At 46.1% G+C, this 71,852-nt stretch overlaps 1 protein-coding gene and 1 long non-coding RNA gene across 2 annotated transcripts in view; both read left to right on the forward strand.

Moving 5' to 3' along the window:
- The first annotated feature begins 30,260 nt into the window (after positions 1–30,260).
- LOC144454996 (uncharacterized) lies at positions 30,261–48,067 on the forward strand. The gene is made up of 3 exons (XR_013483619.1): positions 30,261–30,767; positions 42,592–42,742; positions 45,528–48,067. It is a non-coding gene; the product is annotated as an uncharacterized LOC144454996 (long non-coding RNA).
- Positions 48,068–57,916: 9,849 nt separating this feature from the next.
- The window catches only part of LOC110196525 (uncharacterized), an 18,108-nt gene continuing 4,172 nt past the window's right edge, over positions 57,917–71,852 (forward strand). The window contains exon 1 of the mRNA XM_078148002.1: positions 57,917–71,852. This exon is cut by the window's right edge and continues 2,802 nt beyond it. The gene's annotated coding sequence lies outside the window, so the exon portion shown is untranslated.

Below are 71,852 nucleotides of genomic sequence, written 5' to 3' on the forward strand. Positions count from 1 at the left end.
TCCCTTCCCTCTGGCTGTATATGGTGTGTCCCCCCTCTATTCTTCAGTCTCCAGGCCAACCTGAAGAGCCAAAGGGAGCTCATCTCCTTCCTTCACTCTCATTATGGCCCACATCCTCTTTCCTGTGTCACTGTGGCTTGAAAGGCCCTGGACCAGCTCAAGACCTCCCAACCCGCTTTTCTCCCTTTGTAATATATATTTTATGTTCAAAACCATGTTAAAATTTTCAGCATATTATGAATCAAATAAATAATATAGAAAAATAAAATTTAAAAAATTTGCCAACATCAAATGAGGGTCAAATGTAAAATGCTTAGCTGGCTCCGAGTAGGTACTATATAAATGTTGGTCAAAGTCCATGGAGTTTTCTTGGCAAAGATACTGGAATGATTTGCCATTGCCTTCTCCAGTGTGTCCCCATTTCACAGATGAGGAACTGAGGCCAATAGGAGTTAAGTGACTTGCCCTGGGTCACAGACCTGGTAAATGTCTGAGGCTAGATTTGAACTCAGATTTTCCTGATTCCAGGCCCAGCGCTATATCCACTTTGCCACCTAGCTGCCCCATATAAATGCTAGCTATTATTGTTACCATTTTTACTATATAAATAAAGCTCTAAGTTTAGAATTCGAAGACAAACTGCTAATCTGTACTGACAGAAAATCTCAGCTGAACTTTGCCTAGAGACGTTCCTTTGCATCCCCAGCACTTAGCACAGTGCCTATCTGGCAAATAGAAAATCCTTAATAAATGCGTCTTCAAAAGACAATGTACAAAATGATTGCAGCCATGCAAGCAAAAAGAATGATCACAAAACATCAGAAGTGAATGTTGAAAATTACGAAGGAAAGCATGGCTGGAAAGAAGAGATATGAGAAGACACTGGGACTCCCCCCTTTTTCAGAGGGAGAAGCTCCACAAGTGTTGTCATTTTGATTTCTTTTCAGAGTATTTTGATATATTCATTCATCAGTTATGGTGATTTGTTTTTACTTTTTCATCCTTTTTTTTCCTTGAAAAAGACAATATTTATTATTTGGGATGGCTCCCTATGAGGGGGAATGGGAAGAAATACTGGGGGAAATTATGGTGATGTAAAAGTACAAAAAAATCTTAAAAAAATACTTGTTGATTGACAAATTCTAAGCATGGATCTGATTACCCTGGTTCTCTCATGTTTTAGATACAAGGCTCTGAGGCATGCTTCCTAGTAGGTCTAGATCCCTTTCTCTTCAGGCAGGGGAAAGGGAGGAATTAAAACAAGCTGGTCTGCTTGGATGAGGGGTGTCCCTGCTAGGGGAAGGGTCCTGTTGGGTACCACAGGAAGGTGGAGTGGGTATGCAGAAGACACAGAATTCTAATTCAAGGGATGGGGGAAAACAGGAGAGAGCCATGGCCCCCTCCAAGTAACACTAAGTGGTTTGCAAATCTCCAGCCAATCCCCATTCAGTGTTCTCAGATGCAACCTGAAGAGACAAAAGGTGCCCATCTCCCTTCCATTTCCATCATTATGGCCCACATCCTGTTTTCTGAGTCCTTGTGCCTTCTGAGGCCCTGGATCATTTCTTCCACCCCCACATCCCCCACTTCTCTTTTCATTAATTCTGGCTTGAAGTATATCTATTACATATATGTGTGTATGTATAAAATTTCCCCCCACTTACATGTTAAAACAATTTTTAGTATATTTTTTAAAGTTTTGAGTTTCAAATTCTATCCCTCCCCTCTCCCTTCCCTCAGACAGTAAGCAGATAGAGGTTATACATGTGTAATCATGTAAATATTAGTCATTTTATCAATGACCTTCTAATAACAATGCTACTGATATTTACATACATAAAACTATTTATGTCACAGCAAGGTTTGCATAGCACTTTACATATATTATTTCATTTTCTCCTCAGAAAGGCCTCTGGAGGTATCTACCCTTACGATTTATATTTTACAGATATGGAAACTGAGGCAGAAGGATGTTCAAAGGACTTGCCCCGGATTAGTCAGGAATTATCTGTTCTCTCTCTCACCAGAATGTCAATTCCCTGAGGTCAGGGCCTGTTTTTTACTTAAAAAAAAAAAATCCCCAGCACCTAGGTCAGTGCCTGACACATAGTAAGCACTTAATCACTGCTTTTTTTGACTGACTGTGTGTGTGTGTGTGTGTGTGTGTGTGTGTGATCCAGTGCAAGTCACAAGGTCTTTGGGTTCCAGGTAAATCTGAAGATGTTGACCTGCTTTTGGGAGTATGTCCTCACCTGAATCTCCCCGAGATAAGACAGATGTTTCTTTGTGTCCCCAGCACTTAGCTTGGTACCTGGCATATAGCAAGCCCTTGATAAATACTTGTTCAGAAAACAATATACACAATGATTACAACCAAGTAACAGAAAGTACAATCACACACAAAAAAATCAAATGTGGATGTGGCAAATTATAAAGAATAAGCATAGCTGGAAAAGAGAGCTGTTGGAGGACCCCAGCATCCCAGCTTTTTCCTTTACAGAGGCAGCAGGTCCACAAGTGTTGCACTTTCTTCCTATTTTCAGAGTTTTTCAATTACTAATCATTTTTACTGAAGTTTTCCTCTTTTTTTTTAATTTTTAGTCTTGAAAAAGTTTAAATTTGTTATGTGGAATGGCTCTCTGGGAGGGAATGAAGGTGAGATAGAGGTGATGTGAAAGATAAAAAAAAAACAACAAAGAGACTTATTTTTTAAAAACTACTTGTTAAGTGATGAGTGACAAATCCTAGAAATGGATCTGGTGACTGAGATGCTTCATGAGAGGGCTCTCTGGAAAACAGGAGGTATCGTGGTCTGCTTGTTGAATTCATAGGGGCCCCTCTGTTTGGGTGAGGGGTGTCCTTGCCAGGGGAAAGGTCCTGTTGGGTGCCACAGGAAGGTGGAGTGGGCATGCAGAAGCCACAGAATTCTAATTCAAGGGATGGGGGAAAACAGGAGAGGGCCATGGCCCCCTCCCAGTAACACTAAGTGGTTTGCAAATCTCCAGCCAATCCCCATTCAGTGTTCTCAGATGCAACCTGAAGAGACAAAAGGAGCCCATCTCCCTTCCATTTCCATCATTATGGCCCACATCCTGCTTTCTGAGTCCTTGTGCCCTCTGAGGCCCTGCATCATTTCTTCCACCCACCCCCCATCCCCCACTTCCCTTTTCATTAATTCTGTCTTGGAGTATATCAATTGTTGTTATTGTTTGGACTTTTCAGTCATGTCTGAACTCCATTTGGGGTTTTCTTGGCAAAGATTCTGGACTGGTTTTGCCATTCCTTCTCTAGCTCATTTTACAAATGAAGAAACTGAGGCAAGAGAGTTAAGGGACTTACCCAGGGTCACACAGCTAGTAAGTGTCTGAACCTGGATTTGGACTCAGGAAGGTGAGTCTTCCTGATTCCAGGGCAGCTGCCTTATCCACTGCAGCACCAACTAGCTGCCCAGGAGTATATCAATAGCCTTCTGATAATACTCCAGAGGCCTTTCTGAGAATAACATGAAATACTATAGGCAAAGTACTACACACACCTTCAAGTGACATAAATATGTGAATGTTGCTTATTAGTGGTTTATATACATAAAACCATTTATGTCACTTGAAGGTGTGTGTAGTACTTTACCTATAGCATTTCATATTATCCTCAGAAAGGCCTCTGGAGATTCCTACTGCTACAATCTATATTTTTTAGATATGTAAACTGAGGTAGAAAGATGTTCAAAGGATTTGCCCAGGATCAGTCAGGAAATGATTATCTGGTCTCTCTCTCATTAGAATGTCAGTTCCTTGAGGTCAGGGCCTGTTTTTTACTTTAAAAAAAAATGCCCAGCACCTAAGTCAGTGCCTGACACATAGTAAGCACTTAATTACTGCTTCTTGACTGACTGTGTGTGACCCAGGGCAAGTCACAACCCCTCTGGGTCCCAGGCAACTCTTTAAACCTAGAACACGCAAACAAGGTACTGACCTGCTTTGGGTGAAGGTCATCAACTGAACTTCCCCTACAGAGATATTTCTTTGCATCTCCAGCACTTAGCAAAATGTTTTGCACATAGTAAGCCCTTTAGCACATAGTAAGCCCTTTGGCAAATAACAAGTAAGCCCTTAATAAAGGATGGCCAAATCCCTGGGGTGGATCTGGTGACTTGAGTCCCTTTGGAGAGACCCAAAGGTGGGGAAGGCACTGGGGTGTACTCACAGGACCATGCTTTCTTGCTAACTTCAATTCCCTCCTCTCCTGGGGGTGGGGAAAGAATTTGGAGGGGGCCCTGAGAGTATCATAGCCAGTATCTTGTGGGCTCCCCCTCCCAGCAACTTGGAAAGGATGTGAAAGGGCCCCTTTCTTGCCATCTTGCCATCTGGTAGGCCAGGGTCCTGCTGGAGTCTGCCTGGCTCCCAATCTGTCACTTTGGGAATCAACATGGATCCGGTTTGGGAATGTGGTTTGGAGGTGGGTTGTATATGTCATGGGCACTATAATTGAAGTCAATATGTGAAGTCAACAGATATTTACTGAATGTCTACTATGTGTTCATAAGCACTGGAAGTGATGCACAGAGGCTCTTTTGTCCCTTTCCTGGAAACCACAGAAATGGTGGCTGAAGCCCTTTGCCCTCTGAGGTGTACCCCCTCCTATACTTTCTTTACCAGCATTCACCCATTTGTGCCTTTGTGGTTGAAAGGCCAGATGCTTCATAGCCAGCTTTGCTTGGGTGAGAGGGACCCTGGTGGAGGAAGGGCCCTGCTTGGGGGAAAGATAGAGGGGTCAAGAGGAAGACATTAATTCCATATCCAAGGGATGAGGGTAAAGGGTGAGATGGCCCTCTTCCTCTGGCAAAATGTGGTCTGTTCCCCTCTGTCATCTTTGCCATTCCCCAGCTTCCAGGTAAACCTGAAGAAGGGATCCTTTTCCCTTGCTTTACTGTCCTTGAGGCCCACATGGTCTTTGCTACGTCAGTGTGCCCTGTTCTATTTCCTCTTTTCATTCAGCTTTCATTCCCTCTAGCTTGACCTATTACAGCAGATCCCTAATAATAATCATAACTGGCATTTATATATCTATTTAATTTGTATATTTTATGGCAATAAGGGCTTTTTTCAATGTCTTTTTTCATTCCCAAGCCCTTTAACTTAATACCACCCAGGGAGGCAGGTGCTTTTATTATCCCCATTTTATGGATGAGGAAACTGAGGCAGGCAGAAATTAAGTTACTTTCCTAGGCAAACACAGCCAGTAAATGTCTGAGTCCAGACTGGAGCTCAGTTCCAGTTCTAACATTCTACCCCTTGTGCCACCTGACTGACTCAAAATAACTGGTTTGCCTGCCTCAAATCTTTCCCATTTCAGCCTGTCCTTCACCAGAAGATCCCTATTGCTCCAGGAACAGATATAAAGGCCTGTTTGCCATTGAAAGCTCTTATACCTTCCTGTCTACACTCACTCTTCCCATTGACCTGTACTGGCTGCCCTCTTTGCCTGGCATGTTCTGCCCCCTCACCTCCATCTCTGTTTCCCTGGCTTCCTTGAAGATTCAGCTCCAACCCATCTTCTACAAGAGGTCTTTCACATTCTCTCCCACTCCCTCCTCATCCCCCAGTGCCTTTCCCTCCCAGATTACTTTAATTTACTCTGAATATATCTCATATATACCAAGTTATTTACAGGATATCTGATTATGGGGAAGTACTGGGTTTCTGGCCTTTCTTTGTATACTCCACACTTAGTATGGTACCCAGCCCAGAATGAGTCCTTAATAAATAAGAATAAGTCCTTCTTGACTAAAGCTTTCTTACCTCCTCTGATGGTTCTGGTGATCCCATCCCTCATGAGAAGACCATGTGAGGATGAAGTACTACAGGGTGTTTGCCTGAGAAGGGTTCTTTTTGGAGGGTAGGGCAGGTCGGGGAGAAGAGGCTAGATGACTCTTGGCCTAGCTGAGTGACCACGCCTTTCTCCTTGGGCTCCTCCTGGAAGATAGTGTACAGATGAGGAGTTCTGAGTGTTTTCTCTCTATGGACAGCTTCCCCCTTCCACAGCTTTTCTGGAAAGTGTTCCCTGGCAGGCCTCGCCTGAAAGAAGCCTGCAGATGTTTTTCCAGGGGGTGGGGAACCTGCAGGCTCAAGGCCACACGTGGCCCTCTAGGTCCTTAAGTGAGGCCCTTTGACTGAATCCAAACTTCACAGAACAAATCCCCTTAATAAAAGGATTTGTTCTGTAAAACTTCTGGGCTTAGTCAAAAGGCCGTACTCAAGGACCTAGAAGGCCACATGTGGCCTTAAGGCTGCAGGTTCCTGTATCTTGGCTCACTGGCTATTGACTTCCAGACTTCCTCTCCCTTGGGGGGTTCCCCTTCATGGTGAGGTAGAAGAGTTTCTCCCTAATGTACAGGTGTTATGGGAGTCCCTATCAGGTCATTCCCCTACTTTATGAGTTTCTCCCTGCACCCCCCCCCACCCCGTTTCTGACTTCCCTATTCAAGTAGTGGGAATTTGTGGGTTCTGTGGAGTCTGAGTGCTCTGTGTGGTTATGGAGGATGCCTTCCCCATCCTACTCCCTGCCGCCCCCCCCACTTGAGAATGGGTGTTAGTGGTCTGTCTCTTTCCTTATTCCTCTAATGTTGTTGTTATTCCTTGGCACTCCACATTTCTCTAGCACACTTGGATGTCCTCCTCCCCTCTGAGAGGCCAGGGATAAATTCGGTCAGTGTTCTCTGAGTACCATGGCCTCATCTCCCAGCACTCTCCCCTGGAACAGATGTGAAGGGGCTCTGCTCTCTGTGGCAGAATAGTGGTGGTTTTGGGTGCGTTGGAGTGTGTGTGAGTGTGTGTGTGTGTGTGTAAGTGTGTGTGTGTTGGGCTCAAGTCAACAAGCATTTATTGATTACCTACTATGTGCCAGGCACTGTTCTAAGTGTTGGACTTGATGGGTGGAGGCCATTTTGTTCCTGTCTGAGGAACTAGGGAAATGGAAGCTGTGGCCCTTTGTTCTCCTCTGCATCCTTCACCATCCATCCTGAGGAGAAAAGGAATCATTTTTTTTTACTCAAATTTGCCATTTTGTGCTTTTGTGCCTGAGAGGTGCCCCATTGCCAGCTCTGGTTAGGTTAGGGATGTCCTAGTGGGGAAAGGGCCCTGCTAGGTGGGTAGAAGGAGGTGGTAAGAGGAAGTCATTGATTCTCCGTAGAGGGGGGTGGGGGTGGGGTAGAGAAATTGGCAAAATGGCCCCCTCCCTGTCATACTTGGCAATTCACTCACTGCCCTGCCCCCTCCCTGCAGTCTCCAGGTCAACCTGAGGAGACCAGAGGAGCCTCTCTCCTTCTATTACCCTCGCTGGAGCCTACATCCCCTTTGCTGAGTCCTTGTGCTCTGAGGGTCCCACTGCTCTCTCCCCTGCTTCTCTGGCCTCTCACCTCTGTCCTCTGTCCTCTCATAGAGCCAGCACCCCCGTTGAGGTTCTCCTCACCTCTGGCCTGCACACCTATACAGACATTTTAAGTTGTCTCCTTGCCTGTTCTACCACTACAACTCCTCCTCCACTAATGGTTCCCTAAGACTTCCAGGATCAAATATATAAAGTCCTATATTTGCCATTTAAACTTCTGACCCCCTTCTACCTTTCTTAAAAAAATAGGATAGGCTTTATTTAACCTGCCAATAAAATAGATTCATAGCCCAGCCCATAAACACTTCAGATGTCTCCTGGAGGATCACCTCAGGTTTAGGCCTCCCTGCCTCCCCTTAGGGCAAAAGTACTGTAGACAGGAGAGTCTCTCCTCTTTGTGTAGGGACCTGCACAGTCAGTAGAAGTCACAGGACCAATGAAGGCCAAGGTCCAGGTCTGACCCTCCACACTGTTGAGTCATAGAATTATAGACTGAGAGCTGGGAGGCAAGCAGTTCCAGGAGAGCGAACTCTGGCTTTGGAGTTGAGGATCTGAGCTCAAATCTCATCTCCCTTCCCAACGCTGCTCCCACCAACCCCCCCCCCCCAACACACACACATCCACACAGTCATGACCCATGTGGGGTTCCTTGGGTCTCAGTTTCCTTTCTAGCCTTTTTATACCTTCCCCACCCCCGTACACTCTATAACTGAGCTGCACTGGCTGTCCTTTATGCTTGACACATCCTGCCTTCCTCATCTCTGTCCCTTAGCTCTTCTGATTTCCTTGAAGAATCAACTCAAATCTATCCACCCCCACCCCCACCCCCACCCTTCTGCAGGAGGCCTTTCTGCTCTCTAGACCCTAGTGCCTTCTCTTTCCAGATTACATCTACCTATTCTAAATATATCCCCTGTGTGCCAGGTTTGGGGCAGCTAGGTGATGCAATGGATAGAGTGCCTGGAGTCTGGAAGACTCATCTTCCTCAGTTCAAATCTGGCCTCAGACAATTACTGGCTGTGTGACCCTGGGCAAATCACTCTACCCTGTTTGCCTCAGTTTCCTCATCTGTCAAATGAGCTGAGGAAGGAAACGGCAAATCACTTTAGTATCTCTGCCAAGAAAACCCCAAATGGGGTCACAAGGAGTTAGACAGGACTGAATTACAACAATAAAAATGTGCCTAGTTATTTCCCTGTTGCTTCCTCCATTAGAATGTCAGTTTCTTGAGGCTGGTTTTGGCCTTTCTCTTTTAACCACAGGGATTAGCAGAGTGCCTGCCACATTGTATGCACTTATGCACTAAAGAAAAGCTGTTTGACTGACTGTGTGAGATCCAGGGCAAGTCTCTAAATGCAAGCAGCCTGCCACACTCCAACCAGATTGAAATGTAAGTGTCAAATATTTAACAAACAAACAAAAATACAATAAAACCTAGACAATAATACATTTTAAAACTAAGTTAATAGGCAGCCAGCGGGAGTTCTTCTGCATGGATTAGTGGTCCCTTTTTTTATTTGAGTTTGACACCAAAGGTCTCTAAACTAACAACTTTCAGGAAGGTGTGATCTGTTTTGAAAGAAAACCCTCAGGAGTACCTCGTGATCCCAACCTTTGCTTGGCAGGGAGTAAGCCCTTAGGAAGTGGCCAGGTCCCCAGGATGGATCTAAGGGCCCCAGTGCCTCCTGAGAGTGTTATCTGGTCTGTGGCATTGAGTGCTCTGTGCTGGCTGACCAATTTCCCCAACAGACATCAACTCCCCTCCTTCTTTTTGAGGGAGGACCCCTGTGGGTACGGCAGCCCCTCCCCCCACATACCCTTTAAGGATATGAAGAGGCTCTTTTTTTTGGTGGGGGGGGAGACGGGGGGGGGGGCGGGGAGGGGGGAGGCGGCTGTAGACTTTTGCCTCCAGCATGATGCAGGTCTGACCTCCTTCCACTCATGCCCGGGGGAAAAAGGCGCCCCTTTCCTTGGCTACATTCATTCTGCTCTACTGGGGTGAAGGCAGAGCTGGGCCTGACACTGCCTTGCTTGATCTGCTGGGGGGAGGGTTGCTCCTAGCAACAGTGGTGGCCAGAAAGAAAGTCATTGATGCTCCATTGGAGAGTTGCAGAGATGGCCCCGCCCTCTGCAGTCTCTGTGGCTCAGCTCTCTTCATCCAACCCCCACACTCTGCCATCTCCATGGCAACCACATGCGACAAAGGCTGCAGCCCCTTGCCTTTCTTTTCACTCTTTAAGGCTCTTTTCCCTTTTGCTGAGTCATTGTGCCATGAGGGGCCCCTGGCAGTTCCTTCCCCCCACCTTCCTTCGACTCTTCACAGTTATTTTATGTTCATGCATTTATATGGCACTTTACGAAAATGATTCATTTTATCCTCACAGTAACATTGGGAGGTACCTGCTTTTATTAATCCTATTTTATAGATGTGGAAACTGAGGCATACAGAGGTTAAATGACTTACACAGAGTCACTCAGTGTCTCAGCTTAGACTGGAGCTCAGCGTTTCCTGATCTCAGGCCCAGTACTCTATCCCTTGTGCCACTTAGCTGCCTCAGATTTGCCTGCTACAGATCTCTCCCTGCTCCAACCCATTCTCTACCAGAGGCTTCTTATCTCCTCTGAGATCAAATATAAAGTCCTCTGCCTTTGAAAGTTTTTCATAACCTGGCCCTCCTAATTTTTGAGTCTCTATAGACCTTCCTGGCTCCTTGTACTCTTAAGATTGAGCTGCTCCCCCCTTACATCCATCTCAGTTTCCTTGGCTTTCTTCAAGACTCAGCCCCAACCCCCATTCTTCAGGCCTTCCCCATTCCCAGCAAACCCCCAAAGCCTGGGCCTCCCAGATTACTGCTTGTCTTTCCCATTAAAATGTCAGTTCTTAGAGGCCAGGGACTGTTTTTTGCCTTTCTTTTTATCACTATAGTGTAGGCCAGTCCCTGGCACATAGAAAACTCTTAACAAATGCTTTTTGACTGACTGACCAAGGCAAGTAACAACCTGCCTATGTCCCAGGCAACTCTCTAAGCCTTGAAGGGATGTAAATTTCTCTTTTTCTTAGTGCTACATGTCAGTAGGGCCAGGGTTTTCTCTGGAACCTCCCTGACTCCAGACTGGTTGTCTGGACTGTCAGTAGGGTTCCAGGCGAGTTGTAGGTGTGCTTCGGAGTGATGGTGGAAGTCAAGGAGCATTGAGTGAATGCCTACTCTGTGCCAGTTACTGTGCTGAGTAGTGGAGGTAATAGGCAGAGTCCATTTTGTTCCTATCTGAGGAAATGTCTGCCCCCCCTATCCTACCCCCTTGACTTCCACCATCCATCTTGAGGAGAAATGTATTAATTTAACACCCTTTCTCTCACCCACATTCACTCCAGTGGAGAGTTGCGCCTGAAAGACCTGAAGCCCCCTTTCTACCTCTGCTTGGTTGAGGTTTGGCAGATTCTTATTTGGCAGGAAGATGGAGGTGGCATGGGGAAATCATTGATTCCTCATAGGAGAGATGCAGAGAAAGCATCTGAAGATACAGCCTCCTCCCTCTGGTAACTGATGGTCTTTGTACCTTCCCTCTCCACCCCTCCAACCTCCCTCTGTACTCTCCAGGCCAACTTAAGGAGATCAAAAGAGCCTCTTTCCTTCCATTACCCTCATTGGAGCCCACATCTCCTTTGCTGAGTTATTGTACTCTGAGGGTCCCACTGCTGTTTCCCTTGCTTCTCAGACTTCTCACTTCAGTGCCTTTCACTCTTCCCACTGAGCTACTACCCTAGTTCTGGATGCTCAGTACCTCTGGCCTGCACAACTACAAAAGCCTTCTAACTGGCCTCAAGTGTTTCCCCACTTCTACCATCTTCCACCAAAGGCTCTCTATTACTTCCTGCATCAAATGTAAAGTCCTCTGTTTGCCATTAAAATCTTTTTAACACCTGGCCTGAAAGACCTTAAGGTTTACTCCCCACCCCGCCCCCCATCCTCTTGAAAGCAGAAGTACAAGGGATGAGAGTTCCCCCTCTTTATTCAGGGACCTACACCATCTATAGGAGTCACAGGACCAGTGAAGGCCAAGATCTAGGTTTGACCTTCCCCACTGTTGCAGCCATGAAGTTATTATAGATTGAGAGCTGGAGAGGAAGAAGTGTGTTCCAGGAGAATGGACACTGGCTTTGGAGTCAGAAAACTTGGGTTCAAATTCACTCCACTCTGTGATACTGACTCTCTGTGTGACCTTGGAAGCCTTCGGTTTTATTTTCTTCCTAACCTTTTTGTACCTTCCTTGCTTTCTTTCAGGAAGACTCATCTTCGTGAGTTCAAATCTGGCTGTTTGCCTCAGTTTCATTTTCTGCAAAGTTCCTTCATATCATCTGGCTAAGTCCCATATAGATCCAGTCTCTATCAGCATATCTGTTCCTTGAGGACAGGAACTGTTTTTTGCCTTAGCTTAGAACAGTGTCTGGCACATAGCAAGCACTTAATAAATTTTTTTTGACTCTGTGTATGTGTGTGTGTATGCCAATGATCCTGATCCACAACCTCTTTGGATCTGAGGCAGCTTTCTAGGCCTTTAACTTGCAGAAAAGGTACTGATCTGCATTGGGAGAAGGCCTTCATGTGGACTTTCCTACACTGATGCTTTTTTATGTCCCCAGCACCTAGAGAAGTGCCTGGCACAAAGTAAGTCCTTAATAAATGCTTGTTGACTAAGGGTGCCTAAATCCCCAGGATGGATCTGATGACCCCAGTCCACTCTGGAGGGCCATCAATTGTCAAAGTACTGAAGCATGTTTGCCTGACCAAGCAAGCTTCTTTGCAAATCTCTGTACCCCTCCTCTCTTCTGAGGGTGGATGGGAGAAATTCAGAGGGGCCCTCTTGGGTACCATAGCCTCCATCTCCTGGCACCTCCTTTCCTGCAGACTCAAGAGGATGTGAAGAAGGTCTCTTCTAGCTGGAGCCCATTGGTAGTGCTGGGGGACTCCTGGAGACTGCCTGACTCCAGACCTGACTGTTTGGGCATCAGTATGGTGGTGATTTTTTGAGGGGGTAGAGGTGGGTTGTGTATTGGATGAGATGGTGGAAGTCAATAAGGATTTATTGAACACCTACTATGTGTCAGACATTTCCCTAAGTTCTGTAGGTGAAGAATAGAGGCCATTTTGTTCCCATCAGAGGAAAGAATATGAAGGTTGCAATTTTCTTCCTCTGGCACTTAGCTGTCTGCCCATTTTTCAGCCTCCCTAACCTCTACTCCTTGATCTCTGGGTCAATCTGAGGAGACAACGTGAGTCTCTCTTCTTTTTTTACCTTCATTGTGGCCTACATCCCCCTTGCTGAGTTGTGCCCTGAGGGTACCATGGTGACTCCCCTGGCCTCTCCTTTCCCCTGTCCCCTTTTCTCCTCTCACACAGCCACCAGCTTCATTCACACTCTCACCACTTCTGGTGGCACTCCTGTAATAGCCTTCTAACTAGCCTCCCTGCCTCAAGTCTCTCCCCACTTCAATCCATCCTCTCCTCAGCTGCCATTGATTTTCCTAAACCACAGGACTGACCCTGTCACTCCTCTGTTCTCTAAACTCCAGTGTCTCCCTATTTATTCCATAATCAAGGTTACACTCATCCATTTGGTTTTAAAGTTCTTCACAACATATAGTGCCACTTAAATTTCCAGATTCTAAGGTCCTGCTAAGCATACCTGGAAAGCACTGCCTCCTCACCTTTGCTTCTTAGAATTCCTGGTTTCCTCTAGAGCTACCACTTGGCTACCATTCAACCAATAATGCCTGCCCTAGAATTACAATGTTATTTATTTATTTATTTTGGCAGGATCTGTGGTTTCTTTGGTGTGGGCAGTTCTAGGTGAAGAACTTACTTAAATGCAGATCAAGGAAAATGGTCACCTCCTTATTTGAGACTGAAGAGAAGAAGGAAGATAGTAGATGTCTAAATGATGTGAGATGACATTCTCTCCATGAATGGTCTTTTTTTTTTCCAGTGAATTCTAAGGCTAGGTACCCTGTTAATAAAGTAGGTGAGGGTGTTGTGGAACTTTTGAGGAGAGATGGAAAGGTTTGGTACAGCCTTTGGATAGCAAAGTGAGTATGGAGGAATAGAATATCTGCCTTGCTCCATGAAGGGCCCAGTTGAGACTGAACAACATAAATTTGTGGTGGGTCCAGTCAGCATGATTTCATAATTTTCTCCAGGTCTGTTTAACAGCATATGATTTAGTGTAGAGAAAGTAGTAAATCAGAGTTGGGATTTGACCAGGTGTGGTGGTAAGACAAGGGGACAAGGGATTTGAGAGTAGAGGTTCATACCAAGTTGAATTGATTCTCAAGGAGTTGAGCTAGAGAAGGAAGGAGGGTATAGCCAGTGCAGGGGTGATGGCCTGGGAAAGAAGGGATTAAGGGACTGAATTGAAGTCACATAGAATGCTAGGGGTTATTAGGAAGTGGGGAAGATAAGAATGATAAAGGATCAAGATTATGTGAAAGAATTACAATTTATGAGCATGGGAATGGAACCCTCATGGGTGATGGCAAGATCAATGGTGTGACCATCTCTGTGTGTAGCTAAGGTAGAATAGAGCAGTAGATCATAGGAATAGTCTGGAGTAGGTTGAAGAACTTAGATACTGGGCTGCTTGAGTAAGTATCTCTATCTCTATCTATCTATCTATCAGTTCCCTAGTGAGAAGACAGGAGATGGGTAGGAGAGAAAGATCATGATCCAGGCACTGAACTTACTAAGGAAAGAAGGAGACTTTCCTAGTGGTCAGTAAATAATAGCCACCAAGATCTGGATTGGGCAATACATGAACCTTAAAGGAAGAAAGGCTACCTAGTGAAGGTGGTCAAGGAAGAGTCTGGAAGTAGCGATGAAGAGAGAATAGCATTCCAGCTCCACCACTAGGACCAATAAATCAGGGGGTATGAGAGAAAGTTTAAGCAGTGCTTGAAAAGGAAGGGAAGTGGTGTCATTAGGAGGGAACCATGTCTCAGTGAGGCCCAGAATATGGGACGAATGAGAAAGGAAGTTTGTTAATTATGGAGCAGGCATTCCAGAAGGTACAGGGGAAGGGATGGACAGACCTGGAGGGGGCATTGTGCGGATTGGGTTGAAGTGGATGAGCAAAAGGGAGTGGTGAGTTGAGGTTGGGGAAAAGAGGTTTGTATATTGGCACCCAGGGGCTTACAATTACTGGGACGGAGTGTATATAAGGGGATGAAAGTATGAGGAGGGAGTCCAGGAAGAGTATCAGTGATTGGAGAGATGACTAAGGTAAGATGCACAAGATTAGTCTCAAGTCCTTCCTTGACACTCAGCCTCTCAGCAGGAGGTAACATTATATCTTGTACATCACTGCAAGCAAAAGCAGGGGGTGCCGTGCTTATCCTGGAGAAGATCCTGGATGGGGGTGGAGAGCAGAAGATGCACTATAAAACAGAGGATTTGGTAACTGATTTGAGAGGTGATAAGGCGACACTGGAATTTAGTGCATAGGGGAATGACATGGTCAGAACTGGGTTAAGGAAAATCACTTTGGCATCTGTGTGGGGGATGGACTGGAGTTGGGAGAGACTTTAGGAAAGGAGGCTAATTAGGGGCAGTTACAAATTACAATTAAGAGCCCAGACAAGAAGTGAGAAGGCCTAAACTAAGATGGTGCTCATGTGAGGGAAAAGAAGTAGAAAGATTTGCAAGACATTGTCCAGAGAGAGATAACAATACTTGGCAATTGATTGCATAGAGGTATTGACTGAGACTCAGTAGGTATTTGGCTGTTATAAGGTACTTTGAGGAGATATCAATAAAGAGAGTTTTTTGTTTTTTTGTTTTTTTAAAGGATGGGTAGTACTCAGTGGTGTTTTTATGCAGCAGGGATAGAGACAGAAAACTAAAGATAGGGCATAATTGTGGAGGTTAGCTGCTGGAGGAGAAAGGAAAGGATGAGGTCCAGGGCTCTAGCAGAGGACTTGTCCTCAGGGAAGTGAATGACAGCCCCCATGTCTGAGATTAAAGGCAGGACAGAGAGGAACAGGGACCCTGTCAGTGGTTTTAAGGTATTGATGGATGTCCTCTATTTTTTCATTAAAGTAGGAAGCTAGGTCTTCTGCTGAGAGGGATGGGGGAGGTGTTCCATGAGTGCTGTGTGTCCATTACCTCCTTTTATTGATTCTTTCAGCTTCAAACCATTGTGACAGTTCCTTGGCAAATGGAGTGGAGCTGGTTCTAGAGGATAAAGAAGGCAGGAAACACTTCAATTACCTTGGCCTTTAGTGCTTACAAGGGAGGACAGGGCTTCGCCCACTCCCCTGATGGTGTTTAACCTTTAATTGGCAAGTTCTAATGCAAAAGGACTTCCACCCTGCCTTCCACAGGACAGAGTTTGCCCCCTTGGTTGTCTTTAAGAAGTAGTTTTTGCTGGACAGAGGATCTCAAATAAGGGTAAGTTTTGCCCACACCTGTGTGATGTAATTTCCCTGAATTGTAAAGAAAAGAAATAAATTTGCTATCAAAGACTTGCTTTTCACTTACTGGAGAAAATATTTCCTTAAAAATTAGAATGGAGAAATTGGAAGCTACTGACAATTTGAGAAATAAAGGCACTGTAACACTAATCCAAAAGAATGAAAAAATAGAAGAGAATATCTCATTGAAAAAACAACTGACCTGCAAAATAGATCCAGGACAGAGAACTTAAAAAATTATTGGATTATCTGAAAGCCATGATCAAAAACAGAGCCTAGACATCATCTTTCAATAAATTACCAAGGAAAACTGCCCTGATATTTTAGAACCAGAGGGCAAAATAGAAATGGAAAGAATCCACCGATCACCTCCTGAAAGAGATCCACAAAGGAAAACTCCTAGGAATATTGTAGCCAAATTCCAGAGTTCCCAGGTCAAGGAGAAAATATTACAAGCAGCCAGAAAGAAACAATTCAAGTATTGTGGAAACACAATCAGGATGACACAAGATTTAGCAGCTTCTACATAAAAGGACTGCAGGGCATGAAATACAATATTCTGGAGGGCAAAGGAGATATACCCAAGAATCACCTACCCAGCAAAACTGAGTTTATAATCCTTCAGGGTAAAAAATGGTCATTCAATGAAAGAGGGGACTTTTAAGCATTCCTGAGGAAAAGACCAGAGCTGAATAGAAAATTTGACTTTCAAATACAAGACTCTAGTGAAACATGGAAGAGGTAAACAGGAAAGAGAAGTCATAAAAGACTTATTAAGGCTGAACTGTTTACATTCCTGCACGGAAAGATGATATTTGTAACTCATGAGTCCTTTGTCAGTATTAAGGTAGTGGGAGGGGAAAAAAAATTATAAGTATGTATACATAGATAGAGGGCACAGGGTGAGCTGAAGATGAAGGGGTGATATCTGGAAAATAAAATTAAGGGGTGAGAGAGGACTATACTGGGAGAAGGAGAAAGGGAGAAGTAGAATGGAGTATGTTATCTCACATGAAACAGACAAGAAAAGGCTTTTACAGTGGTGGGGAAATGGGGGATGGTGAGAGGGAATGAGTGAATCTTATTCTCATAGGATTTGCCTTAAGGAGGGAATAACATACACAATGGGGTATGGAAATCTATCTTACCCTACAGGAAAATAAGGTGGGAAGGGGACAAGAGAGCAGGGGGTTGATAGAGGGGAGGGCAGACTGGGAGAGGGGATAATCAAAAGCAAATACTTCTGAGGAGGACAGGGTCAAAAGAGAGAATAGAATAAATGGGGAGTAGGATAGGATGAAGGGAAATATACTTAAGTTTTTCACAACATAACTACTATGGAGGTGTTTTGCATGGCTGCACATCTATGACCTGTATCAGGATGCTTGCCTTTTCAGTGAGGGTGGGTAGGGAGGGAGGAAGGGAGAACATCTGTAACCCAAGATTTTAAAAACATGTTAAAATTTTTTTTAAAAAGACTTGCTTTTCAGAACCACGAGAATGTTGTACACAGTAACATCAACATTGTGCGATGATCAGCTATGATAGACTTAGCTCTTCTCAAAAATACAATGATCTAACACAAGTCCAAAAGACTCATTATGGAAAATGCTACCCACTTCCAGAGAAAAAACTATGGAGTCTCAATGCAGATTGAATTGTACTATTTTCACTTCCCCCCCTCCCCAAGGTTTTCCCCTTGTTCTGTTTCTTCTTTTACAACATGACTAATGTGAAAATATGTTTACATGATTGCATATGTATAACCTGTATCAGATTGCTTGCCATCTTGGGGAGGAGGAGGAAGGGAGATAGGGAGAAAAATCAGGAAATCAAAATCTTATAAAAAAAAAAGAATGATGAAAACTATCTTTACATATAATTGGAAAAAGTAAAAAAAAGACTTGCTTTTGCATAATTTCTCTTCTATTTAGCACACATTTGACTAAGTCCTCCTTACTATGTAGAAAGCATGGAGTTTTCTGTGACATTATCTCCAATTATCTCTCACTCTCTTCTAGTCTCTGATGAAAAAGGCCTTGTTGAGGCTGACTTATCTAATTTTTTTTTATTATGTTGTATTATTATTTCTTCTTTTTGGTGAGGCAATTGGCATTAAGTGACTTGCCCAGGGTCACACAGCTTGTGTCAAGTGTCTGAGGCTGGATTTGAACTCAAGTCCTCCTGACTCCAAGGCTGGAGATCTATCCACTGCACCACCTAGCTGGCCCTGCCTTATCTCCTTGAATGCCCAAGCTCTTGGTCCTACAATCAACCCCACTCTTCCATTTTCAGCATCTACTTACCAGTTTCTCAATTAAGTACAAATTTGCCCGTGTCCTTATATAGATGCCAGTTTCAGAAGTCTAGTTAACCCATGAATAGACAAAATGGCCCCTCTTGCCACCTCCTTCAGCTTCTGGTCACCTTTGTGGAACAAGGCAAAGGGATGGTTTGAATCTAAGTTCTCCGACTGTCTACAAGCACCACTGAACTGTTGCTTCTCAATGAAGGATTTCTGTCCAAGCCCCCAGTGTGGTGATGGGATGGGGAGGAACAACATATGACAGAAACATGAAATCCTAGGGCTACAAGGAACATTAGATACCATTGGGTTGGTGTGTGCCCAACCCATATCTGAACCTGAATCCCCTCTACATCCCAGATAAATGGGCATCCGACTGCTGCTTGAAAACTTTCAGGGAGGGGGAGTTCACTCCCTCCCAAGGCAGCCTATTCCATGCTGATACAGCTCTACTAGTGAGGAAGCTTTTCCTGACAAGCCAAAACCCATCTCTCTGAAACTTTGCTTCTAATTCTGTCCTCTAGGAACAAGCAGAACAGGTTGGACCCCTCTTCACCATGATGGCCCTTCTAGTACGTATAGACAAATAACATGTTCTCCTCCTCTGTTCTCTCCCTACCTCCCTCCAACAAGGCTTCTATTCTCCAAGATTCTTCAACTATTTCTCATACAGCTTGACCTCGTGCCCATTCACCAAAGCAGTCCAAGTGGCCTGGACGCTCTCCAGCTTATGGACATCTTTCCTAAAACTGAGCAGCCTACTGTAAGAAGAACTAGAAAGCCTCTGCTGTTCTGAGTGGACCCTCTGTGGCGGACTTATTCGAGTCACAGACTAATGTCAAACATGCAGACTCAATTGAAAGGCCTTCTAATGTGCTCCTGTGGAAGGAGTGCCCATCCCCATGAGATCCCAGCTCCATCTAAAGAAGGATAAAATGGGTGGATCAGTAGAATAAGTTAAGTATGTAAGACACAGTAGTCAATGACTATAGTGATCTATTGTTTGATAAACCCAAAGACCCCAGCTTCTGTGATAAGAACCCACTCTTTGACAAAAACTGCTGGGAAAACTGGAAAAGAGCACGGCAGAAACTAGGCATTGATCAAAATTGCACACCATATACCAAAATAAAGTCAAAATGGATTCATAATTTAGATATGAAGGCTGATACTGTAAGCAAACTGGGAGAGCAAGGAATAGTTTACCTATCAGAACTATGGAGAACAGAAGAATTCATGACCAAACAGGTGATAGAGAACATTACAAAAAGCAAAACAGATAAATTTGATTACATTAAATTGAAAAGTTTTTACACAAACAGAGCCAATGCAACTAAGATTAGAAGGAAGGTAGAAAATTGGGAAAGAATTTTTACAACCAGTCTCTCTGATAAGGGCCTCATTTCTAAAATATAGAGAGAATTAAGTCAAATTTATAAGAATACAAGTCATTCCCCAATTGATAAATGGTCAAAGGATATGAACAGGCAGTTCTCAGATGAAGAAATTAAAGCCATCTATAGTCATATGAAAAAATGCTCTAAATCACTATTGATTAGAGAAATGCAAATCAAAACAACTCTGAGGTACCACATCACACCTATCAGATTGGCCAACATGACAAAACAGGAAAATGATAAATGTTGGAGAAGATGTGGGAAAATTGGAACACTAATGCATTGTTGGTGGAGTTGTGAAATGATCCAACCATTTTGGAGAGCAATTTGGAACTGTACCCAAAGGGCTATAAAAATGTGCATATGCTTTGACCCAGCAATAGCACTTCTAGGGCTATATCCCAAAGAGATCACACAAATGGGAAAAGGACCCACATGTACAAAAATATTCATAGCAGTTCTTTTTGTGGTGGCAAAGAATTGGAAATTGAGAGGATGCCCATCCACTGGGGAATGGCTGAGCAAGTTGTGGTATATGTAATGAAATACTATTGTGCTATAAGAAATGATGAACAGACTGACTTCAGAAAAACCTGGAAAGACTTGTATGGTCTGATGCTGAGTAAACTGAGCAGGACCAAGAGAACGTTGTACACAATAACAGCCACGTTGTGCGATGACTAATATCGATAAACTTAACCCTTCCCAGCAATACAAGGACCTAAGACATCTCCAAAGGCCTCGTGATGGAAAATGCTGTCCACATCCAAAGAAAGAACTATGGAATTTGAATGTAGATTGAAGCACACTATTCGCTATTTTTTCTCTCTACTATTGAGTTTTGTTTCCTCTTTCTGGTGGTTCCTCCTATTGGTTCTAATTCTTACTTACAATATCACTAATGTGAAAATATGTTTAATAGGAATGTATATGTAAAGCCTATATCAGATCGTGTGCCATCTTAGGGAGGGTGATATGGAGGAAGTGGGAGAAAAATTTTAAACTCAAAAGCATATGGAAGTGATTGTTGATAAATCAAAAGAAATTAATAAAAAAAAAAAGAAGGATAAAATGACAACTGTTAAAAAAAAACATCTGATACTGGGTTCAAGATTTAAAAAAATATACAGCAGTGTAAAAGTCTCTCAACCCTAGAAATAAGTCCAATTACATATAAACAATATGCTATGAAATTAAATAATGGGCAAACGGAATCATCATGTGGCACATGCTATTTGGAAAACTGGGGAAAATGCATTTTGATCTACACTTTACATCACACAACACAATCAATTCTATTTTTGTTGGTGTTGTTCAGTCGGTTTGATCTGACTCTCTGTGACCTCATTTGGGGTTTTCTTGGCAAAAATACTGGAGTGGTTTGCCATTTCCTTCTCTAGCTCATTTTTTTTTTGGCTAGGCAATTGGGGTTAAGTGACCTGCCCAGGGTCATACAATTAGTAAGTGTTGTGTGTTATGTGTCTCAGACCGTATTTGAACTCAGGTCCTCCTGCCTCCAAGGCCAGAGCTCTATCCACTGTGCCACCTAGCTGCCCCTTCCAGCTCATTTTACAGATGAGGAAACTGAGGCAAATGGGGTTAAGTGACTTGCCCAGGGTCACATAGCTAGTAAGTATCAATTCTATGTGGAATCTTAAATATAAAAGCCATGAACAAACAAAAACCAGAAGTACATGGAATAGTATTCTCATTCTCAAATGTGGAGAGGAGATAAATTCTTGACTAGCAAAACAAGAAAATAAATTAATCAATGATGAAATAGCTGGATTCCACAATAAAAATTATAAAATAGCAGCAGCAGCAACTTTTGCCAGTCAGAACAATGAGACTGAAATAAAAGAATAGCAGCATTAAGGGAAGAAAACTCTCAGTGCCCCCAAAGGTCATGATTTCATCTGTGTTCATACTCCCTTCACCCTCACAGATTACAATTAAATTCAGTTTAGCAAACATTTATTAAGACTCTACTGTGTGCTCCAAAAGACTCATGATGGAAAATACTATCCACATGCAGAGAAAGAACTTAGGAGCCTGAATTCAGATGGAAGCATACTATTTGTTCTCCTTTTCCTTTGTTGCTTTGTTTTGTGGTTCTTCCCATTAGTTCTAATTCTTCTCTACATCATTACTAATGTGAAAATATGTTTAATATGAATGTATAAGTAGAGCCTATTGCATGCCGTCTTGGAGAGGGAGGGGGAGAAAATTTAAAACTCAAAATCTTATGGAAGTGAATGTTGAAAACTAAAAATAAATTAATTATTAAAAAAAAAAAGATTCTACTGTGTGTAAGGTACTGTGCTAGGTCCTGAAGATTCAAAGATAAAAAAACCAGATGATTTCCTGCCCTCAAAGAGCTTATATTCTACTGGGGAAATAACAGCATGTATGACCATAAGTAAATACAAATGTGCATGTGTAAATAACATACATACATGTCTATCTATACCCACACACACATACTTATATAATTTATATACAATTATCCCTTCCATGTGGCAGGGGTTAGGGGCACAGAGTCCCCTTTCCCCCAATTTGGAAAATTCGGGTAGAATTTCTCAGCCCTGCCTTGGTACCAGAGAAGAAGTCTCCTGGCTTCACAAATTTCCTCCTCTTTTTTCTTGATATTATACAATATTATACATATATTTTATGCGTTTCTGGTTTTCTAAACTTTTCTGTGTTGTCTGCTGGCCTTCTCGTGTTTGCGGTTTCTGCAAAACTCCCCCAAAATTTGGATTTAATTTCTTAGGCAGACCTGTAAGATATTGAAACCAAGATGGGGAATGTTGTGATATGGAAGGGCTAACTGTATATGTTTATGTATATAGATGACTAGAGATAGATAGGTAGCATTTATATAGTGCTTACTATATGCCAGGCATTGTACTAAATGCTATATAAATATTATCTCATTTGATCCTTACAACCACCTTGGGAGGTAGGTGCTATTATGATTCCCATTTTACAGTTGAATTAACTGAGGCAAAGATTATGTGACTTGCCCAGAGTCACACAGCTAGTGAGTGACTGAGTCCAGATTTGAATCAGGTGTTCCTGACTCCAGGCCTAGCCATTTATCCACCGTACCACCTAGCTACCTCACTATACACACATACTCTCTCTCACTCTCTCTCTCTCTCTCTCTCTCTCTCTCTCTCTCTCTCTCTCTCTCTCTGGATCTGTAATTTTATTCATGTAGAGAACTTTCAGTGAGGAAACTCCCTCTACCAATGCAGATGAGTAACTTCTAGTCTTAGAGAGTTGCCTGGGGCACCAGCAGTGAAGTGACTTGCTCAAGGTCTCACAGTCGGGAAGTATTAGAGGCAGGACTTGAGCCTAACCCTTCCTGATTCTGAGTTTGACTCTCTACACAGTGCTGCCTCTCATACAAAATATAGATATGGCAAACACAAGGTAATGCCAGTGGACGGACCATACTAATAACTAGGGGGGAGAGGGCTGGGGAGAAAAGGGGACCAAAGAAAGGCCTCTTAAAGGAATTCACTTGAATTGAGCCTTGAAAGGCACTAGGGATTTCAAGAGGTGGAAGTGATAAGTGAGTGCCATCCAGGCTCAGAGGCAAGAAATAGAATGTCACATATAGGGAACAACAGAGAGGCCAGTTTGGCTGAATGGGGAATGAGTGAGAGGAAGTAATATGAAATCCTTCTGGAAAGATAGGTTAGAATCATAGCATATAGGGCTTTAAATGACACAAAGGCGAATGTGTATTTTATTCTAGGTGCAGCTAGATATCCCTGAAGCTTCCTGAACAGAGCAACGAAATGGTCAGACTTACTTTAGGAATATAGTGTTGCAGCTATATAGAGGATGGATTGGATTGGGGAGAGCCTGGCAGCTGAGCACCCAATCAGCAGACTACTACAGCAGTCAGGTAAAAGGTGAAGAGGCCTGAATGAAGGTAGTGGCCATGTGAGTGGAGAAAAAGGGATAGATGCATGAGAAGTTACGGAAAGAAACTTGACAATTCTTTTTAGAGGATGGAGATGGAGAGTGATAAGGCTAGAATTGGGTCAACCTAAGGATAGTAATGCCCTAAAAAGGCCAAGGGAAGTTAGGGAGATGGTTGGAAAGATGTGGCCATGTTGAATGAAAACCCAGGAAGGAAAGAGTGTCTAGGAACAGAGGGTAGGCAGCATGACCAGATGTTTCAGAGATTCAAGAATGATGGGGTTGGATTGCAGAGCTTCTAAAGTGCTTTTGAATTGGAAATTTAAGATCCTATGTATTGTATACTAGGGTACTGAGAGAATTAGCGGATATGATTATTGAGACTGTCAATGAAGTTTGAAATGTGCCAGGGAGTACCTTCTCTCTCCTTCCCTCAGTTCAGTAGTGCTCATGGTGGAGGCTGCCATCTTTGTCCTCATAGCAACATGGCTGTCCTCAGAGCCCTCAAAAAGCCTAAAATTGTCAAAAAGAGAACCCTAAAGTCCACCAGATTGGACACATGCCTCTATCCTCAACTCACCCCTCCCTCACACCTTTCTAGCTCAACCTCACCTACACCCTGCAATTGACCCCTTCCAGATATGCCTGCCCTTTCCACTGTGTCTGCTGGAATGCCTGCTCCAAAATTAATGAACTTCCTCTCATCCAAAATCTATTCCTTCTTCACTCCTTCCATCTTCTAATCTTCATTGAGACATAACTCCCTTCTGATAAAATCACTTCACTTGCCATTTTTTCCCAGTTCTGGTAAAACTTTTGCTAACACCTAAGACTCATTGGTCATGGTAGAGGAATTGGAATATTCTTTGTCCCCCCTTACCATTTCCAGATTCTCTTTATAGCACTTTGACTAAGTAACTTCTCCTCCTTTGAAGTTTGTATTTCTAAGTCTAAAATCTGAATTTTATTACCCAGTCTAGGTCCTGGAGGCTGTTATCTATTAAACTCATCTGATCTCCCTGCCTCAAGTCTCCCTTCATTTCAACTCATCCTTCACTCAGCTGACAACATGATTTTTCTAAAGTGCGGGTCTGACCATGTCAACTGAACAGTCAATGAACTCTAGTGGCGCCTTATTTTTGTTGTTCAGTTGTTTCATTCTTGTCCAACTCTTCGAGACCCCAGTTGGCGTTTTCTTGGAGTGGTTTGCCATTTCCTTCGCCAACTCATTTTACAGAAGAGGAAACTGAGGCAGACAGATGTTAAGCTAGTAACTGTCTGAGGTCGGATTTGAACTCAGGTCTTCCTGACTCCAAGCCCAACACACTATCCACTGTAGTACCACCTAGCTGCTCCTAGCGGTTCCTTATCACCTTGAGGATTAAACAGTCTTGCATTTGGCATTCCAAGCTCTTTATAACATGACCCCTTCAAATTTTTCCAGTCTTCTTACACTTGGTTCCCTTTCATGTGTTTGGCTGTTCAGTCCCTCTGGTTTCCTTATAGCTCCTCAAGCATGTGACTTCATCTCCTGACTCTGCACTTTAGCACTGAGTGTCCTATATGCCTGGAAATCCATGACCATGCATCTCCATCTGAGTTTCTTTGACTTCCTTTAAGATGCAGCTTCCTTTAAGATGAAGCTCAAATATTACCTTCTGTGAGAAGACATTCTTAAAAGCATATATACAGTATTTTAAGGCTGGCAAAGGTTGGCTTTAGACACATAACTCTTTTTGTCCTCGTAAGAACCCTGGGAGTTAGGTGCTAGCAGTAACCTCAATTTATAGATGAGGAAACTGAGGCAGAGACAAATTAAATTACTTGCCTTGATCAACAGGGTTAGTGTCTGAGGTCAGATTTGAAATCCGGTTTTCCTGACTCCAGCTCCAACATTCTATATGTACTGCGCCACCTAGCTGTATTCCCAGAACCCCCCATCTGCTAGTGCCCTCTCTTTCCATCACGACTTTGTAGATCTCATGTCTTGATTTATTTACATGGTTTTTTACCTGTTAAAATGAGAGCTCCATGAAGGTAGGAACTGTTTTCTGCCTTTTTTTTTTTAAAAATCTCTAGTGCTTAGCACAGTGCCTGGCATGTACTTGGTACTTAACAAATGCTTTCTGACTGTGTGTAATCCAGGGCAAGTCATAAGCTCTGTGCATCCCAAAAGACTCTCTAAGCCTAGAACTTGTAGACAAAGGGATGATCTGCTTTGGGAGAAGGCCTTTACCAGACATTTCTTTCTTTTCCTTTTTTTTTTGGCTAGGCAATGGGGTTAAGTGACTTGCCCAGGGTCACATGGCTAAGGAGTGTTATGTGTCTGAGGCTGGATTTGAACTCACATCCTCCTGACTCCAAGGCTGGTGCTCTATCCACTGCGCCACCTAGCTGCCCCCAGACATTTCTTACAGAGATGTTTCTTTGCATACCCAGCACTTAGTGCCAGTGCCTGGCACAGAATAAGCCCTTAGGAAATATTTGGTGACAAAAGTTAAGATCAGGCAAAAGTGGCATAAACCCCAGAGGCAATGACAGCTGGATGCTCAGATGGTCCAAGGGCCAAATTTGGCTCCCTAATATTAGTTATGAGTAGCTAGCTTGCAGCCAGGAAGTCCTGAGTTCAAATCCGACCTCAGACACTTACTAGCTGTGCGACCCTGGGCAAGTCACTTAACCCTGTTTGCCTCAGTTTCCTCATTTATAAAATTAGCTGGAGAAGGAAATGGCAAATCACTCCAGTATCTTTGCCAAGAAAATCCCAAATGAGGTCACAAAGAGTCAGACACAACTAAAATGAATCAACAACAATATTAGTTATGGAAGTAACGAGAAGACAAAACCCATGCCACACTGTGGATTGATGAACTTGTGGATGCCCAACATCGAAGTGATGAGTCCTTACCATGTAGATATCATTCACTGTCTTTCCTCTGAGAACTATAAAGCCATCTAGATCGTTCATTGGAGGAATGCTTACCTGAGGAGTGAAGAACATTCGTATACTGTTTGGTACATTTGTATTTGCGTTAAGTAAAACATCCAATGACAAAAAGAAAGAAAGAAACTTCTATTTGGCATTCTAAGCGCTTCACAATTTGGCTCCCACTTACCTTTCCCACCTTATTATGCATTACTCCCCTTAGAAGTTTCTATAAGCCAAATGGGTCTCTTCTCTTCCTTACTTGGGGCCTTCTATCTCTCACCTCTGAACCTTGGCACTGGTGGGCTCATATACCTGGAATGCACTCTGTTCTCACTTCTGCCCCAGGATGCCTGATTTTCTTCTAGTTTCAGCTCAAATGCCATCTTTTACGTGAAGGCTTTCTTTCTGTATTTCTATTGAGGGCACAACCAACCTTCTCATCACCTGGATTCACAACCTTGAAGTAGTTCTTGACTTTGTCCCTATGCTTCATGCTTCCCAATAGCCAATCAGTTACAATTATCCATTTCACCTCCACAGTTTCTATCCACATCTTTTGCATGTATCCCTTTCCCCAAACTGCCATGACCTTGTATCTATTTTGTTTACAACTATATGTTACACTTTGTCTCTCATGATAGAATGTAACCCCTCGGGGACGAAGAATATTTTCACTTTTGCTTTGTATCCTCAGTGCTTAGCACAATGAGTTGTACATAATAGGCCCTTATTAAATACTTGTTAATTGGCCCCTATATATAGGCAGGAAGGGAAAGAGACAGTGGATAAGGAGAGGTTGTCAATTAAGAGTGGGGAGTGATTGAAGGATTATGCTCTTAAAGGAGACAGCAGGTGATGAGATGAGACGGAGAAGTAGAGGGATTGACCTGTTGATTTTGGTGAGGAGAAGGGTCAGCATTTCCTCAGAAACTGTAGCAAAAGGGGATGAGATCAAGGGGATCTGAGATCTAGAATTGAGGAAAAGAGGAAGCTCATGATAACCCTTCAATGCTTTACTAGTTTCTCAAATTGTGGTGGCCCAACGCCTACTATCTCTTGGCCTTCATTTTGGTGATGGGCCTTTCTGAAGTGACCTTAGATGGTTTCTAATAGTACCCATAATGCCTCAGCCTGGTGGGACCTGCCAGAGCTTGGGTTTTCCTGACATGGCTAGCAGGAGCTTGGGTTTTCCTGACATGGCTAGCAGGGCCCAAGGTGATCTCCATGTACCCAGCGAAGCATCACAGGAAGAAAGAAGCAGACAGGTTATGATGGTTTGTGAGGGAAAAGACAGAATTAACAGAATTGTCAAAAGCTCGATTTCCAAAATTACCCCTTCAAGATGGAGAATAAGGCAGGATTAGCCCTGCCCCTCTGACTTCTATCACAATACCGTCATCAGACTGTCTCTTAAACTACAAACTAATACAAGTTTGCTAATTTTAATATCTAAGAATGGACAAACCTTTCAAAGGCTATAAAACAGGAAATTATCAAAAGAGAAAAGGCAAAGATCTGAAAAAAACAAACAACTCAAACTCATTAACTTAAAACACAACAATCATAAAGTGCTGCCTCATCTGTATAAACCTACTTGATGCTTTAATAGATCTGTGATTTTATACAAGGACCTCTTGCTACCTCTGTGCGATTCTTAGCTGTGTTTTTCCATAAATCTTCTATAATCCCATAATCAAAAATCTTCAATAGCTCCTCACTGTCAGGAAGATAAGATAAGAACTCCTCAGTGTGGTATTTAATACCTCCATAACCTGGTTCCCATCTACCTTTCCAGGATGATTTCATGTTCCTGCCTTTCATGTACACCAAGTTCTTGTGGACAGGCCTATCTGCTGTTCCCCTGAATCAATAATCTACTTCCTGCTTTCTATGCTTTCACAGAAGCTATTCTCACACCACTGCCCCCCCCCATATACTACCTCCTGCCCTTTGCCACTGAGATCCCTAGGCTCCTTCAAAGCTCAGATCAGGTGCCCTCTCCCTACATCTCCCTGAAGTCTTTCCTAATCACCTTAGTTGTTAGTGCTTCTTTTCTCCTATCTGATACTATCACTCTGTGTCTATTTAGCTATGTGTATGTTATGTTTCCCCTGCTGGAAGGTAACTTCCATGAAGAAAGGGACTGATCCCTGTTTTGTTTTGTTTTGTTTTTGGGTCTTGTCTTTGTAGCTTCAGTATACTGCCTGGCACATAATAGGCATTTAAAAAACTTTTTTTTTTGCTTTTTGGTAAGGCGATTGGGGTGAAGTGACTTGCCCAGGGTCACAGAGCTAGTAAGTATTAAGTGTCTGAGGCTGGATTTGAACTCTGGTCCTCCTGAGTCCAATGCCAGAGCTCTATTCACTGTGCCACCTAGCTGCCCCTAAAAAGCATTTTTTGAACTGAATTGGGGAATAGACAGTATTTCACATACATATAACTGAGGAAAGAGCACCTTGTAATCAGAATCTGAAGATGCCGATTTGATTCTAATGCTTCCAAGTCTGGGGACTCAGGTCCCTTCCAGCTCTGTAAGCCTGTGATTACCAGAAGGCCCCTGATGTTGACAAGGTGAGATTCTTAGGTAATTAATAAAGTACCTTCTAGCTCTGGCTAGCCTGTGACTGTTAAGAGGGTCCCTGATGCTGACAAACTGAGACACCAAGTCCCTTTCAGGTCTGCAGCCTGTGGCTACTGGAGGTGCCTTTCCTTAATTACCAAGGGACTCGGAGGGGGAGGAATTAAGCCCCTGGCTAGGTGGTGAGCTGGTTTGAGCCGCTTTGGACTGCCTCAGATAGTTCATAAAGGGAGGGGGCGCCAAGGAACATTCTAGCAAGGCTGGTCAGGGATGGGGGGGGAGTGGCGGTTGGAAACAGGTGCTGGAGGAAGGAGGAGTTGGGGGAAGGAATAAGATAAAGAAGTAGTCGGGGTGGGGGGTGGGCGCAGCTTTGCCATTAATGGACAGCTGAGTGGGCATTGGGTGGAAAGCGGTGGTGGGGAGGGCGGAGCCCCCAGCCCCTTACTAAGGGGGCCCAAGGGCACCTTGGTGGCCATTTTCAAAGCCGTCAGCAGAGAGATTTGAGAGAGAAAAGGACAATAAAATAGGAGGGGGGGGGGAGTGGCTGATCTACAAAAATTTGCTGGGATAATTGGGGAGAGAAGAAAACTCAAAGATGATTGATAAATGAGAGAATCAATTTCACTAAATGGAAAGAAACGAATTCCAAACCTCCCTGGTGCTCGGACAGTCCGCTGGATCCACGGGGTCCGCCGCAGCTACCACCGCTACCTCGGCGGACCCATAAGAGGTGAACTGGGAATGTGGACCTTTAGAAGCAAGATCATCAAAGGGGTAAGATCAGTTAACCTGGAGAGCTAGAGGGGGAAGAGAAAGGGAGAGAAAGGGGCTCATTTTATTACCATTACCTACTCAAAGCCATTTTCAGTAACCATGCATATCAAACAATGTAACTATTGCTTTTAGAAAGGAAAAGAGAAAAAGAAAGTTACTAATCTAAATCAGAGATACATAAGAAATAATGTGGTGCTTTTGAATACAATGTGAAATTAGTCAGACTTGAGGGTGGTTTTTGCCAAAGCCATTCGATGGGAGGGGGACTTTTCAGAGACAGGAGGAGGGGGGTGCTGCAGTGGCAATTCGATGGGAGGGGGACATTGCAGAGGCGGGAACTGAGGGAGCAGAGGCAGGCAAGCTCCGCCCAAATGCGACAAAGTAGGTGGCGTTTGGTGTCTTTACTAGGGGAAGGATGGCCCTGCGCATGCCCACTCAGAATCCTAGACTTAGCCACGTCAGTTGGGTCCGGGCTGCAGTACGACGTTGGATCGCTACTGGACAAGACGCTTGTAGCAGTTGCTCCGCGAGTGGCGCCATTCCTGGGCCTTCAGGCCTCAGACCTCTGAAGAAAATCCACAGAAAAGATGCCCTCAAGATGCTACCTACCGATGCCAGGCGGAGGCCGAGAAGACCCCTAGATGATCCCAAAGGCGATGCTCAGTAGATGGCAGGCCGATGGCGGCGGATGGTGCTCGGATGGCCCTACGGGCCTGCAGAAGTGGCACAAGCCTGTGGATGCTGCAGAAACCCAGGCCGTGGATGTAGAGGCGGCGAACCCTGCGGTGCTGCGGTGGCGGCTTGACGATACCTTGGCCAGCGGCAGCGGTGAACCTCAGTGGAGAAAAAGCTGTGAATGCCCCGCGCCAGCGGTGGCTGCCCGGCTCTCCCACTCCTGCCACCTGTAGATGCCATTTCATCTACTAAAGGTGCCCGCAGGAACTGCTGTGTACCAGAGAAGGACCAGGACCGTTTTAGAGGCACCTGGAGACAGAGAGGTTAGTGACGGGGGAGCCGTAGTCTCAGTAGGAAAGGTGGGAAGGACCAGGACTATCCCGAATGAAGCAGTAAGAAGGGGGGCGGGTAGAAGAGAGCAGACAGAAAATTTTAAAATTGTTCCAAATGGCAGTTGTTGGGGGGGAGGAGATGGGGAGAGCCAGGCAGCCGAAATTGCCACCCCTTACCCCATGGGATTGCCTCTTGGTCCTCAGAGATGGTGCTGATGCTGGAGATGCAAAACTGAGGTGAGGAAAATTGCGTAGGAGGGCTGGAAAAACTTTCCCCTTTGGATTGCTGGAGGGCAGTGGTTTTGAGGAGAGAATTCCTGGAGGCTTGGGAAGGATTAAATATTGTGGATTGCCACAAGCGGACAGTGGAAGATTGTGGGGCTCGTGGAGCTTGGGGAGAGGGGGGAGGTGGTGGTGGATTGTGAGGAGGGGCGCTAAGGGCAGAAGATTGGAGGAAGTGGGAAGAAGGCGACCTTGGCACTGTGGCGTAGGGGGAGGGCATGCGGCAGTGGCAATGGCGGTGCTGGCGGTGGCAGCAGGGGCAGCGGCTGCAGCCCAGCACAATTATAAGGACAGCCCGAGGAGGATTGCGGGGCGGGGAGGGAGGCCAGCGAGGCTGTGGCAGCAGCTGGGGGGGGGGGTGGCTGCCGCAGGATTTGAGGAGGGGCAAATTGGCCATGGTGGCGTCAGCGGCTTTGGGGGGGATAGCGCAGTGGTAGCTGCGGAGGCGGCGGCGGCGGCGGCGGCGGTGGAGGCAGAAGTGCCTGGCTAGACTGTGAGGAGAGGCGCCTCTGAAGGGGCCTGGGGAAGGTTGCTGAGAGAAGGGGGTCGTGCCTTTCCCACTTAGAAAACAAAGCCCTGAGGGATTTGGCCAGCGACCAGTTAAAGCAGAAGGAGGGAGGCAGGGGGATGGCCAGGCTGCCCTACTGAGTTTTTTGCCTCTTTTCTGCTATCCGAGAGGGTTTCCCCCCTCCCCAATTCCCGCTAAGGCTGAGGTAGGACCTCACCCTCAAAATGGCGCCGATCGCCTTTTTCCAGATCCTTCTGGAAAAAAAAATCTCCCTGGTGCCACTAGGGGGGCTAGGGGAGAGAGGGAGGGACCACTGGAATGAAATTCAAGCCCCCCCTCCCCTTTGGAATGCTGGTGATGTCACCTGGGGGCTGGGCAGCATCTGGCTCACCCTTAGCCCGCCCACCTGCCATCCATTGGCGCACCGAAGATCAGCTCAACCCATCTTCCCCGCCCCTCCAAATTATTTGAATTTAATCTGCCCAGGCAATTCTAGAATGCTATCTTTCCTGTAGCGGGTCCTCTAAACCCCCCTCTCATTTTCTAAATATTTGAGGAACAGTTGCTATCCTCCCAAACATCCTCTGTTTCTAATATTTGTTAATTCTTAGCAGAAAAACTGAGTCTAGCCTCCCTTTCTATTAACTAAACTGCTTCCATTTCTAAATATCTCTGATTCTGAAAAGAGAATTCTAGCCCTCATTCTTACCCCCACTATCCCTCCCTAAGTATATAACTCTAAACTGAAGAAGTGATCATTCTTCCTATCCTGCTTCCTGCATTCCTAAATACCTGTGATTTTGAACAGGAGAGCTGATTTTTTTTTCATATTTCCCAAACACCTGTCATGTCTAAGTATCTTTAATTCAGAAAAAGAGGTGATTCCAGGCCCTCCCCAAACCATCTCCCTTTCTAAATATCTGTTTTTGAACAGAAAACCTAGTTCTAGCCCCCATCCCAGCAACTGAATTTTAAAATATTTGATATTGACTTGAAGAATTATAGCTCCCCACTTACCTACCAAAACTTCTCCATTTCTAAATATCTCTGACCAGACTACCCCCAACCCTCTCCAATTCTAAGTATCTCTGCTTGACCAGATCTGTATCTAATTCTTATATCAGCCTAATTCTGGCTCTTTTTACTATCCCTACCAAACCTTCATTTCTAAATACTTCTGATCTGCAGAGCTGGTTCTACTCCCCCCACCCCTTTCCTATCTCCAAATCCTCTCCACTTACAGGTATCTCTGAGTATGAACAGATGTAATTCTAGCCCCCTTTCCCAACCTGCAAAACTCCAACATTTTAAAGTATCCCTGACCAGCACAGCTGGCACTGCCCCCACCTCTTCTAATCTCCTGAAGTCACCTTCATTTCTAAGCATCTTTAACTAGCAGAGCCAATTCTATATCTTCCTTCCTTTCTCCTCAACCCCCTCCCATTTTTTAAGTGATTACGATGAACAGAACTGGTGCTGCCTCCCTATTCTCATGTCCCCCAAATTCCTCTGTATTTCTTAGTATCTCTAACTAGGACAATTGGCTCAGTCCCCCTTTCCTATCCCCCCCAAGTCCTCACCATTTCTAAGTACTGTCAGTCCTGCTATAACATGACATATGCATTCCTAAAAATCATCTCAGTAAACCAAAGTGAGTAATAATATCCACAGGGCCTATTGGGAAAATGAGACACCCAGCACTCCTAGATTTCATCAGTAACACAAAGATGGGAACCTAATAAAATCAGTGGCACAATTTTATACATGTTAAATGGTTAAGAAACAAAAACCCATAAAAAGTATAATACCTACTGGTGGTGTCCACGGCCTCCATCCCACTCCCACAGGGCCCTGGGCTGGCAAAGTCAGGTGTCTATGCGTAACACAGTGGAGCCTTGGTGGGAAGAAACTGGGGGTGGGGGCATGGGCCTCAGCCTTGGTGGAAGAAGGGGGTAAAGGCAGATCAGCCTTCCTCCTATTGTACCAGAGGATGACAATAAATACTTTACCTTGGAAAAGTAGCTGACTTGTGGAAATAGGTGTCTGAAGGCTGGCAGCAGGCAAGTGAGTTGTTGTGAAGTGCTTCAGTATTCTGTGTTCTCCCTGTTTCTCAAGGATGAAGTTTTGGATTAGCAAAGGAAAGTTGTGTTGTGCCTAAATCTTCCCAAATATGACAATTGTGTTTGAACAGATTGATGTTTTCAAAACTGGTATTATAGCAGAATTGCTGGTATCTCTGACCAGCAGAACAGGTACTACACTATCCACACCCCTGCTTTTTATCTGCGGGGGAACCTCTCCCCCCCCCCTTTGCCCCTTGCACCTCTCCCTGACTAAATATCTCTGACCAGCAGATCTGATCAGAGTTCTGGACTGTTCCCCTACCTCAGCCTCTAAGCCTCCTCTATTTCCAATGATCTCTGACCAGCAGAGAGATTTCTACCCCACTTCCTATTATTCCAAACCCCTTCCAATTAAATGACATAAGATTAGATAAAGCATTTATTAAGTGCTAGACACTGCTTTTAAGAATCTCCTTAGATCTGCTGATTCTAGCCCCGCTCCTATCCCCCAAACACCTTATAATCCTAATATCTTTGTGACTAAGAGACCTGGTTCAAGCCCCCACCTCGTGCTACCCTAAGCCCCTCTATTTCTAAGTATCTCTGACCCGCAGAATTACTTTTTTTTTTCAATTTGGTGAGGCAGTCAGGGTTAAGTGACTTGCCCAGGGTTACACGGCTAGTAAGTGTTAAGTGTCTGAAGCTGTATTTGAACTCAGGTCCTTCTGATTCCAAGGCTGGTGCGCTACCCACTGTGCCACCTAGCTTCCCCTAGCAGAATTATTCTTGCACCCTCTTTCTATTCCTCTAAAACCTTTCCATTCCTATATATCTTTGACTAGCACAGGTAGTTCTGTGCCCCCTCTACCCTGACATCCCCTCAAGCCTTTCATTTCTAAGATCTCTGTCCAGGATAATTGGTTCTTTCCCCTTCATCCTCTCCCCCCAGGTCCCCTTCATTTCTAAGTGTCTCTGACCACAACTGGTTCTGGACCCCTCCACCTTTTTCCCCTAAACTGCCTCAATTTCTAAGTATCTCTCAACAGCAGAGCTATCTCTGCCCCCCCACCTTTTCCCCAAAATTCAATTTCTTTTTTTTTCTTTTTGCAAGGTAAAACTGTCTCTTTTCCCTTCCTTACTGCCCCCATTCTCCTCCATTTCCAAGTATCTCTGACCAGCAGAATTGTCTGTGTCCCCCTTTTTTTTCTCCAAACCCCCTTCATTGATAAGTAGCTGTGAATAGCACAGCTTGTTCTGCCCCCCCCACTTCCTATCACCTCAAACCCCCTTCTATTTCTAAGTATCTCTCTTTTTTTATTTTAATTTTTCTTATTTTAGGCAATTGGGGTTAAATGACTTGCCCAGGGTCACACAGCTAGTAAGTGTCAAGTGTTTGGTCTGAGGCCGGATATCTAAGTATCTCTTGATAGCAGAACTGTTATCCTTCCTTTCTTTCCCCCCATGATACATTCCTAAGTGTCTCTGACCAGCATAGCTCTTTCTGCCCCCCCCTTACTCTGTCCCCAAACTCTCAATTTGTAAGACCTTTGGCCAGAATTGTCTCTGCCCCCTGTTCCTACCCCCTCAAATGCCCTCCATTTCTAAGTATCTCTGACCAGCAGAATTGTTTATTTCTCCTTTCTTCTCTACAGACCCCCTTCGTTGATAAGTATCTCTGACCAGCACAGGTGGTTCTGGACCCCCTCCCCCACCTTTTCCCCAAAGTGCCTCAGTTTCTAAGTATCTCTCAACAGCAGAGCTGTCTCTGCTCCCCACCTTTTCCCTCAAATTTTTTCAATTTCTAAGCTCTCTGAACAGGAGAACTATCCCCCATTTGCCCTCCATTTCTAAGTATTTCTGACCACAGATTTGTCTGTCTCCCCTTTTCTCTCTACAAATCCATTTATTGATAAATATCTGACCCACACAGCTGGTTCTGGTCCCCTGTCCCATCCCCCCAAATTCTCTCAATTTCTAAGTTCTCTGAACAGCAGAACTCTTTCCTCTCCCTTATTCCCACCCCCTATTATCTTCCATTTCCAAGTATCTCTGACCAGCAGAATTATGTCTCCCCTTTCTTTTCTCCAAAGCCCCTTCATTGATATGAAGCTGTGAATAGGACAGCTGGTTCTGGGCCCCTCTACCTATCCTTCCAAACCCCTTCTCTTTTTAAGTATCTCTGACCAACACAGGTGGTTCTGTCCCTCTTACTCTCAATTTCTAAGATCTCTGACCAGAATTGTCTCTGTCCCCCCCATCCCTCCAATTGCCCACCATTTCTAGGTATCTCTGACCAGTAGATTTGTCTGTCTCCCCTTTCCTCTCTACAAATCCACTTGTTGATAAATACCTCTGACCAGCACAGCTGGTTCTGGTTCCCTGCCCCATCCCTCCAAACCCCTTCAATTTCTAAGTATCTCTCAATAGCAGAACTGTCTTTATCCTTCCTTTCTCTCCCCCCAAGATATATTTTTAAGTGTCTCTTTCTGGACCCCTTTATCCTCTCCCCAAACTCTCAGTTTCTAAGATCTCTGACCAGAACTGTTTCTCTTCCCTCTATCTCCTCAAATGCCCTTTCTGTTTCTCAGTCTCTCTGACCAGTAGAACTGTCTGTCTCCTTTTTCTCTCCAAACCTCCTTCATTGATAGGTAGCTCTGACCAGAACAGTTGATTCTGCCCCCCACTTCCTATCACCTCAATCCCCCTTCTATTTCTAAGTATCTGTGATTAGCAGAACTGTGTCTTTATCTTTCCTATCCCCCCAAGATACTTAAGTATCTCTGACCAGCACGGCTCTTTCTGCCCCCCTTACTCTGTCCTCAAACTCTCTCAATTTCTAAGATCTTTGACCTGAATTCTCTGTCCCCTGTTCCTACCTCCTCAAACATCCTCCATTTCTGAGTATCTCTGACCAGTACAGATGGTTCTGACTCCCCCTACACCTTTTTGCCCAAACTACCTCAGTTTCCAAGTATCTCTCAACAGCAGAGCTGTCTCTGTCCTACCCCTCCAGTTTCTCCCCAAACTCTGTTTCTAAGATCTCTGACCAGCAGAAGTGTCTGTCTCCCCTTTCCTCTCTCTACAAGTCCACTTCATTGATAAATATCTCTGTCTAGCACAGCTGGCCCCCTCCCCCGTCTATCTCTCCAACCCCCCCCTCCATTTCTCAGTATCTGACCAGGACAGCTCTTTCTGCCTTTCTTCCTATACCCCCAAACCCTCTTAATTTTTAAGTAACTGATCAGTATAGCTGGTTTTAGCCCACTCCCCCCAACTCCCTCTAACTTCCTCCATTTCTAAGTAGCTCTGCCCAGCATAATTGTCTCTGATGTTACCCCCCTTCCCTTCTCCCCAAGTCCTCTTTAATGATAAATATCTCTGACCTGGTCAGCTGGTTCTGGCTCCCCCTTCCTATCCCCTCAAAGCACCTTCATTTCTAAGTGAGAACTCATGCTTCCCCCATCCAGTCTCATGTTCCCCAAGTCCCCTACATTTCTAAGTAGCTCTGACCAGAAAAATTGTTTCTGTACCTCCACTTCATATCCCCCCCCATATCCTCTCAATTTCTAAGTATCTCTGACCAGCAAAGCTGGTTCTGGCCCTCCCTTCCAATCCCTTCCAACACCCTCCATATCTAAGTTTCTCTGACCAGCACAGGTGGTTCTGGGCACCCTTTCCTTTCCCCTCAAATCATCTCTACTTTAAAGTACCTCTGACTAGCAGAGATTCCACTGACCCCCTTCCTATCCCCTCAAGCCGCTTCTGTTTCTAAGTATCCTTAGTCAGTACAACTGGTTCTGCCCTCCCTTTGCTAACCACCTCCCCTCCCCCAGGCTCCTTAATTTTAAGTATTTCTGACCAGCAGGATTGTCTCAGCCACCCTTCCTCTCTGATCATCACAACTGGTTTTAGCCCCGCCTCCCCTCCCCCTCAAAATCCCTCTATTTCTAAGTATCCCTAAGTAGCAGAGCTGTCTCTATCCTCCCTTTCTATCCCTCCCCAAGCCCCTTCAATTTCTAAGTATCTCTGACCAGCAGAGCTGTCTCTACCCTTCCTTTAAATCCCCCCAAGCCTCCTCCATTTCTAAGCATCTGAGACTAGCAGAGCTAGTTGTGGTCATTTTCCTATCCCACCAAAACTTCCTCACTTTATAAGTATCTCTGATCAGCACAGCTGGTTTTAGCCCCCTTCCTATTCCTCTGAACGCTCTCAATTACCAAATAACTCTGAACAGCAGATCTGGTTCTACTCCACTTGCTAGGACCCTGAACACCTCCCCTTTCTATTAAAGTAGATAAAGTATTTAATGTTTATTGTAACAGGCACCAATTTTAAGAATCTTTGATCCTGCTTAGATTTGTGGATTTTAGCTGCCCTCCTTTTCCCACAAACACCTTACATTTCTAATATCTCTGTGACTAGAATATCTGGTACTAACTACCCCCCCATTCCTCCAAGACACCTCTATTTCTAAGTACCTTTGACCAGCATGGCTATTTTTGCCTCCCCCCATCTCCCCAGACCTGCTCCATTTCTTAGTATCATTGATTCTGAATTGATGATCTAATTATAGCTTTCCTTCCAGGCTCCCCCAAACCTTCCCCATTTCTAAGTAACTTTTTCTGGTCTAGACCAGAAGAGATTCATCAGTCCCCTGCTTTTACTCCCCAAACTCTTTCCTTCCATTCTCTGATTCTCTCTCTCTCTCTCTCTCTCTCTCTTTTTTTAGGCAATTGGGGTTAAGTGACTTGCCCAGGGTCACACAGCTAGCATGTGTCAAGTGTTTGGTCTGAGGTCGGATTTGAACTCAGGTCCCCCCTGACTTCAAGGCCGGTGCTCTATCCACTGTGCCACCTAGCTGCCCCCATTCTCTGATTCTCAAGAGAATTGATTCCAACCCCCTCCCTATCTATCTTCCCTAAACCCTGTTCATGTTTAAGTATTTCTGATTCTTATGTGAAGGCCCAATTATAGTACCCCTTCCTATCCCCCCCAAACTCACTCTATAAATATATCTGACTAAGAAGGGAGGTTCTAGCCTCTAATTGCATCCTCCACCCCCATCTCTCTCCAATTCTTAATATCTCTATGGGTTAGAAGAACTGATTCTATGCCTACTACCTATCCCCCTAAACCCCATCCATATTTAAGTATCTCTGACTGTTACCTGCACAGTTGATTGTAGTCCCTCTTTCAATTGCCCCAAATTCCCTCTATTTCTAAATGTCTCTCATTCTGACATTTAACATGATTATAGCCCCACTTTACTACCCCACCAAAATCCTTTCATTTCTACAGATTGATGATCAGAGGCAGTTTCTAGCCATTCCCCTTTATCCTTCTAAAACCTGTCTATTTCTCAATATCTTTAACTGATCAAAACTGAATTTATTCCATTTCCTATCCCTCTTAACCCTTGCATTTTAAAATATCTGTGATCGGAGCTTAGCCTAGTGTCCTCTTTTTCTAATAGGCTCTCTCCATTTTAGAGGAGCTATGATTCTGAACAGAAAAGCTATTTCTGTTGCCCAGTCCCACAATATTATTGATTTTGAAGAGATGATTTGATTCTAGGTCTCAGCTATCCCTTCAAACCCCCTGAATTTCTAAGGATCTCTGAATCTGACTTGACAACCTGATTATATAGCCCACCCCACCCCCTTCCCATCTCCCAAAGTCTCTCCATTTCTAAATATCTCTTAGATCACAAGAGCTGATTCTGCCCTACTTTGTGAGTCCCAAACCCTTTCCATTTATAGGAATTTCTTGACCAGATCAGCTGACCCTACTTTCTCTTACTTATCCCCCCCAACCCCTAAATTAGTATCTGTGACCATAAGAACTCCTTGGAGACTCCATTTCTATCCCCCCAAACCTCTCCATTTCTAAACATCTCTTGCTGTGAGCTATGGCCCTTACTCTCCCTCCCCCCACCTCCCCAAACCTACTCTATATCTAAATATCTTAGAATCTAAACAGAAGGGATTCTAGTCCACTTTTCAATCCCCCCAATGCCCCTCTATTTTAAATATCTGATTTTGAAGAGCCGATTGCAACCCCATTTCCTATCTCCCCAAACTCTCTTTGTTTATAAATATCTCTGAGATGATTTGGTTCTAGCCTCTTCTGTTCCTCTAAATCCACCTCATTTCAAAGTATCACTGAATTTTACTTGAAGACAGGATAAAAGTTCCCTTTTCTATCCCCCCAACCTCCTATTCTTAGAAATATCTTTAATTCCAAGCCAAAGATCCAAGAAAACCTCTGCACCCTATCCTCCCAAACCCTCTTCATTTCTGTGTCTTTGATCTTGTGATCAGCTAAATCTAGCACATACTCTATTCCCACCTCCCTGCTCCATTCCTAAATGTTTAATCCAAAGCAGAGCTCATTCTAGCCCTCCTAGCTACCTTCCGTATAGGTTCCATTTCAGTGCTATGAATTCTTGTTCTGAGCCGCCCCCCACCCAACGGCCCCTGCATTTCTTTTTTGGCAAGGCAGTTGGGGTTAAGTGACTTGCCCAGGGTCACACAGCTAGTGTCAAGTGTCTGGTCTGAGATGGGATTTGAACTCAGGTCTTCCTGACTCCTAGGCCTGTGCTCTATCAAACTGTGCCACCTAGTTGCCCCTCCCCTCCCTTTTTGCCTGCATTTCTAAATAACTCCAATTTCTGATTTAAAGAGCTGATTGTTGTCATCCTTCCCATCCCCTGAAACCTCCAATTGAAAATATTTTAAACTCAGACCAAAAGAAATGATTTTCCTCTATTTATTCTGTACTCCCCTTAAACCCTATCCTTTTCTAAGAATCTGATCCCATCCAGATCAGCTGATTTCCCCCTTCCTTACTAACCCATCTTTCTCTCCACCCAAACCCCTTACATTTCTAAGTATCTCTTTGACAGAAGAGGTGGTTCCAGCCCTCCTTTCCAATCACTCCCAAATCCTTTCCATTTCAAAACATCTTAAAACTATGAGCAGAGGACATTACTGCAGCCACACATCCTATCTCCCTAAACTTCATCAGTTCTAAATATCTGGGGTCAAAATAGATGGTTCTCTCCCCTCCTGCCACATGCCTACCTCAAACCTCTCCATTTCTATATATCTCTGATTCAGAACAGAAGATGTGATTCTCCTATCCCTGTGATGTTTTATAACTACAGTTATCCCTTCTCCATTGTAGGGTTTAGGGGCATTGTCCATGTAATCTGGGAAATCCACATAAAATTTTTTGGCCTTCCCTTTGAACCAGAGAAGTCTGAATTTTTTTCTTTTATGGGGTGTTTACCTTATTGTAAAATTTGAGTTAAGTATTTGGTCATAGGCTCTGTGTCATCTGTAGCTTCTACACTCCCAAAAAGTTCCTATTTAATTTCTTACACTGACCTGTGAGATAAACTATGATAGTCATGATGTGGGAGGGATAGTTGTACTAGTTATTCTGACTTGAAGCCCTGATTAAAGGCCCCCTTCCCATCTTCTCAAATCCTCTCTATTGCCTAATATCTTTAACTTTGAGTCCAAGAGCCTGATTCTATCCTTCCCTTCCTATGACCTCACACCATTTTAAAGAATCTCTGATCCTGCCCAGATCAGCTGATTCCCCCCCCACTTTTTCCCTCCAAACCCTATTTCTAAATATCTGTGCCCAAAAGTGCTTATTCTAAACCTGCTTCTAATCACCCCATACCCCTCCATTTCTAAGTGTTTCTGATCCTGTCCAGAACAGCTGAATTTATCCTCCTCCCCTGAGCCGCCACCCCCCCTCCCCCAACTGTCTCCATTTCTAAGTATCTCTGACCTGGACAAGAAGAACTGCATCTATCCCCTCCTTTCTTTTATACCTCCATTCTCTGATTCTGAACAGAAGAGCTGATTCTAGCCCTCCTATCTATCCTCCAAGCCTGCTCCATTTCTAAGTATCTCTGATCATGACTTGAAGACCTAATTAAAGCCCCGCTTCCTATTCCCAAACTCCCTTTTTTTCTAAATAACAGATTCTTCCCCCTTGCTATGTTCCTGAACCCTCTTCACTTATACTCTCTGATCTTATCAGATGATTTTACACCCTTCCCTTACTTAGCTCCTCAAATCTCCCTCCATTTCTAAACATTTCTGTGACCATAAGAGCTGTTTCTAACCCTCCTCCCCAACCCTCTCACTTTTTAAAAACCTTGAATTTTAAACAAAGGAGCTGCTTCTAGCTGCTCTTCCTATCTCCCCAACCCCCTCCATTTCTAAGTATCTCTGACCTGAAGAACTCATTCTATGCTCTTCTTCCTATCTCTTCCAAAGCCCCCTCTATTTCTAAATGTCTCTGATTTTGAACAGAAGTGCTGATAGTACTTTATGCCTTTCCCAGGCCCAATCCCTCTGTTTCTGTATGTCTGACTCCAAGAGGCAAATTATTTTTGTGGCTAGTCCCCCTTCATTCTCCAAGGGGACCAATGACAGTTTGAGGGTGATGTCTTGACTCTCTTGTGAACTGGATTTAAGTGAGGCAGAGCTGTGCAAAGGAGGCAGCCTCACTGTCTCCTCCAGAGTCATCAACATCCATTGGCAATTACGAAGGGGGATGGTTGCAAGAGAGGGATACTTAGCCTGAGGCAATTTTTTCATCAAGTCACCTAACATTTAGGGCAATTACTCTCTTACCTGGTGATATGACCACAGACGTTGTAGAAATATAGCCTTCTTACAAATCCACATTCCTGAAATTTCCAGAAAGTACAGCTGTTAGTATAGAAGACAATTTAGAGTCACAGTCCAATCTCTGGCCTAGGCACTGGATTGGGGTGGAGGGGAGGGTAGTGCACATGACTGATGACTAGCATTTAAAATACGCAGAGCTCCTGATTTAAAGGTTGTCTCACATGCTATTCTCAATTTATCTAAGAGAAGGGGTTGGATATGACCTTCACAAAGATCCTAATTGTATTAAATTCTTTGGATGTCCATAGGTAAACCCTTAGCATTCTGGGTGAACCTCCACTGGAGGCCTTTCAGGAGGACATGGATAAACAGCCACATAAGATGAGAAAGGAACCACGCTCTTGGAGAGAAACAGGAATGAGATCCTGCCAGACACTGAGGAACTGAGGCTTTTGAAAGGTAGGTGCAAAGGTGACTGTCAGAGCTGTATAGAAGACACAAAATGTCCTCTCCTTCTAAACAACCCATGAATTAATTTTCTGTGAAGTTCTAAGGCTCTGTCCAACCACTGCCATATTGCCAATTAGGGGGAAAATACTGGCCTTGGGTTGTGGGAAACAAGATTTGAGTGTGTAAAAAAAGAGGAGGACCATGTCATCCATACCATTCAGGGAAATTATGAAACAGGATGGAAAAAATGAAGTATCAGATCTTTGTTACAACTAAGCCTTTTTTGTAGAAGACTTTTCCTATCAAAGTCGAATGGGTAAAATACGCTGCCATGTCCATGTATGTAGCAAGACGGAGGGGAAAGAAATGAGTGAGACCTGGTATCCACCAAACATTAAGCACCGACAAAGCAACTCTGCAAAGCAGCTGCAGCCTCCAGATGGCACCATATTTGGACCAATGAAAGGATTCATCTTGGCCTCAGTTTGGTGTCACAGGTGGTCCAAGTGTTAACATTTGCTTGTAGCAATTCAAAAGTTTCTCTTGGCATCTGGATCCGAGCTCTAGAACTCACCTAGAGCAACCCCAGAGGCCATCTAGTCTGACTCTCTCATTTTAAAAAAGAAATGGAATTCCATGGAGGCTGTGACTTGTTCAAGGCCATATAAGTAGTAAGCATCAGAGATGTAATTTGAACCCATGTCTTATTGAGTCCAGAGCCAGTGAAGTGCTCTTTTCTCAGTAGCACCAGAAAATCGCATGAATTAGCTATGTGGCACAGTGAAGACAGACTTGGACTTGGAGTAAGGACAACCTGAGTTCAGTTCCTGCCTCAGACACTTAGCAGTGTGACCCTAGGCAAGTCACTTAACCTATGACCCTCAGTTTCTTCTTCTGTAATATGGGAATAATGGCACTTAATTCACCAGTATCTTTGTAGGGATCAAATGAGATAACATGTAAAGTGCTTTAGAAACCTCAAGACACTATGTAAATGCTAGCAGTTATTATCAAGTAAAATGTTTTGTCTAGATGCAAATGCTCTTACCATCTAGAAACAGCCCACATTTTCCACATGATGTCTGAGAATTCCAAATGTTCTATTTTGAAGGTGCTAGATGGTAAAATGGAGTATTGGATCTGGAGGCAGGAAGACCTGGAAGTCTAAATGGGTCACGGAAACTTGGGCCTGCCTCAGTTTCTTTACCACATGGGGATAAATAGCATCTGCCTCCCAGGGCTATGAGAATATTTGGAAAGTGCTTTGCAAACCTTTTTTTTTTTTTGTGAGGCAATTGGGGTTAAGTGACTTGCTCAGAGTAACACAGTTAGGAAGTATTATGTGCTGAGGCCGAATTTGAACTCAGGTCCTTCTGACTCCAGGGCTGGTGCTCTATCCACTGCTCCACCTAGCTGCCTCTGCTTTGCAAACCTTAAAAGCACTATTGAAATGCTATTGTTGTTGTTGTTGTCGTTAGTATCATTATGATCAGGAATTCTATTTTTTTTTTCAGTAGACATGGTATTCCAAATTTTAAGTTTGTCTGGCTTTCCAAATTTTATGATTCTAGGTACTAAGTGGATTGTTTTTCTTTAATTTCACATACTGCCTAAAATAAAAAATCTACTTTGAGTGACAAGGTAAATAATTCCACTTAGTATCTAGGATTACATCCTTCCTTGTCTATAACACTAAATTCCTTCTTGGCATCTGAAATTAGAAATTAATTATTTTTGCCTGCAGAAAGGGATGTGCTGAAGCACAAATGTCATCATAGAAACCTAAAGGGCTGTCTAAATGCCCCTTACTAATAACAATGGTTACTATTAACCCACAGTCAGTTGCAAGCCTTCCAGTCTTGATGGTGGTGACTTCATTCCCCATTCCCTGTATTGGACTCCTGCTGAGCTCAAGCAATGTAATCTGCATTAATGACATTTTCAGTGTAGACAATCGAGAAAGCAATAAATCAGATACCTGAAAATTTAACAAACTGGAGGTAAAAATAGACCATTAAAGAGTCCAGAGTCATCTACCATTTTCTGTTTGGCACATGGAATCTTAAATTTTTCAACTCTTTTGACATATTTTTCTTTGAAATGCTATAATGTCCACATGGTTTGTGGAATTCATTTTTCCCTGATCTTCATCTGGTGTTAGTAAGTGTTTTGATTGGTATCTTGGACCTTGACATTTTTCATCTGGCCATTGGAATTAGGATTTGCCTTGGTGTCTGTGACTTGTAAACGTTTTATTTGGCTTCTGGGACCCTGAATTTGCCTCCTTGTATCATAATTACAAATGTTTTTATGGGTGTCTGAATTGCACATTTTTTTGTTTGGTGCTAAGGAATTACACTTTAAAAAAAAAACAGGTATTGAGAGCCCTTCCCACATATTCTACTAGGCAAATAAAAACTTTAAATTGATTGATTTTTGCTTTGGTATAAAAAATTCCCTTTGTATATAAATATAAATACTCCACTGTGTCTTGAGAGGAACAGAATTCCACTGGGCAACTAGAAATTCAAATTTTGCACTTTGTGTTGGGATCATCATAGCATTCCCACTGGAGTTTGGCTATGTATTTCGTTTGGCTGATAAAAAAATAATTCTATTTGGTGTCTACAAAAGCAAATGTTCCACTTGGAGTCCATAATGACAAGTGTTCCACTTAGTGTCAGGGTAACACAATTTTCCATTTGGGTTGTGTTGTGAAATTGATCTTTAGCTATCTGGAGATTATTCCCTTGAGTTTCCAGAGAGGTAAATGTTTCATGTGGTTCTTGACTAGGTAAAGACTGCACAAGAAGTGTGGTGAAAGGAGCCATCCCCTTGATGTCTAGAAGTTGGAAGCATTGGACCTGGAGACTCAGTAATGCCATTGCCAGGACATGCAAATCGTTCTTTTGGGACCTGCCTTCCACTTGGTTTCAGAAAACAAGCTTGCCTGAGGGATCCCAGGGACCAAAGCCCCCGACCAGGAGGCAGAACCTAAGCCTCAAGCTTTTTACCAGGAGGCAAGAGAGACCCAAGCCTCCCACCGGGAGCCACGGGACCCAAGTCTTCCAATGGGAGCCAAGGAACCCCAAGTCTCTCAACGGGATACAAGGGACCCGAGCCTCCCACCGAGAGCCGGGAACCAAGCCTCCCACCGAGAGCCGGGAACCAAGCATCCCACCCGGGAGCCGGGAACCAAGACTCCCACCGGGAGCTGGGAACCACAAAAGTCCCTACCCTTCCCCTGGCAGCCAAGGGACCACTCCGCTGGGAGTCAGAAACCAAGCCTCCCACTAGGACCTAGGAACCAAGCCCCAATCCTTCCACTGGAAGTCAAGGGACTTCCCACTGGGATCCAGGACCCAAGGCTCCAGTCAATAGCCAGGAACCAAGTCTCAAGCCTCTCCTTGGGAGCCAGGCCATAGCTCAAGCCTCAAGACTTCCCCTGGGAACCAAGGGATCCACGTCGGCCACCAGGAGCCAGCACCCAGGCCTTGCACCAGAATCCAGGACCAAGGACCCAGCACCCAGGAGCCAGGTCTTACGCCAAGAATCTGCACCCAGGTCTTCCACCAAGAGCCAGAACCTTGAACCAGGACCAAGGACCTAGCACCCAGGAGCCAGGCCTTCCACTAAGACCCAGGACTCAGCACCCAGGAGCCCTACATTCTACCAGGACCCAGGACCAAGAACCCAGGAGCCAGTCCTTCCACCAGGAAGGACCCAGGCCTTCCACCAGGAGCCAGGCCTTGAACTAGGACCAAGGACCCAGGCCTTCCAGGACCCAGGACCCAGGCCATGCACCAGGAGTCAGCACGCTGGCCTTCTACCAGGACCCAGGACCAGGACCCAGGCCTTGCACCAGGAGCCAGGACCCAGGCCTTCCACCAGGACCAAGAATCCAGGACTCAGGATCCAGGCTCTGCACTGGGACTCAGGACCCAGGCCCTGCACCAGGACTCGGGACCCAGGCCTTGAACCAGGAGCCAGCACCCAGGCCTTGCACTAGGAGCCAGGACCCAGGCCTTGCACCAGGAGCCAGGATCCAGGACCCAGGCCTTGTACCAGAAGACAGGAGTCAGCACCCAGGCCTTGAACCAGGAGCCAGCACCCAGGCCTTCCACTAGGAGCCAGCACCTACAACCGAGGCCTTCCACCAGGAACCAAGACCCAGGACCCAGGAATCTGACCTTGACCTAGGACCCAGGACCCATGCCCTTTCACTGGGAGCCAGGACCCAGGTATTGTACCAGGACCAGGGATTCAGGACCCAGGAACCAGGCCTTGCACCAAGAACACTAGTTAGGACCTATGCCTTCTACCAGGAGCCAGGAGTCAGGACCAAGGCCTTCCACCAGGAGCCAGGAGTCAGTACCAAGGCCTTCCACCAGGAACCAGAACCCAGGAATCTGGCCTTGAACTGGGACCCAGGACCCATGCCCTTTCACCATGAGCAAGACCAAGGACCCAGGACCCAGGTATTGTACCAGGACCAAGGATCCAGGACCCAGGACCCAGGCCTTCCACCAGGAGCCAGGACCCAGGACTCAGGACCCAGGCCTTGCACCAGGAGCCAGGACCCGGGCCTTCCACCAGGACCCAGGAATCTGGCCTCGAACTAGGACCCAGGACCCATGTCCTTTCACCAGGAGCCAGGAGCCAGGACCCAGGTATTGTACCAGCACCCAGGTCTTCCACCAGGAGTCAGCACCCAGGCCTTGCACCAGGAGCCAGGAGTCAAGACCCAGGCCTTCCACTGGGAACCAAGAACCAGGCCCCAGGAATTTGGCCTTGAACTAGGACCCAGTACCCATGCCCTTTCACCAGGAGTCAGGACCAAGGTCACAGGACCCAGAACCCAGGCCTTCCATCATTAGTCAAGACCAAGGCCTTGCACCAGGAGCCAGGAGTCAGATCCAGGCCTTCCATCAGGAGCCAGGAGCCAGGACCCAGGCCTTCCATCAGGAGCCAGGACCCAGGACCCAGGCCTTGCACCAGGAGCCAGGACCTAGAACCCAGGACCCAGGCCTTCCATCAGGAGCCAGGAGTCAGGACCCAGGCCTTGCATCAGGAGCCAGCACCTAGAACCTAGGACCCAGGCCTTCCATCAGGAGCTAAGACTCAGGACCCAGGCCTTCCAACAGGAGCCAGGAGTCAGGACCCAGGCCTTCCATCAGGAGCCAAGACTCAGGACCCAGGCTTCCACCAGGAGCCAGGAGTCAGGATCCACGCCTTCCATCAGGAGCCAGGAGCCAGGAGCCAGGACCCAGGCCTTGCACCAGGAGCCAGGAGCCAGGACCCAGGCCTTGCACCAGGAGCCAGGAGCCAGGACCCAGGCCTTGAGCCAGGACCCAGGCCTTGCACCAGGAGCTAGGAGCCAGGACCCAGGCCTTGCACCAGGAGCCAGGAGCCAGGCCTTGCACCAGGAGCCAGGACCCGGGCCTTCCACCAGGACCCAGGAATCTGGCCTCGAACTAGGACCCAGGACCCATGCCCTTTCACCAGGAGCAAGGACCCAGGACCCAGGACCCAGGTATTGTACCAGCACTCAGGTCTTCCGCCAGGAGTCAGCACCCAGGCCTTGCGCCAGCACCCAGGAATCTGGCCTCGAACTAGGACCCAGGACCCAGACCTTGCACTAGGAGCCAGGAGTCAGGACCCAGGCCTTCCACCAGGACCCAGGAATCTGGCCTCGAACTAGGACCCAGGACCCATGTCCTTTCACCAGGAGCCAGGAGCCAGGACCCAGGTATTGTACCAGCACCCAGGTCTTCCACCAGGAGTCAGCACCCAGGCCTTGCACCAGGAGCCAGGAGTCAAGACCCAGGCCTTCCACTGGGAACCAAGAACCAGGCCCAGGAATTTGGCCTTGAACTAGGACCCAGTACCCATGCCCTTTCACCAGGAGTCAGGACCAAGGTCACAGGACCCAGAACCCAGGCCTTCCATCATTAGTCAAGACCAAGGCCTTGCACCAGGAGCCAGGAGTCAGATCCAGGCCTTCCATCAGGAGCCAGGAGCCAGGACCCAGGCCTTCCATCAGGAGCCAGGACCCAGGCCTTGCACCAGGAGCCAGGACCTAGAACCCAGGACCCAGGCCTTCCATCAGGAGCCAGGAGTCAGGACCAGGCCTTGCATCAGGAGCCAGCACCTAGAACCTAGGACCCAGGCCTTCCATCAGGAGCTAAGACTCAGGACCCAGGCCTTCCAACAGGAGCCAGGAGTCAGGACCCAGGCCTTCCATCAGGAGCCAAGACTCAGGACCCAGGCCCTCCACCAGGAGCCAGGAGTCAGGATCCACGCCTTCCATCAGGAGCCAGGAGCCAGGAGCCAGGGAGCCAGACCCAGGCCTTGCGCACCAGGAGCCAGGAGCCAGGACCCAGGCGCTTGCACCAGGAGCCAGGAGCCAGGACCAGGACCCAGGCCCTTGCACCAGGAGCTAGGAGCCAGGACCCAGGCCTTGCACCAGGAGCAGGAGCCAGGCCTTGCACCAGGAGCCAGGACCCGGGCCTTCCACCAGGACCAGGAATCTGGCCTCGAACTAGGACCCAGGACCCATGCCCTTTCACCAGGAGCAAGGACCCAGGACCCAGGACCCAGGTATTGTACCAGCAACTCAGGTCTTCCGCCAGGAGTCAGCACCCAGGCCTTGCGCCAGCACCAGGAATCTGGCCTCGAACTAGGACCCAGGACCCAGACCTTGCACTAGGAGCCAGGAGTCAGGACCCAGGCCTTCCACCAGGACCCAGGAATCTGGCCTCGAACTAGGACCCAGGACCCATGCCCTTTCACCAGGAGCAAGGACCCAGGACCCAGGACCCAGGTATTGTACCAGCACTCAGGTCTTCCGCCAGGAGTCAGCCCCAGGCCTTGCGCCAGCACCCAGGAATCTGGCTCGAACTAGGACCCAGGACCCAGACCTTGCACTAGGAGCCAGGAGTCAGGACCCAGGCCTTCCACCAGGACCCAGGAATCTGGCCTCGAACTAGGACCCAGGACCCATGTCCTTTCACCAGGAGCCAGGAGCCAGGACCCAGGTATTGTACCAGCACCCAGGTCTTCCACCAGGAGTCAGCACCCAGGCCTTGCACCAGGAGCCAGGAGTCAAGAACCCAGGCCTTCCACTGGGAACCAAGAACCAGGCCGCCCAGGAATTTGGCCTTGAACTAGACCCAGTACCCATGCCCTTTCACCAGGAGTCAGGACCAAGGTCACAGGACCCAGAACCCAGGCCTTCCATCATTAGTCAAGACCAAGGCCTTGCACCAGGAGCCAGGAGTCAGATCCAGGCCTTCCATCAGGAGCCAGGAGCCAGGACCCAGGCCTTCCATCAGGAGCCAGGACCCAGGACCCAGGCCTTGCACCAGGAGCCAGGACCTAGAACCCAGGACCCAGGCCTTCCATCAGGAGCCAGGAGTCAGGACCCAGGCCTTGCATCAGGAGCCAGCACCTAGAACCTAGGACCCAGGCCTTCCATCAGGAGCCAGGACCCAGGATCCACGCCTTCCATCAGGAGCCAGGATCCAGGACCCAGGACTGAGGCCTTCTACCAGGAGTCAGCACCCAGGCCTTGTACCAGGAGCCAAGACTCAGAACGCAGGCCTTGCACCAGGAGCCAGGAGCCAGGACCCGGGCCTTGCACCAGGAGCCAGGACCCGGGCCTTCCACCAGGACCCAGGAATCTGGCCTCGAACTAGGACCCAGGACCCATGCCCTTTCACCAGGAGCAAGGACCCAGGACCCAGGTATTGTACCAGCACTCAGGTCTTCCGCCAGGAGTCAGCACCCAGGCCTTGCGCCAGCACCCAGGAATCTGGCCTCGAACTAGGACCCAGGACCCAGACCTTGCACTAGGAGCCAGGAGTCAGGACCCAGGAGTCTGGCCTCGAACTAGGACCCAGGATCCATGTCCTTTCACCAGGAGCAAGGACCCAGGACCCAGGTATTGTACCAGCACCCAGGTCTTCCACCAGGAGTCAGCACCCAGGCCTTGCACCAGGAGCCAGGAGTCAAGACCCAGGCCTTCCACTGGGAACCAAGAACCAGGCCCCAGGAATTTGGCCTTGAACTAGGACCCAGTACCCATGCCCTTTCACCAGGAGTCAGGACCAAGGTCACAGGACCCAGAACCCAGGCCTTCCATCATTAGTCAAGACCAAGGCCATGCACCAGGAGCCAGGAGTCAGATCCAGGCCTTCCATCAGGAGCCAGGAGCCAGGACCCAGGCCTTCCATCAGGACCCAGGACCCAGGCCTTCCATCAGGAGCCAGGACCCAGGACCCAGGCCTTGCATCTGGAGCCAGGACCCAGGACCCAGGCCTTCCATCAGGAGCCAGGACCCAGGACCCAGGCCTTCCATCAGGAGCCAGGACCCAGGATCCACGCCTTCCATCAGGAGCCAGGATCCAGGACCCAGGACCCAGGCCTTCTACCAGGAGTCGGCACCCAGGCCTTGTACCAGGAGCCAGGAGCCAGGAGCCAGGACCCGGGCCTTCCACCAGGACCCAGGAATCTGGCCTCGAACTAGGACCCAGGACCCATGCCCTTTCACCAGGAGCAAGGACCCAGGACCCAGGACCCAGGTATTGTACCAGCACTCAGGTCTTCCGCCAGGAGTCAGCACCCAGGCCTTGCACCAGCACCCAGGAATCTGGCCTCGAACTAGGACCCAGGACCCAGACCTTGCACTAGGAGCCAGGAGTCAGGACCCAGGCCTTCCACCAGGACCCAGGAATCTGGCCTCGAACTAGGACCCAGGACCCATGTCCTTTCACCAGGAGCCAGGAGCCAGGACCCAGGTATTGTACCAGCACCCAGGTCTTCCACCAGGAGTCAGCACCCAGGCCTTGCACCAGGAGCCAGGAGTCAAGACCCAGGCCTTCCACTGGGAACCAAGAACCAGGCCCCAGGAATTTGGCCTTGAACTAGGACCCAGTACCCATGCCCTTTCACCCGGAGTCAGGACCAAGGTCACAGGACCCAGAACCCAGGCCTTCCATCATTAGTCAAGACCAAGGCCATGCACCAGGAGCCAGGAGTCAGATCCAGGCCTTCCATCAGGAGCCAGGAGCCAGGACCCAGGCCTTCCATCAGGAGCCAGGACCCAGGCCTTGCACCAGGAGCCAGGACCCAGGACCCAGGCCTTGCATCAGGAGCCAGCACCTACAACCCAGGACCCAGGCCTTCCATCAGGAGCCAGGAGTCAGGACCCAGGCCTTGCATCAGGAGCCAGCACCTAGAACCCAGGACCCAGGCCTTGCATCTGGAGCCAGGAGTCAGGACCCAGGCCTTGTACCAGGAGCCAAGACCTAGGACCCAGGACCCAGGCCTCGCACCAGGAGCCAAGAGTCAGCACCCAGACCTTGCACCAGGAGCCAGGCCTTCCATCAGGACCCAGGACCCAGGTGTTGTACCAGGACCAAACACCCAGGAGTCAAGACCCAGGCCTTGCACCAGGAGCCAGGACTCGGGACCTAGGCCTTGTACCAGGACCCAGGCCTTCCACCAGGAGCCAGGAAACAGGACCCAGGAATCTGGCCTTGAACTAGGACCCAGGACCCATGCCCTTTCACCAGGAGCCAGGACCAAGGACCTAGGCATTGTACTAGGACCAAGGATCCAGGACCCAGGACCCAGTCCTTGCACCAGGAGTCAGGACCCAGGCCTTCCAACAGGAACCAGGACCCAAGAATCTGGCCTTGAACTAACTAGGACCCAGGACCCATGCCCTTTCATTAGGACCCAGGTATTGTACCAGGATCCAGGACCCAGGATCCAGGCCTTCCACCTGGAGTCAAGACCCAGGCCTTCCATCAGGAGCCAGGAGTCAGGACCCAGGCCTTGTACCAGGAACAAGGATCCAGGACCTAGGACCAAGGCCTTCATCAGCAGCCAGCACCGAGGACCCATGCCCTTTCACCAGGAGCCAGGACCCAGGACCCAGGACCCATACCCTTTCACCAGGAGCCAGGACCAAGGACCCAGGACCTTTCACCAGGAGCCTGGACCAAGCACCCAGGATCCAGGTCTTGTACCAGGACCAAGGATCCAGGACCCAGGACCAAGGCCTTCATCAGAAGCCAACACCAAGGACCCAGGCTTTGCACCAGCATCCAGGAGCCAGGACCCATGCCCTTTCACCAGGAGGCAGGACCAAGGACCCAGGATCCAGGTATTGTACCAGGACCAAGAATCCAGGATCCAGGAGTCAGGACTCAGGCCTCTCATCGGGAGCCAGGAGTCAGGACCCAGGCCTTCTACCAGGAGCCAGCCCTAGGACCAAGGCCTTCCACCAGGAACCAGGACCCAGCACCTAGGCCCTTTCTCCAGGAGCCAGGACCAAGGACCCAGAATCTAGGCCTTGTACCAGGACCAAGGATCCAGGAGCCAGGAGTCAGGACCCAGACCTTGCATCAGGAGCCAGGACCCAGGATCCAGCCTTTCCACCAGTACTCAGGACCCAGAACCCAGGGCTTCCCACCAGGAGCCAAGACCCAGGATCTAGGCCTTGTAGCAGGACCAAGGACCCAGGACCCAGGACCAAGGCTTTGTACCAGGAGCCAGCACCCAGGAGCCAGGACTCAGGCCTTCCACCAGGAGTCAGGACAAAGTACCTAGGCCTTGTACCAGGAACAAGGATCCAGAACCTAGTACAAGGCCTTCTACCAGGAGCCAGCACCTAGGACCAACGCTTTCCACTAGGAACCAGGACTGAGTAATCTGGTCTTGAACTAGGACCCAGGACCAAGGATCCAGGACCCAGGCCTTCCACCAGGAGCCAGCTCCTAGGACCAAGGCCTTCCACCAGGAACCAGGAACCAGGACCCAGGAATCTGGCCTTGAACTAGGATCCAGGACCCATGCCCTTTCACCAGGAGCCAGGAGTCAGAACCCAGGCCTTGCACCAGGAACTAGGAAGGATGACCTAGGACTCAGGCATTCCACCAGGGGCCAGGACCCAGGATCCATGCCTTCCACCAGGAGGTAGGACAAAGGACCCAGGAACCAAGCCTTCTACCAAGAGCCAGGATGGATGACTTAGGACCCAGGCCTTCCACCAGGAGTCAGGACACAGGAACCTACACCTAGGCCTTCCACCAGGAACTAGAACCTAGGATCCAGGCTCCAGGCATTCTACTAGGTCCCAGGATCCAGGACCCAGAGCTTCCACCAGGACCCAGTACCCAGGCCTTGCACCAGGAGCCAGCACCCAGGCATTGCACCAGGAACCAGGACCCAGGATCCAGGACTCAGACCTTGTACCGGGACCCAGGACCCAGGACCCAGGCCTTGCACCAGGAACCAGGAGTCAGGACCCAAGCCTTGCACCAGGAACCAGGACCCAGGAGCCAGGACTTCCACCAGGAGTCAGAACCTAGGACCGAACCAAGGACTGAGGATCCAGGCCCTTTTACTAGGAGGCAGGACCAAGTACCCAAGATCCAGGACCCAGGACCCAGGTCTTCCAACAGGAGCTAGGAGTCAGTACCCACTAGGAACCAGGAGTCAGGACCCAGGCCTTCTACCAAGAGCCAGCACCCAGGAGCCAGGATGGAGGACCCAGGACCCAGGCTGTCTACCAGGAGCCAAGACCAAGGACCTTCCACTAGGACTCAGGACCTACCATCTAGGCCTTCCACCCGAAGCCAGGACCAAAGACCCAGGCCTTCAACGAGGACCTAGGACCCAGGCCTTCTACTAGGAGCAGGATGGAGAACCCAGGACCCAGGACTTCTACCAAGAGCCAGAATGGATGACCTAGGACCCAGGCCTTCTACCAGGACCCAAGCCCCAGGATCTAAGCCTTAGGACTTCCATAAGCCAGGACCCAGGACCCAAGCTTCAGGCTTTAGGACTTCTACCAGGACACAGGACCCAACATCCCAGCCTCAGGACTTCCACCAGGACCTAAGCCTCAGACCTTCCACTGGGAGCCAGGACCCAGGACCCAAGCCTCAGATCTTTCACTGGGAGCCAGAAGCCAGGACTCAGGCCTTCTAGGAACCAGGAACTAGGACCCCAACCCTCAGGCCTTCCACCAGGAGTCAGGACCCAGGACCCAAGTCTCAGGCTTTCCACCAGGACTCAAGACCCTAGGACCCAAGACCCCATCCTCAGGCCTTCCACCAGGACCCAAGCCTCAGACCTTCCACTGGGAGCCAGGACCCAGGACTCAGGCCTTCTGGAACCGGAACTAGGACCCCAACCCTCAGGCCTTCCACCAGGAGTCAGGACCCAGGACCCAAGTCTCAGGCTTTCTACCAGGACTCAAGACCCTAGGACCCAAGACCCATCCTCAGGCCTTCCACTAGGACCCAGTGCCCAGGACCCCAAGCCTCAGTTTCCACCAGGACTCAAGACCCCATCCTCAGGCCTTCCACCAGGAGTCAGGACCCAGGACCCAAGTCTCAGGCTTTCCATCAGGACTCAAGATCCTAGGACCCAAGAGCCCATCCTCAGGCCTTCCACCAGGATCCAAGCCTCAGACCTTCCACTGGGAGCCAGGACCCAGGACTCAGGCCTTCTAGGAACCAGGAACTAGGACCCCAACCCTCAGGCCTTCCACCAGGAGTCAGGACCCAGGACCCAGGACCCAAGTCTCAGGCTTTCCACCAGGACTCAAGACCCTAGGACCCAAGACCCCATCCTCAGGCCTTCTACTAGGACCCAATGCCCAGGACCCCAACCCTCAGCTTCCACCAGGACTCAAGAGCCTGTCCTCAGGCCTTCCACCAGGAGTCAGGACCCAGGATCCAAGTCTCAGGGTTTCCACCAGGACTCAAGACCCTAGGACCCAAGACCCCATCCTCATGCCTTCCACCAGGACCCAAGTCTCAGACCTTCCACTGGGAGCCAGGACCCAGGACTCAGGCCTTCTGGAACCGGAACTAGGACCCCAACCCTCAGGCCTTCCACCAGGAGTCAGGACCCAGGACCCAAGTCTCAGGCTTTCCATCAGGACTCAAGATCCTAGGACCCAAGAGCCCATCCTCAGGCCTTCCACCAGGACCCAAGCCTCAGACCTTCCACTGGGAGCCAGGACCCAGGACTCAGGCCTTCTAGGAACCAGGAACTAGGACCCCAACCCTCAGGCCTTCCACCAGGAGTCAGGACCCAGGACCGAAGTCTCAGGCTTTCCACCAGGACTCAAGACCCTAGGACCCAAGACCCCATCCTCAGGCCTTCCACTAGGACCCAGTGCCCAGGACCCCAAGCCTCAGCTTCCACCAGGACTCAAGACCCCATCCTCAGGCCTTCCACCAGGAGTCAGGACCCAGGACCTAAGTCTCAGGCTTTCCATCAGGACTCAAGATCCTAGGACCCAAGACCCCATCCTCAGGCCTTCTACCAGGACCCAAGCCCCAGACCTTCCACTGGGAGCAAGGACCCAGGACTCAGGCCTTCTAGGAACCAGGAACTAGGACCCCAACCCTCAGGCCTTCCACCAGGAGTCAGGACCCAGGACCGAAGTCTCAGGCTTTCCACCAGGACTCAAGACCCTAGGACCCAAGACCCCATCCTCAGGCCTTCCACTAGGACCCAATGCCCAGGACCGCAAGCCTCAGCTTCCACCAGGACTCAAGAGCCCGTCCTCAGGCCTTCCACCAGGAGTCAGGACCCAGGACCCAAGTCTCAGGCTTTCCACCAGGACTCAAGACCCTAGGACCCAAGACCCCATCCTCAGGCCTTCCACCAGGAGTCAGGACCCAGGACCCAAGTCTCAGGCTTTCCACCAGGACTCAAGACCCTAGGACCCAAGACCCCATCCTCAGGCCTTCCACTAGGACCCAATGCCCAGGACCGCAAGCCTCAGCTTCCACCAGGACTCAAGAGCCCGTCCTCAGGCCTTCCACCAGGAGTTAGGACCCAGGGCCCAAGTCTCAGGCTTTCCACCAGGAATCAAGATCCTAGGACCTAAGACCCCATCCTCAGGCCTTCCACTAGGACCCAATTCCCAGGACACCAAGCCTCAGCTTCCACCAGGACTCAAGAGCCCATCCTCAGGCCTTCCACCAGGAGCCAAGCCTCAGACCTTCCACTGGGAGCCAGGACCCAGGACTCAGGCCTTCTAGGAACCAGGAACTAGGACCCCAACCCTCAGGCCTTCCACCAGGAGTCAGGACCCAGGACCGAAGTCTCAGGCTTTCCACCAGGACTCAAGACCCTAGGACCCAAGACCCTAGCCTCAGGCCTTCCACTAGGACCCAATACCCAGGACCCCAACCCTCAGCTTCCACTAGGACCCAATGCCCAGGACTGCAAGCCTCAGCTTCCACCAGGACTCAAGACCCCAACCTCAGGCTTTCCACCAGGAATCAGGACCCAGAACCCAAGTCTCAGGCTTTCCACCAGGACTCAAGATCCTAGGATCCAAGACCCCATCCTCAGGCCTTCTACCAGGAGTCAGGACCCAGGACCCAAGTCTCAGGCTTTCCACCAGGACTCAAGACCCTAGGACCCAAGACCCCATCCTCAGGCCTTCCACTAGGACCCAATGCCCAGGACCCAAACCCTCAGCTTCCACTAGGACCCAATGCCCAGGACCGCAAGCCTCAGCTTCCACCAGGACTCAAGACCCCAACCTCAGGCTCTCCACCAGGAGTCAGGACCCAGGACCCAAGTCTCAGGCTTTCCACCAGGAATCAAGACCCTAGGACCCAAGACCCCATCCTCAGGCCTTCCACTAGGACCCAATGCCCAGGACCCCAAGCCTCAGCTTCCACCAGGACTCAAGACCCCACCTCAGGCCTGGCCCTTCCACCCAAGGAGTCAGGACCAGAGCACCAGGAGTCTAGGCTTTCCACCAGGACTCAAGACCCTAGGACCAAGACCCATCCTCAGGCCTTCCACTAGGACCCAATGCCCAGGACCCAAACCCTCAGCTTCCACTAGGACCCAATGCCCAGGACCGCAAGCCTCAGCTTCCACCAGGACTCAAGAGCCCATCCTCAGGCCTTCCACCAGGACCCAAGCCTCAGACCTTCCACTGGGAGCCAGGACCCAGGACTCAGGCCTTCTAGGAACCAGGAACTAGGACCCCAACCTCAGGCCTTCCACCAGGAGTCAGGACCCAGGACCGAAGTCTCAGGCTTTCCACCAGGACTCAAGACCTAGGACCCAAGACCTAGCCTCAGGCCTTCCACTAGGACCCAATACCCAGGACCCAACCTCAGCTTCCACTAGGACCCAATGCCCAGGACTGCAAGCCTCAGCTTCCACCAGGACTCAAGACCCCAACCTCAGGCTTTCCACCAGGAATCAGGACCCAGGACCCAAGTCTCAGGCTTTCCACCAGGACTCAAGATCCTAGGATCCAAGACCCCATCCTCAGGCCTCCTACCAGGAGTCAGGACCCAGGACCCAAGTCTCAGGCTTTCCACCAGGACTCAAGACCCTAGGACCCAAGACCCCATCCTCAGGCCTTCCACTAGGACCCAATGCCCAGGACCCAAACCCTCAGCTTCCACTAGGACCCAATGCCCAGGACCGCAAGCCTCAGCTTCCACCAGGACTCAAGACCCCAACCTCAGGCTCTCCACCAGGAGTCAGGACCCAGGACCCAAGTCTCAGGCTTTCCACCAGGAATCAAGACCCTAGGACCCAAGACCCCATCCTCAGGCCTTCCACTAGGACCCAATGCCCAGGACCCCAAGCCTCAGCTTCCACCAGGACTCAAGACCCCAACCTCAGGCTCTCCACCAGGAGTCAGGACCCAGGACCCAAGTCTCAGGCTTTCCACCAGGAATCAAGACCCTAGGACCCAAGATCCCAGCCTCAAGCCTTCCACTGGGACCCAATACCCAGGACCCAAGCCTCAGGCTTTCTACCAGGACTCAAGACCCTAGGACCCAAGACCCCATCCTCAGGCCTTCCACTAGGAGCCAGGACCCTGAACCCAAGCCCCAGGTCTTTCACCAGGAACCAGAAGTCAGGACCCAAGCTTTAGGCCTTGCCCCTGGAGCCAATACCCAGGACCCAAGCCTCAGGAGGCCTTCTACCAGGAGCCAGCACCCATGCCACAAAAGTTACACCTGGACCGAAGTGACAGAAGCCTTTACCTTGGAGTTAGTTGCAGTGAGAATTTCCTGGGAATCAGGATACATGAGTTCTACTTGCACTCCACATAGACCCCAGGACCTGAAATCAAGGACTGCACTGGTAAGTAGAGTGTGCATACTTCAAACTTGGAGTCCAGATACAACACAATCCACTGGGTGTCAGGAGAGACTAGCATCCTATTCAGAGTCTCAGGTAGCAATCATTCAACTTGGAATCAAGAAACACAAGTCCTCCATTTAATCAAGAGCAACAAGCTTTCTACAATAAGTCAAGACACAAAAATCCCACTTCAAGTCAGGGGCAATGTCTGGTGAGTATCCTTCTTGGTAAGTATTATTTAAATATCTCCCTTGTTTGCATACTAGTATTCTATTTAATTACAGGAGTTTCAAGGAGGCAGAAGCATCACACTTGAAGACAGGACACAAGCATTCTTCTTGGTGCTATGAGGCTCAAGGCTCCATTCCCCTTTCCTCTTGGTTCTTGCCTTTTGTGGGTGGTGAAGCCAACACCTGTGCTTATCTAGAAGCAGATGTTGCCCATTGTCTCCAGAAACACTCGTTTCCTTCTGTTCCTGGAGAATTGGGGATTCCCTTAAGATGCAAGTGCTGACCTGTACCTGGAGACAGAAGCCTTCCATTGGAATCAGGATCAGAAAACATTCCCTTGGAATTAGGAGACTCAGTCATACTCACGGAGATCAGTGAACATTCCACTTGAAGTTAGAAGATACAAGCCTTATATTTAGTGGAGCAGGAAATATTCCACTCGGATCCAAATCTTCCCTTGGGAGTCTGGAGCTGGAAACATTCCACATGGAGCCAGGACACGTCTTCTACTAGAATCAGGAGGAGGTAGCACTCCACCCGCATTCAGGATCACTAAGCATTGCTTCTGGAGTTAAGAAAGAAATCTTCCACTGGGAGTCAGGATCACCAAGAAACGCTTGGAGGTAAGAGAAACAACTTCCACTGGGAGTGAGCAACAGGAAATAGTCTGCTTGGATACCAGATCAGCAAGCATTGTGTCTGAAGTCAAGAGACCCAAGCCTTCCACCTGGTATCAAGATAAGCATTCCCTTTGAGTGTGGATACAAGTCTTTTGCTGGAGGTCAAGAGACACAAAAATCCAATCCAATTCCAAAGAATCTCAAAGGCAGAACCCAAGTATTTCTGTGACCCTAGAGACCCAAGTACTCTCTTTCAGCAGAAGCACACATTCTCCCAGTGCCTGTACACTCAAGCATGTACCTTTTGGAGATGTAAGCATTTTTTTTGAAGACTTTTTAAAAAATTTTAATTTATTTTGAATTATCAACAATCACTTCCTTAAGCTTTTGAGTTTTAATTTTTTCTCTCCCTTCCTCTCCACCTCCCTCCCCAAGATGGCAAGCAATCTGATATAGGCTATCCATATACGTTCCTATTAAACATATTTTCACATTAGTGATGTTGTAAGGAAGAATTAGAACCAATAGGAGGAACCATGAGAAAGAGGAAACAAAACACAACAGAAGAAATAAAATAGCAAATAGTACTGTCCTGTGCCTAGAGAAGTATTTCTTTTGAAACAGAGGTATTACCTTAGGCCTAGAGACAGAAGGATTCCTCTTGGTGCTTTTGTGCTTGGAGACCTGAGTTTTGTCTTATTTCTACAGAAGAAAGTATTGGCCTGTTCCTGGAAAAGCAAGTATTTCTCTTTGGTATAGTCAGAAACATGCATTCTTTTTGGTGCCAGGACGCTCAAAGATTCCCCTGGGTCCCTGGAGATGTAATTATTGCCCTCCACCTGTGAAGAAAAGGATTCTGTTGTTTTGCAAGAGCAACCCCCTAAATTAGTTTTAGAAAAAAATTTATTAGGGCATTTGGTAGAAAGCCACAAAGAAGATGGGGGTGGTGACTTCTTAGCCAAGTCTTTTGTGAGGTTACTTTTAGAGTTCAGACAAAGGCTGAAGGACATTTACCTAATTGGCTTCACCTAGGCAGTAGGTAGTCTCCAAGAGAAGGGCAATTTGATATGTACCTCGGCAGTTAAGTCAATCTATTTTGGAGAACCCAAAACAAGAGCTGAGGGGACCCGAAACAAACACTGGCTGGGATCTAACCAGTTCTCACAATCATTTGCCTCTCTGAGGTCAACCTGACCTCTACAGTAAGATTTTTGGGTTAGATGATGTTTTAGCCCCATAAAGATAGGTTCAAACATTAATAGATGATAAATAATAATTCACAATTGCGTTGGTACATAGGGAGAAGATGTTTCCTCTTGGTGCCTGGAGGAAAGAAAAAGATTCCTCTCACTTGGAGGGAAAAAAAAGGATTCCTCTTGGTGCCTAAAGGAAAAAAGGATCCCTCTTCATCCCTCAACAAAGAAAAAGGATTCCTCTTGGTGCCTAAAGGAAAAAAGCATTCCTCTTCATCCCTCAACAAAGAAAAAGGATTCCTCTAGGTATCTGTGGAGGGGGAAAAATTCCTCCTGATGCCTTGAAGGAAAAAAAAATATTCCTTTTAGTACTTGGAAGGAGAGGAGATTCTTCTTGGTGCCTGGAGAATTTAAAAAAAAAAAAGAGAGATAATAAGCATTCTTCCTGATCCCCGGAGGAAAAAAAAGATTTCTCTTGGTACCTGGAGGTGAAAGAAAAAATGATTGCTCTAAGGGGAAAAAAGGAGTCCTTTTGGTGCCTGGAGGGGAAAAAAGGAATATTCTGTTTCTGAAGGGGAAAAAAAAGACTCATCTTGGTACCTGAAGGGAAAAAAGAATCCTTCTTGGTGCCTAGAGGAAAAAAAAGTATTCCTCTGGGTGCTTGAAGGGAGATTCCTCTTTATGCCTGGAGAGACAAGTATTACCCTGTGTCTGGAGATTCCTCTGTGTCTACAGAAGCATGCATTACCCTTGGTATCTGGAGACTCGGGAATTCTCAATGGTCCACAGAGATGTAAGTAATGTCCTATGTTTTGTTTTGTTTTGTTTTTAGGCAATTGGGGTAAAGTGACTGGCCCAGAGTCACACAGCTAGTGAGTGTTATATATCTGAGGCTGGATTTGAACTCAGGTCCTCCTGACTTGAGGGCCAGTGCTCTATCCACTGAGCCACCCAACTGCCCCTTAAGTATTGTCCTATGCTTAGTGAAATCAGTATTCTTGGGCTCTCAAGAGGCACATGTGTTATATATCCTGTGCCTGGAGACAAGGATTTCTTTTGGTGCCTGGAGAATATAAGAGGATTCCTCTTGGTGCCTAAAGAAAAAAAGGATTCTTCGTGGTAACTAGAGGGCAAAATAAGATTCCTCTTGGTGCCTAGAGAGGCAAGCATTACCCTGTGTCTGGAGACCCCTCTATGTGTACAGAAGTATGCATTACCGTTGGCACTTGCAGACTCAAGGATTTTCAATGATCCACAGAGAGGTAAGTATTGTCCTATGCCTACTGAAGTCAGTATTCTTCTTGGCCTCACCAGAGGCAGATGGTTTTATCTTGTTCCTGGAGACAAGGATTTCTTTTGTTGCCTTGAGAAAAGAAAAGGATTCCTCTTAATGCTTAAAGAAAAAAGATCCTTGTTGGCACCTGGAGGGAAAAAAAAAACATTCCTCTTAGTGCCTAAGGAGAAAAGGATTCCTTTTGGTACCTAAAGAAAAAAAAGGATTCCTCTTGGTACTTAGGGAGAAAAGGATTCTTCTTGGTACCTAAAGAAAAAAAGGATTCCTCTTGGTGCTTAGGAAGAAAAGGATTCTTCTTGGTAACTAAAGAAAAAAAGGATTCCTCCTGGTGCCTAAAGAGAAAAGGATTCCTCTTGATGCCTAAAGAAAAAAAAGATTCCTCCTGGTGCCTTAAGGAGAAAAGGATTCCTCTTGATGTCTAAAGAAAAAAAGGATTCCTCTTGGTATGTGGAGGGAAAAAAACAGATTCTTCTTGGTGCTGAGGGAGAAAAGAATTCTTCTTGATGCCTAAAGAAAACAAGGATTCCTCTTGGTATGTGGAGGGAAAAAAAAAGATTCTTCTTGGTGCTGAGGGAGAAAAGAATTCTTCTTGATGCCTAAAGAAAAAAAGGGATTCCTCTTGGTACCTGGAGGGGAAAGAAACAATTCCTCTTGGTGCTTAGGGAGAAAAGGATTCTTCTTGATGCCTAAAGACAAAAAGCACTCCTCTTGGTACCTGGAGGGGAAAAAAAAAGATTCCTCTTGGTGCTTAGGGAGAAAAGGATTCTTCTTGCTACCTAAAGGAAAAAAAGGATTCCTTCTGGTACCTAGGGAGAAAAGGATTCCTCTTGATGCCTAAAGAAAAAAAGGGATTCCTCTTGGTACCTGGAGGGGAAAAAAAAAATTTCTTTTGGTGCCTGGAGGAGGAAAAAAAAATTCCTCTTGGTGACTGGAGAGGCAAGTACTACCCTGTGTCTGGACATCTCTCTATATCTACAGAAACATGCATTGCCCTTGGTACCTGGGGAGACTCAACGATTCTCAATGGTCCATGGAGATGCAAGTATTGTCCTATGCCTAGTGAAGTCAGTATTGTTTTTGGGCTGTCCAGGGGCAGATGTTTTATCTTATCCCTGGAAACAAAAGGATTTCTTTTGGTGCCTGGAGAAAAGAAAAGGATTCTTCTTGGTACCTAAAGAAAAAAAGGATTCTTCTTGATGCCTAAAGAAAAAAAGGATTTCTCTTGGTGCTGAGGGAGAAAAGGATTCTTCTTGGTACCTAAAGAAAAAAAGGATTCCTCCTGGTGCCTAAGGAGAAAAAGATTCCTCTTGATGCCTAAAGAAAAAAAGGGATTCCTCTTGGTACCTGGAGGGGAAAAAAACAATTCCTCTTGGTGCTTACAGAGAAAAGGATTCTTCTTGGTACCTGAAGAAAAAAAGGATTCCTCTTGGTGCTTAGGGAGAAAAGGATTCTTCTTGGTACCTAAAGAAAAAAAAGATTTCTCTTGGTGCCTAAGGAGAAAAGGATTCCTCTTGATGCCTAAAGAAAAAAAAAGGATTCCTCTTGGTGTTTAGGGAGAAAAGGAATCTTCTTGGTACCTAAAGGAAAAAAAGGATCCCTCCTGGTGCCTAAGGAGAAAAGGATTCCTCTTGATGCCTAAAGGAAAAAAGGGATTCCTCTTGGTATCTGGAGGGGGGAAAAAGATTTCTTTTGGTGCCTGGAGGAGGAAAAAAAAATTCCTCTTGGTGACTGAAGAGGCAAGTACTACTCTGTGTCTGGAGATCCCTCTGTATCTACAGAAACATGCATTGCCCATGGTACCTGGGGAGACTCAAGGATTCTCAATGGTCCATGGAGATGCAAGTATTGTCCTATGCCTAGTGAAGTCAGTATTGTTTTTGGGCTGTCCAGGGGCAGATGTTTTATCTTATCCCTGGAAACAAAAGGATTTCTTTTGGTGCCTGGAGAAAAGAAAAGGATTCTTTCTTGGTACCTAAAGAAAAAAAGGATTCCTCTTGGTGCCTAAAGACAAAAAGGACTCCTCTTGGTACCTGGAAGGGAAAAAAGATTCCTCTTGGTGCTTAGGAGAAAAGGATTCTTCTTGGTACCTAAAGGAGAAAAGGATTCCTCCTGGTGCCTAAGGAGAAAAGGATTCCTCCTGGTGCCTAAGGAGAAAAGGATTCTTCTTGGTATCTAAAGAAAAAAAAGTTTCTTCTTGGTACATAGAAAAAAAGGATTCCTCTTGGTATCTGGAGGGGGAAAAAAAGATTCCTCTTGGTACCTAGAGGGGAAAAAAAAAGATTTCTTTTGGTGCCTGGAGGAGGTTAAAAAAAAAAAAGAATTCTTCTTGGTGACTGGATCAGTATTCTTCTTGGGCTCCCAAGAGGCAGATGTGTTATCTATCCTGTGCCTGGAGACAAAAGGATTTCTTTTGGTGCCTGGAGAAAAGAAAAGGATTCCTCTTGGTGCCTAAGGAAAAAAAAGATTCTTGGTGCCAAAGAAAAAATGGATTTCTCTTGGTGCCTAAGGAGAAAAGGATTCTTCTTGGTGCCTAAAGAAAAAAAGGATTCTTCTTGGTGCCTAAAGAAAAGAACAATTCCTCTTGGTACCTGGAGGGAAAAAAAAGATTTGTTTTGCTTCCTGGAGGAGTTAAAAAAAAATTCCTCTTGGTTCCTGGAGAGGCAAGCATTACCCTGTGTCTGGAGATCCCTTTATGTCTACAGAAGCATGCATTACCCTTGGTACCTGGAGACTCAAGGATTCTCAATGGTCCATGGAGATGCATGTATTGTTCTATGCTCTTGGGCTGGCCAGAGGCAGATGTGTTATCCTATGCCTGGAAACAAAAGGATTCCTCTTGATGCCTAAGGAACAAATAGGATTTCTTTTGCTGCCTAAGACAAAAAAAAAGGATTCCTTTTGGCACCTAAAGAAAAAACGGATTCCTCTTGGTGCCTAAGGAAAAAAAGGATTCCTCTTGGTACCTGGAGGAGGTTAAAAAAAAAAAAAGAATTCCTCTTGGTGACTGGATCAGTATTCTTCTTGGGCTCCCAAGAGGCAGATGTGTTATCTATCCTGTGCCTGGAGACAAAAGGATTTCTTTTGGTGCCTGGAGAAAAGAAAAGGATTCCTCTTGGTGCCTAAGGAAAAAAAGATTCTTCTAGGTACGTAAGGAGAAAAGGATTCTTCTTGGTGCCTAAAGAAAAAAAGGATTTCTCTTGGTGCCTAAGGAGAAAAGGATTCTTCTTGGTACCTAAATTAAAAAAAAGAGTCTTCTTGGTGCCTAAAGATAAAAAGGATTCCTCTTGGTCCCTGGAGGGAAAAACAGGATTCCTCTCAGTACCTGGAGGGGAAAAAAAGATTTCTTTTGGTGCCTGGAGGAGTTAAAAAAAAATTCCTCTTGGTTCCTGGAGAGGCAAGCATTATCCTGTGTCTGGAGATCCTTTTATGTCTACAGAAGCATGCATTACCCTTGGTACCTGGAGACTCAGGATTCTCAATGGTCCATGGAGATACAAGTATTGTTCTATGCCTAGTGAAGTCAGTATTCTTCTTGGGCTGGCCAGAGGCAGATGTGTTATCCTATGCCTGGAAACAAAAGGATTCCTCTTGATGCCTAAGGAACAAATAGGATTTCTTTTGCTGCCTAAGACAAAAAAAGGGATTCCTTTTGGCACCTAAAGAAAAAATGGATTCCTCTTGGTGCCTAAGGAAAAAAAGATTCTTCTTGGTGCCTAAGGAGAAAAGGATTCTTCTTGGTACCTGGAGAGAAAAAAAAAAGATTTATTTTGGTGCCTAGAGGAGGTAAAAAAAGAAAAAGAATTCTCCTTGGTGACTGGAGAGGCAAGTATTGCCCTGTGTCTGAAGATCCCTCTATGTCTACAGAAGCATGCATTACCCTTGGTTCCTGGAGACTCAAAGATTCTCAGTGGTCCATAGTGATGTAAGTATTGTCTTATGCCTAGTGAAGTAAGTATTCTTCTTGGGCTCTGCGAGGCTAATGTGAAAAATGATTACTGCCCTTTTGGTCCTTGGTGATAAAGTTATTCAACTATTCCCCTTGATGCCATGTGATGTCTACGTTCCTCTTGATGTACCCAAACCAGATTTCCCTTGATGCCAAGAGATGCCTTTTGTGACTAGAGATGCCATCCTAAAAATGTGATGACTCAATATGGAATCATTTCCTTTATGAATGAAGATATAATCAAATTACACTATTTCCCTTGATGCAAATATCTCAGTGATTTTCTGGAAAATCAGATATTCTACTTGTTTTACAGAGTCACAGATTTATGGAGAGCAAAAAAGACTTCTTGCTTTCGGAAGAGGTTCCCTTGCTTTCCAGACAGGCAAGCATTCCAGTTGGTGTCCAGATTCCAGGAGATTACAGTATTTCACTTGATGCAAGTATTCCAGTCATTTTCTGGAGAATCAAATATTCTATTTGTTTTACGGGAGTCTGAGGCAAAAAGTCTCATTGCCTTCTGGAGAGGTTGATGAGAACTTCCACTTGGCATCCGGAAATGTCAATATTCCAGGAAATTACAATATTTCCCTTGATGCAAGTATTCCAATCATTTACTGGAGAATCAAAGATTCTACTTGTTTTATGGGAGTCAGTGGTGTTTGAAGAGGTAAAAAGTGAAAAAAAAAACCCTTGTAGAGAGGCATGCATCCACTTGTCTGGAAATGCAAATATTCTAGGAAATTTTTTGTTTTATGGAGTCAGAGGCAAAAAGTCTCATTGCATTCTGGAAAGGCAAGCATTCCATTTGGTGTTCAGAAATACAAATATTCTAGGCAATTCCAGTATTTCCTTTGATGCAAGTATTCCAATCATTTTCTGGAGAATCAAATATTCTATTTCTTTTATGGGAATCACAGATGTTGGGAAAGGCAAAAAGTCTCCTTGCCTTCTGGAGAGGCAAACATTCCACTTGGTATCTGGAAATGCAAATATTCTAGGAAATTACAATATTTCCCTTGGTGCAAGTATTCTAATCATTTTCTGAAGAATCAAACATTCCACTTGTTTTATGGGAGTCACAGGTGTTTGGAGAGGTAAAAAAGAAAAAAAAACTTGTCTTCTGAAGAGGCATACATCCACTTGTCTGGAAATGCAAATATTCTAGGAAATTCCAATATTTCCTTTGATGCAAGTATTTCATCATTTTCTGCAGAGTCAAATATTCTACTTGTTTTATGAAGTCAGAGATAAAAAGTCTCATTGCATTCTGGGAAGGCAAACATTCCACTTGGTGTCTGGAAATGCAAATATTCTAGGAAATTCCAATGTTCCCCTTGGTGAAAGCATTCCAATTATTGTCAGGAGAATCAAATATTCTACTTGTTTTATGAGAGTCAGAGGAAAAAAGTCTCATTGCCTTCTGAAGATGCAAGCATTCCACTTGGTGTCTGGAAAGGCAAATATTCTAGGAAATTCCAATACTTCTCTTAATGCAAGTATTTTGATCATTTTCTGGAGAATCAAATATTCTACTTGTTTTATGGAGTCAGAGGCAAAAAGTCTCATCACATTCTAGAGAGGCAAGCATCATTCTAGGTGATTCCAGTATTTCCCTTGATGCAAGTATTTCAATCTTTTTCTGGAGAATCAAATATTCTACTCTTATGGGAGTCACAGGTGTTTGGAAAGGCAAAAAGTCACCTTGCCTTCTGGAGATGCAAGCATTTCACTTGGTGTCCGGAAATACAAATATTCTGGGAAATTGTAGTATTTTCCTTGATGCAAGTATTTTAGTCATTTTCTGATGAATCAAATATTCTACTTGTTTTATGGGAGTCAGAGGCAAAAAATATCTCATTGCCTTCTGGAGAGGCAAGCATTTCACTTGATGTTGAGAAATCCAAATGTTATAGGAAATTAGTGTCCAGACAGGTAAGTATTCTGGAAATTTGGCATCCAGAGAAGAAAATATATTTTGCCTGGTTTTTGAAGACTCAATTTTATCCCCACTTGGTTCATGGGATCACAATTTTTTTTTTCTTGCATGGTTTCTGGAATCCACAATGTACATGGAGTTCCATGTATACATTTTACGTGGAATCTACAATCTTATAAACCCACTCAGGTTCCAGAATATAATTCCCGCCTTCTCTGATTGACTTCTAGAATTTTTTTCCCCTCCATTTGGTTTCTGACATTGTTGTCCCTCCCTTGGGTTTCTAGAATATAAGTTGTATTTATTGTGCCTGGTTTCTGGAATCTATAAATTTTTTCCCCTATGCTTGGTTTCTGGAGCACACACCCACACACACACTCTCATGTTTTTTTCCTCCCTAGTAGGAGTTGGCGGATTTCCCCCCCCCCGCTTTGTTTCTGGAATTTTGTCCTGTGCTTGATTTCTGGAATATTAATTTTTCCCTGCCTGGTTTTTAAAATCTACAGTTTTGTCCTGTGCTTGGTTTCTGGAATTTTTTTTCCCTGCCTGGTTTCTGGAATCTCCTTTTTTTTAACCTGTTTTTTTTTCCAAATCTACAATTTTGTGTTGTGCTTGGTTTTTGGAATATAAATGTTTTTCTCCTTTATTTCTGGAATATAATTTTTCCCCCACCTGGTTTTTGAAATTTACAAGTTTATGTTATGCTTAATTTCTGGAAATATTTTTTCATGCTTGGGTTCTGGAATCGTCAATTTTTTTCCTGTGCTTAGTTTCTTCAATTTTCTTTTTTCCTGCGTGGTTTCCAGAATCTGCACATTTTTTTCCCTGTGTTTGGTTTTTGGAGTCTGATTCTTGTGTTTTTTCCCTAGTTTCTTGAATTTTTTCATCAGTTTTTCTCCCTGGAAGCTAAAATAAAAGTTCCCTCTCCACCATACTTGGTTTAATGGGATGTGGATTTTCTCCCCTTATTGTTTTTTTTTTTTTTGGAATCTGCTTTTTCCACTTGATGGCCATAAGTACAGATTCTTAATTTTCTGTTGGTAAGTATTGATTGGTAAGTATAATACAAATTTGTAATTTTTTTTTGTGGCTTTGGTAAGTGCCACTTTTTCTCTAGGTACTGATCACAACATTTTTATGTGCCTTCTGGGAAATGAAGTCTTCTTCACGTTTTGTGGAATACAAATTATTTGGCTGCTGGGAGACCCAACCCATCCTCCTTGGTTTTATGGAATACAAGTTTTTTTCAAAAATTTGTGGAATGCAAACTTGTCTATCAGCTCAGACATCCAATCATTCCCTTATTTCTTGTGGAATACAAGCTTTCTTAAAAATTTGACAGCTAGGCACTCTAATCCTCCCTCCTTGGTTTCTGGAATTAATGGTTTTGTTTTATTGGTGACTCTGGGATCCAATTCCCCTTGATCTGTGGAATACAAATTTTTGAAAATTGGTGACTGGAAGAGCCAATCGCCTTTTTTATCTGTGGAATACAAATTTTTAAAATTTTCCAGCTGGTAGATCCAGTCATCCTCCTTGATCTAGGAAATGTAAATGTTTTTGAATTGGCATTTGAAAGATCCAGTCATCCCTTTGATCTGTGGAATACAAGTTTATAACTGGCAGCTGGGCAACATAATTGTCCTTTTTGGTTTTGTAATACAATTTTTTAAAAAATTGGCTGATAAGATTTAATCAACCACCTTTGTGGAATACAAATTTTTTCTTTTTGATTTGGTATCTGGGAGATCAAATACAATTGTTAGTTTTGTTTTCTTTTGTTTTAATTTGGCAGCTAGGAGATCCAGTCAACCTCTTTGATTTGTGGAATACAAATTTTTTAAATTTGGCAGCTGGGAGAACTAATCATTTTCCCTGCTTTCTGCAATAAGATTTCCTCTCCCCCCGCCCCAATTTGGCAGTTGGGAGATCTCTTTTAGTTTGTAGAATAGAAGTGTTGGGTTTTGGGGAGGGGGGTTTTGTTTTTGTTTTTCATTTCATAGCTAGGAGAGCCAATCATCCTCCTTGATTTGTGGAATACAAAATTTTAAAATGTGGCAGCCGGGACATACATCATCCTGCTTCATTTGTGGAATACAAGTGTTGGGTTGAAAATGAAATTGGCCATTAGGAGATCCAATCATCCTCCTTGATTTGTGGAATACGATAATTTTAAAATTTGGCAGCTGGGAGATCTCAACGTTCCCCTTCATTTGTGGAATACCAAGTGTTGGTTTTTGTTTTTTGTTCCTTGTTTTTTCTTTCAATTTGGCAGCTGGGAGATCTCAACGTTCCCCTTCATTTGTGGAACACAAATGTTGGTTTTATAGAAAATTGGCAGCTAAAAGATCCAATCATGTTCCTTGATTTGTGGAATACAATTTTAAGATTTGTCAACTGGGAGATCTAATCACCCCCCTTCATTTGTGGAATACAAATTTGGTTGTTCTGTTTTGCAGCTTGGAGATCTATTAGTCCCCTCTTATTTGTGGAATATAATTTTTAAAAATTGGCAGCTGGTTGATATAATCTTGTTTTGTGGAATACGAGGTTTTTTGTTTTCCTTTTATTTTTCATCTGAGAGATCTAATTATCTGGTGTTTTGTGGAATACAGGGTTTTTTCCATTGGTATCTGGGAGATCTAATCTGTTTTGTGGAATACGAGGCAATTTTTTTCCACTTTGGCATCTGGGAAATATAATCTATTGTGGAATACAAGGTTTTTTCCTATTTGGCATCTGGGAGATCTAGTCCTCTCATTTTGTGGAATATAAATTTTTGTTTTAGTTATTACATTTGGCATCTGGGAGGCTCTAATCTGTTGTTTTGTGGAATACAAGGTGTTTGTTTTTTTCCATTTGGCATCTGGGAGAGGTAATCATTCCTCGTTGGTTTTGGAATATAAGTGTTTTGTTGGGTTTTTTTCCTCCACTTGGCAGCTGGAAGTTCTAATCACCTTTTATTCATGGAATATATTTTTTAATTTGGCAGCTGGGAGATCTCATCGCCTTTCTTGTCATGTGCAATATAAAGTTTTTAAAATTTGGCTACTTTGAGATGTAATCAATGTCACTGGTTTGTGTAACAGAAGTGTTATGTTTTTGGTTTTTTTAATTTGGCAAGGAATGTTTTCGTTGATTTTGGTGGCTGGTCTTTCTAAATATATACCTTGGTTTTTAGAATAAAAGTTTATAAATTGGCAGCTGGGTGATCTCTTTGGTTTATGAAATATAAATTTTTACAGTTTAGTAGCTAGGATTAGACTATTGACTCCTTTTCCCCTATCCTTTGGGTTTGCTTGTTAAATGCAAACGTTTAAAATTTGGCTCCTGGGAGATACAATTGAACCCTATTTCCTTGGTTTATGAAATTCAAGTTGTTCTTTTGGGTAACTCTGCAAATTACCCTTTTAGATTACAAAATGGTCTGTTATTTATTTTAGTTGGCTGTTGGGAGAACCAGTCAACTCCATTGGCTTATGCAATACAAGTTTTTGGTGCTTCAGTTGGTATCTAGGAGATCTAATCAATCCCCTTGGATTATGTAATACTAGTTGTTTTAATTGGCAGCTGGGAGATCCAGTTGATTTCCTTGCTTTATGCAATAAAAGTTGTTGCTGTTTTAATTGGCAGCTGGGAGATCTAGTCAACTCCCACGGTTTATGTAATATCCGCAAGATAAGTTGTTGCTCTTAATTGGCTACTGTAAGATCTAATGAATCCTCTTGGATTGTGTTAT

Source organism: Phascolarctos cinereus, unplaced genomic scaffold (genome assembly GCF_003287225.1).
Source record: "Phascolarctos cinereus isolate Bilbo 61053 unplaced genomic scaffold, phaCin_HiC Scaffold_8;HRSCAF=390, whole genome shotgun sequence".
In the NCBI taxonomy this organism is placed as follows: Eukaryota; Metazoa; Chordata; class Mammalia; order Diprotodontia; family Phascolarctidae; genus Phascolarctos; species Phascolarctos cinereus.